Here is a 71,773-nt window from a genome sequence, read left to right as displayed (position 1 = left end):
GTTCTTCAAAAAAGCCACACCTGCCCTCAGTTTTATGCACACAGACATAAAAGCACATGACAACAATATAACCATTGATCTCGATCCAATTAATATGCATTTCTTTATATGATGCCAATAAAGATAAAGCTCTTCTTTGGTGTGTGGACACCGAGATTTGTGAATGTGATATCTCAAGAATGAGCTGACATGGGAGCTTTAAATTAATACTATCAATACAGCTACTAAAAATCTTGGATGAGTTCAAATCTCAGTGAGTTTGACCTCAAGGTCTAAGGTCAAGTCTTATAAAAATCTTGTGAATGCGATAACTCTCAAATTCATACCATGGATGTATCTACTAAAAATCTTGAATGACTTTCAATCTCAGCAATCTTAAAACCCCTGGTAGAACCTGGGACCATTTCGTGGCCTTTGCGTTTTTTAATTCCACGCCATTTCCACTGTGTTTAATGGAGTATAGCCAAATTTTCTAACATGTATTTTTTTCCCATTTTATTTTGAAATTTCAGTCGGAGTTTTTTAAATGAGCTTAAATGGCTGAATAAAAGGCATACATCCACTATCGAACCTCGTGGCCGATTTGTGCCCCATTGAAACCCTTTATAAACGCTATTTTTCACGCCAGAAAAATTAAGGTCAAATCGATCGCCAGGTTTCCAGCTTAGGTTTTGTTTTGGACTACAGGCCTTACAGTTGTAATTTTTTTATTTGTCCACCGGGTGGCGCCCTTGCTCCACATGTGACGCCTGCTGGAACATACACATGTTCTCCAGCGGCCTGCTCGAGACAGATACCCGGAAAAGGCACACTAATTTCCCGCGTACCACAGCAGCCTGCCCCGCTGCTCGTTCCGGACCATTTTCTACCCTTAGGTTCGTTTGATTTTTTTTTTTTTTTTTTTAATCAACAGGAAATGACGTATTTGTTTTCACGTGGTAGCGGAAGTGTGTGCTGCAGACACGGGAACCGAACCATATGCTCCGGCGCTGCGCGAAACACACCCGCGGCAGAGGCACTCCTCCCCGGGGGAGCAGGAGCAGCAGCGCCGCCTGGGGACATTTTTGGCTTCTGGAAAAAAAATTAAAACCGGATCGAAATTAATGTTCGTGCCAATCTTTTGTCCATCTAAAGGCCTAATTATAATAACAATAAAATATTACTTCAAATGTTTTTTTTGGAAAATATTTTATGTTTTATGTTTTATGTTTTTGGGGCAAAAAAAGCAGTGCGCTCATGTGACGAAACCGGGATATAAAGGGTTAAAATCCGCGAAATGTAATTAAAACTTGACATGAATATTTCAGGGAGAAGTAGTTTTAAAAGACTGACCAATTTAAAGTGAAAAAAAAAATTAATATTTAATATTTTTATTGCACTTTTTGGGCGTGGTCGATAGTGTGCATTTTATGAAATGCGCTCCTGGAAAAAAAATAAAAGGCGATCGAAATGACTCTTGGTGCCAATCTTTAGTCCATCTAAAGGCCTAATTATAATAACAATTGAATATTACCTCAAATGTTTTTTTTGGAAAATATTCAAGTTTTTTGTTTTTTGGGGCTAAAAAAACAGGGCGCTCATGTAATAAAACTGGGATTTAAAGGGTTAAAACAATGAAAATATAATTAAAACTTGACATGGATATTTTAAGCAGAAGTAGTTTTAAAAGATTGACTAATTTAAAGTAGAAAAAAATATTGATATATAACATTTTTAGAGCACTTTTGGGGCGGGACCATTTTTGGTCCCGAGGTTCACGAAAGGATGGGATTTTGAGGTTCTACCAGGGGCTCATAGTCAGAGTAAGCTTTCTGAAAATTTTGAGAAATCAATAACTTGAGAACAATGTGACGTAAGATTTTGAAACTGATGACACAGGTGTGTCTTCTGGAAGCTGAGGGCAGCACTGACCAGCATTTCTTTTGTTTTGTTGTTTGTCTGCCTGTCAATCTCTACTTAGGTCCACAATTTGCAATTCTTGACACTTTGAGGATTTTTGCATGTAAAAGGAGTCCAATGATAGTATAAAACAGTGGTTCCCAAACCTTTTTTGCTAGGCCCCCCTTTGTTTTACAAGAAAAATGTTCGCGCCCCCACGTCCACGCGCGCACGCACATGCACGCACACATCCTCCAACCACACACACCCATATTTTGCTCCATTACGGTTTATTTCACACCTCAAACATTTATTAAACAATTAAGTAAATACAAGTAATCTGCAATAAATTACAGGTAGTAAGAAAATAAACTACTAACTCTTTTACGCTACGTCCGCAACTACACGGGTATTTTTGAAAACGCAGCTGTTTCGTCCACATGTAAACGGCGTTTCGAATCACCGAAAACGGAGATTTTTTTTAAAACTCCTTTTTTGCGTTTACGTGTGGACGAGGAATACAGAGTTGGTCATGCAATGTCAAAGATATGTGCCTTTTTCACGTCACGCTGTGCGCCACGTTATTGTTTACATGAGATGAATTACAGAATGGAAGATAGAGACAAAATACTGTTAATCTGACTATCTTTGGGTTTTACAGCTTACATATATACACGCAGTTACTCTCCCTCCATGTAGTTGTTTTTTCCTGTGTAATAATATTCAACATTGCTATAATATCAAAAAATGCCTCTCTGTGCAAAATGGGTTTAAAAACATAAACAACTGTGGGATACTGGTTATCCGTGATTTGAATCGGGGACAAATCGTGGCAGGATCAGCCTGATATTATTTGTATCCCGCTGTAACTTTACTGTATAAAGAGCTAACATCTCCAAAATGTCAGGAGTAGTTAGTCATTACAACAAGTGTTTGTGAACTAAAAATCAAGAATGTGGGATACTGTTTGTCCGTGATTTGAAGAGCCCAGCGCTGCTCCCGACGCAGGGAAAACCAATTCTGCAGGGGAGACCTACCTCGGCACTTGTGCAGGTGAAGCCAACGGGAAGATTTGCTTCACCATATTTTCTAGCCTTTGGCTTAGAATGAAGTTTGTTTGGAAACATATTCAGCGATGCTTCATCTCCTGCTTTGCGTTTCTGTGGGCGCCCCGTGCTAGCAGTGTCCAAGCGTTTTGTCCCCCCCCCCCTGCCATGGCTCTGCGGGCTCCACACTTTGGGAAGCTCTGGTATAAAAGATGAATGTATGGTGAATATGAAGGCTTCTTGTTCTATAGAAGTCTTAAAAATGACCACCGGACTTGACCTCGTTACATTTTGCTAACGGGTTTATGGGCCCAGTCACTCACTTTAGTTAATTTTTAAAAAAGGAGTCTAAAAAAGAAAAACAACGAAGTGCCTTGTTGTTGTGATTTGTTGCTATATAAATAAAACTGAATTGAACTTTATGTTTTACTCCTCCTAAGCAAACTTCCACACACAATTTAAGAGGGAGATCCACCCTTCACTCGTAACATCAGTTTCAACTCATCCGGATCGAGATGGAGAAATTGCACATCTTCATGTGTCAGAATTCATAAACTGTGGCTGCACATATCTTTTATTGCTGTCGATGAGTCTCAAAACCTGCATGCAAAACATGACATTTGTCCACAGCAGGTGATCCGTGCATGCGCATTTAACCATCTTTTTTATGATATTTTTACGTGCACAAAGCTCTTTGAACATAAAAAGGATCAGATTTGTGGAACCAAAAAAATTTACGTTTCTGTGCAAATGATAAATATTCAAGTTCAAAGATATACAAAATATTTTTATATGATATTAGATGTACATGTCCTCAAATGGCTTTTTACTTATTAGTGAATGTTACTTATTAGTCAAAGCACGCATTTGTGAGTACTCAATGTAACACAAAAAAATCACAGATTTGTAGATTAAAGCGCCAGAGTCCATTTATACTATATATGACACAAGGGAGAATGGGCCCACTGGACATGAGTGTATGGGTAATTCTTCAAAAATATATATATAAAAAAACAAAAGAAACAAGCATTTCTAGGCACGTAAATTAAATTAAATAATTTCTGCTGTTCATACCCGAAAAATTCAACTCATATATGGTGTGCAGTGTGTGCCAGATTTGGACACATTGCACACCTGAATATTTATTTATTGAAAGTGCAGACACTTTTCACTGTTTCACTTCAGAAGCATAAATCTTTGCACAGGTGATGTGTATATATGTTGTTTAATGATCTTTTGATTTAAAATGTGAACTAAAGCATATTTTTAAAGGGGTTACATGCTCAAAATTTTTTTAATTCATTAATTAAGGGAGGAATAAATCTACTTACTTTTTCTGTGTTCCAGCCTCAGTAACTTTGACACAGTAACACCTGCTGTAATATTTACACCTCTGATGAAATCTCACAAGTGTTCGCTTTATTTTGATACCAAGAGTGTTTACACAGAGTTTGTTCAGAGAGAGGAAAATAATGAGGAAGATAATTTTTTAATGTGAAGGCAAATATTTTCTGACATTTTAAAGGCTCATTATAATATAAAAAGATCAGATCTTACATTGAAGAGATTTTTGTCTTTTTTGTGTTTACATGTGCTCCTTAAACAGATTCACTGAGAATCAACTTCTGAATGTCTTTCCAGCAACGCCAAATCTTTTTTTGTTCAGTGATCATTTAGCCAAACAGTGCTGTAACCTAGTAACAACTTATCTTTAATGACTGTAATTTAGTTGGAGTTAACCTGATGGCTAGATCACACTGATATGAAAATTGTTTAATGCTTGTACAGCTTCAGCAATTTAGAACCACTGCACTAAAGATCATGCTACTCAATTTTAGGACATTATTCTCTAACTGCACAAGTCACAGCCACACTTTTTGCTCCATCTTTACAGAATTCAGCCACAAATTTTAATTCAGGATTATTTTACTGCCATGTCTCAAGTCAAGCCTCCCACCTCCCTACAGACTTACCTTTGTAAGTAAAGCTAAACTTTCAAAACCAAGGACCAAAGGTCAGGATCAACACGGATCTTCAAAAATTACTTCCTGTTTTGTTATCCTGTTGGATAAAAGGATGAATTTGAAACTCATTATCATTATTCTCTAAAAATTCAGATAAAATACTTTATTTTAGCAACAGGACTTTAACATGACGTTTAAAAGACCTGTTGTTGTTTAAAATGTTCTATAACACACTTTTTACTTTTATTCTGTTAATTTTTTTTTTTTTTTGGTTAATTGCTTTGAGAGAAAGCTAGAGGAATGTTATTAAATCTACTTGTAAGATTATAACAATTGGTCCAAAAGAGAAATAAATCTGTTGAGTGTCTGTATTTTCCTGACATGAATAGTGTCCTGTTGGTGGAGAAAGACAATATGAAGACAGCCTACAATCTCTAACCCTTATAAAGCTCTTGTGGTGATCCTAAATTTAGTCACACATGACTCAACATTCATCATGTCATCTAACCGTCAGATCACTTGTATTTTTCCACTTGCTTGCCATGTTGCAAGGCCAACATTTGATGCAATCAAAATGAGAACATAAGTTTTTACAGTGCTGTGCAAAAAAAAGGCCTTAGTCACCTCTGAAATCTTAATATTTTAGTTCCAAGGAACAAGATTTCTTTGCTATTTGGGCTTTAGCAATAGTTGTCCAGATGATCTTATACTCTTACATTTTTTTAAATTTCTTTACTCAGTTTTAGTCCAGTCCTTGTACGTCACCATTTTCAGAGGATTTTTTGTTTGTTTGTTACAACACTTAACACATATCTATCTAAGAAAAAAAAAGAAAAGAAAAAAGCCCCCAACTTAAAGAACCTTTTTGTCTCTATACATAACAGACAACTTAGCAACGAACCAATTTTAAATTGTATGTTCAGGCACTCTACTAATACCAGTGCATTGCAAAACAGCGCAATTTGTTTCCATTCCTCTGGTTTAATCTATGAAAAAAAATGACACAAAAATAACACAAACACATGGTACACACACACAAGGTGTGCAATGTGTTCCTTAAAACACAAATATAAAAGTCTGAGGAAATAAAATAAAAAACAAGTAGTAGTGGAATCTATCTACACAACATAAACAGTATCTGAAAGTCATGTCCTTAAGAGGGAAAAATTATCCTGCAAAGAACCTCAATTGATCCGTTTGGGGTTGCACTTCGGTCTGTGGTTTTGGTGATCTTGTCCGGTTTTAGATCAACTATGCAATGCCATCTGGAAAATATCTGATTGGCATCAGCTTCATTTTTCAGTGTTCCAGTGATTCTAAACACAATGGCAGTGCAGCCAAAACATACCTGGATAGAAAAACATACAGTGGAACACACTCACTCATGGATTTTCCTCCTCAGAATCAGTATAAATGAAGCAATGTGAGATCCTCTCAGAAGCCTGGAGAACTATTCCTGAAGACGACTTAAAGAAGTGACAAGAAAGCTACCAATAAGAGTTCAAGTTGTGTAGAAGAATAAAGATGGTCACACCAAATATTGACTTTCGAGCTTGTTAAAATTGTACCAACTCTGTTTTTGCCTTACATACTGTATATGCACATTTACATATTTTTCATTAAATCACTGCATCTATTTCTCATTTGACTCAAGACTTTTGCACAGTACTGTATTTTGATATTTATGCCAGATCATGAGAGAAAATGCATTTGCCGTGGAATGGGCTTAGCCATTTCTGGATTATCTTTTTCCTTTTGACCCCAAAGTGAATCATATCTTTTGTCAGAGTCGTGTGCTTGTTTGAGCCATTTAGACTCCAACTCACTTCTCCTATCATCTCCTATCATCCAGTCCTGTATGTGGCCACTAAAGATCACATACAGGAGTGGCAATGAAGTTAAATGCATTATTAAGACTGAAATTTCCTTCAGCTATCGTAAAAGCCCCTTAGGCAGATCTCACTGTTGACAGAACCATAAAACTTTATTTTCTTGTATAATATTTTTATAACTTGGTGACCCTGCGACAGACTAGTGACCAGTTCAGGGCATACAATAGGCTCCAGCCTCCTTGTGACCCTGAAATGGATAAGTGGAAGAAAATGGATGGATTTTCTGTGACTAAAGTGTTAAGTATAACTCCTTTTGTTAACTTGTCACTTTGAATATTTGAGGATTTATGTTTACATTGCACTCATAATAATACTCAGAAACAAAAAGGCTATCTTATTTGAAATTTATCATCACTTTGTAAATAAGTAAATAAGCTATCACATAGAAGTGTTTTTTTTACTGCAGCTGATCTTTGTCAAATATAATTACTTAACCATTAGCTTGTTGCAATTTGCTGCCTTTGGCATATTTGTATGCACCGTATCACAGGTAGATATGGATTAATTTTGATGATGACAATAACTTTGGTTACAGACAGATACAACAGAAGAAGCACATAAAACATTTTAGAGAAAAAGAAGAAACAAATGATAGTGTAAGCATTTTAATTTAATAAGCACCCTGGAATTAAGGAAAAAGACATTCTGCTTTTTACATTTTAATTACACAATACTGGGGACTGTATTAAAGATTTTTATAATCTCTCCTGTTTGCATTGCAATATTAATTTATTTAAGGTCCAAGCTTTATTGTAGAGTAGCCTAATATTCCCTTCTTACGTTGTAATTACACATTATTTTTGAAATACAAGCTGTGATAAACTTTTTTTTTTTTTTCTTTTTCTCTCGCCTGTCCCATTTGGTTCTTTAGCCATCAGAATTGTTGTCTGAAGACCAACAAGGATACCCAATGGATTTACTTTGCCAAATGGATCATCGTGGCATTGTCGTATTGGTCCATTTGGTCGATCTTTGTTTTTATTATTTATTATATTTTATTTTCAGATGTTACAGACGGGACAGACATGAGTGAGAGATAGGAAAGGGAGAAAGAAAGAGGAAAGAAAGGAAAAACAGAAGGGGAGAGGGACAGTGAGAAAGGGGGGGAGAAAAAAAATAAAAATCTCCTGGATCACCTGTTCAGAGAAGAATAAAAAACAAGCAAAAAAAAGACAAAAAAAACAAAACAAAGCAACATACTAAACACAACACCCTCGCATTAATCTAGCTAAGTGTAAACAGCAGTAAATACTAATTATTCAATGTTGTTGTGCAGCACGCAGGACAGATGTGCTTCGAAGTAGCAGCCAAGAAAGGTGTAATTTGGGTCTACGAGCAGTGAACACCCGTGTGCATACCTGTGTGGATCAGCGCGCTTGTATTCCAAAGGTTTCTCCATGTAACGATCTGCTAGGGAGTGTGGGGGGGCCACAGCCCCGTCCTCCAGGGTGTGAAACAGGTATGGAGGAGATCAAAACTCCAGACATCCAGAGGCCCCCAGAACACAAGAGACCAAGGAAGACCAACAGAGGGGCAGCCGTGCCACTGTTCCAGTAAGAGCTGAGGAGAGTCCCAGATGAGGGTTCACTCAGCAGCCGCGGAGCAGAAGCCAGGGGGAGTTGCAGTGAGCTCCGCCGGCCGCCAGCTGTGCCTGAGTGACCGAGCCCCAGGCCGAGAGGCCGGGGGCACCCCACCCCCGAAGGGGCCCGAGCGAGCCCCAGGCTCCAGGCCCCGATAAGCGGCCGCCAAGGAGTGAGCCGGTGTGTACCTGGACGCCCATCCCCAGACACAAAGAACCACCAACGCACCGACACCTGAGGGAGTCCGCCACTGGCAGGGGAAGTGGTGGTGGGTGGAGATAGGCCTCCAAACCTTGGAGGGCCTGAGGTGTCCCCAGAGAGGTGGCGTCTGATACCCAACCTGACATATAGACACAGACATACAGGCACACACAGACACAAACATCCATTCCCCCCCTCATGCTCTCATATGCACTTACTCCACACTCAACCAACGTGGAGACAGACATAAAGAGACGCTGTACACACGATCACACTCCCCAAGCGTACTCTACAAACCGGGTCTAGGTACCCTTGCCCCTGGAGGGGGGAACTGCACCCAGACCCAGGTGGTGTTACCCTTTTCCCTGCGGTGGGGAGAGGCAGACCACCCCGACTCCGTAGCAGCAGGGAGGCCCCACACTCCAGACCGCAGTCGGACGGCCAACTCCACCTAGCCCTCCCGCTCCAGCTGTGATAAACTTTAGCTGAGTTTACAGAAGAAGAGGTAGGTTCCAAAGGGAAGAGCTCTGACAAGCCCTCTCAGTGAGAAAGGTTGAAGGTGTATATGTCATACCTTAAAACAAAACTGAATTGAAACAGTGTCATAATTTGAAGGTAATTTAACACAAAGTTGCCTGTCCTTGTTTTTCACTTTGATTTTAGCAGTAGTTATACAAGGTATTTGGTGTGTGTGTGTGTGTGTGTGCGCGTGTGTGTGTGTGTGTGCGCGTGTGTGGGTGTGTGTGTGTGGGTGTGTGTGTGTGCGTGTGTGTGTGTGTGTGTGTGTGTGTGTCCTTGTTGTTTGGCATCCATTTTTATCCTCAGCAATGAAAAGTTGATGTTGCTGGTGTAGCTGGTGAATACTTCTGTTCATTTTGTTTCCTTAGTCTTTGCAAACCTATTTTGGTTTGAAGCTTATGTCATCAGCGTTGTCCCTCCTAAATAAAGCTCTAAATAAGCTACCTGTAAAGAAAATAATTTCTTTACAGGTAGCTTAAATCAACCGTCCGATTTATCCAGGCTTGAGGCTGAGGCTGATTTTATGTCTCATCCCAGTCTTGAACCAGGAATATTTTCCATATAAGCCAAATGCACTGCACCCTTTCTATCTCTCTCTATAGAACTAAATTACCAAGGCATCCTCCAGTCTGCGCCTTAATGAATTAAGCAATTACAATAAAAGTTAGAATCTTTTTAATCTAGTTAAAAATACACACGGTAGTCTTTACATACAAAAATTACTTACAGTAAAATTTGTGTCTGCTTTCTCTTCTAAAACTATATTTTTGTTTCTTCTTTCTTTTAAAACTTCCTGTTGATATCTCTCTGTTTTGCTGTTTTTTTTAAAAAAAGGGGTAGCAATAATTTTATATACTAAAAGGTTAATTTAACTGTTGTTTGACAGAAGGAAATTTCTGGCTCTAACCAGTTGCGCCATGAATCCAAACCTTCACAGTGGAGCTGGGACTAACTTTCTGGCAAACTGATATACAACTGTACCTTCCCAAAGGATATTTCATCATCCATCCATATTCTTCTGGTTATTCAAATCAGGTTGAGCTGGAGCCTATCCCAGCTGCCACAGGAGGAAGCTGAAACACACCATGAGAGAACGTGCTCCACAGAAAGTCCACAGCCAGATGGTGGATTCAAACCCGGGACCTTTTGCTGTGAAGCAATCACTGTGCTGTCTTACTTCATCAGAATTTTGTTAGTCTTTCGTTTGCTTGTTTTTTGATGATCCAGCGTGACAAATGACTCTAAAGACCTCAGACTAGTCATTACACTGTTTGTGTCATCATGAAAGAGAGGCTTTTTTAAAAAATTCACTGCTCCAGTAACTTGAAAAAGTTTTAGGAACAATTGTGGGCACTCATTGGTGTTTCATGGTATGCTGCTTCAAACTATGTGTTTTCGCGTAGTTTCCATTACGTGACGGCTGCTTCACCAGCATGAGTATGCCCACTGCATGTTGACAGATTAAAGCTGTCTCTGCAGAAGGGGGAAACACCCTCGGTTTAATTTGTTCATATACTGTGAGCCAGAAATAACTAAATGAGCTAACAGAGTTGTCCATTCTTGTTCGAAAAAATGGTTCTTTTCTCCCAGCCCATCTACTTTTTGTTTTCTTTCATTTTTCCTTTTTTTTTAAACAGGAAAGACTAGTATGGTAAAGAACTGGAGGCAATCGAGTTAATGTGGAAAATATTACAATGGTAATTGCAAGTACAAGCCACACCAAACAAAAACATAAAAACCAAATTTTGGGTTTTACTTTATCATCTTATTGTAGTAAGGAAAGTAATCATGTTGTAACAATGTAACATAACGTTAATCAACATTATATCAGTGTACCTGCTATATATATTACTGATTTAATTCACATCAGTCCCTTTCTTGATTTTCTGTACAAACCTTGTATGGATTATCAGCCACGTTGGAGGTTACACTAATCATGATCACCATGCTGGTTTTCAGAGCTACAGCAGTGGTGAGAAAGGTTGGGGGGACAGCTTCCTCTAAAGCAACGTGAGCTGCTCAGATGGAATGAGACCAGGGTGTGAAACGCAACTTATGGCTCCCATTTCAGGCAGACGGGAGGGAAGCTGAGACAGGGTGGGGGCGGACAAGTTAATTAAAAACAGACGTGAAGGGAAGTGATGTTTGGCTTTGTCATGCTTCTACATTTCTTTCTCTCCTTCTCCTTTCTCTGACTCATTAAAACTCCAGCTAAACTAAAAGTGATTTCCTCCAGTAAATCACCTCACAGCTCTAATTCCCACATTGGCTGGAGACCACCATATCTTTACAAACTCTAATGACTAACGCAGTGGGATCTCTAGTCACATCTACCGAGCATGAGAAAATGCTTTAGTCTGCGACCACTGGCCCTGGATAGCATCTGCTGAAACATCCTGGCAATACACCAGGTGTGTTTCTTTGACGTCAAATCTGTGACGCAGTTTTATTCTCTCTGTGAGATAGCTCCAAATGAAACAGAAGTGGGGCGTTTAGTCTACATTACTACTACTACATACTATTGTCCATGATGTAAATGTTTTTTTAATGACAAAAATTGTGTGTGTTTCTGTCCTGTGTCGTGTTCTGTTTGTATATGTGCTTTTCTTCTGCTGCTGTTACAACCAATTTTCCCTTTGTGGGACAATTAAAGGATTATTCTATTCTATTCTACATGTGGTTTTTTATTTTTTAAGTTGACCAGACTTTCATTGCTATTCATTACTGATGTCCTTGCCCTCCTTCAATGGCGTGTCCAGCGGGGTGGCCTGGGGGGGCACAGGCCACCCCCCCAACCAGACTGGCCACCCCAGGTGCCACCCCAAAGGCAAAACAATAAAATTCAATCAAATATCAAATGTCCGATTATGTTTTCACGGTGACGCTCAGATATCCGAGTGTAAGTGAATGCAGCATCGGCTTCTGCGCTATGTGCATCACGTTAGCAAAGGTAGGAGAGCCAAGCACGAAAGACGTCACTGCAGGAAACAATTTTTCGGTGAAAGAAAATGAGGACAGAATAAATGTCCCGGTAAGTAATATTAAGTTTGTTGAGTTTAGTAAACTTCGGCGAAATTAGAATACCAAGGAAAAAAATAACACTTAAAGAATTATTGCAGCTGTGGAATATTTCAGACAGTATGCTACTGAGGGCAGCTAACATAAGAGTTATGAGTTATAAGATGTAATCTAAGTCGTAACATTGCTGTATGGAGCTGCAGATTTGGTTGCAGGTTAACATAGCTGGACTGGCCATCGGGCTTATTTGACTTATTTTTTATTTATTTTTGTAAGGGCATGAACAATGAGAGGTGGTGGATTGGCCAGATGCAGGTCGATGTGTAGAAATAACTCCGTTGTTTGGTGGTGGCTATGGCGGGGCTTCCACAGAGGCAGCAGGTGGATGAGGGAAGGGGAGGCAGGAGGAGAGCCCCGAGGCAGCCGCCAGTCCGAGTGTCAGGTGAACTGAACTTCAGGTAAGAAGTGATGACCTGCAGTCTATCTGGGTCAGATATGAACTAAGTTTAGGTGGAGTTTATTTTCGTTGTGCTGACTTTTTACTGTCAGTTGCAATAACTCATACTGCGTTCTAGCCAGCTTGGAGTTTTTATACAGCTGTTCGGTTGCTATGATGTTACTGATAGTGAACTTTATTTTATTCATAAGGTTAGTAGAGTTGCCAACGGCTCCTTAAAAAAATGGAATGGTCCCTCATTCAGAGAAAATATTACACGTTTCGTATTGAGCTGAGAAGAGACGCAGTTTGTCCCGAACTTCAGCTAGAATGGAAAAAAGACACAAAGCTGGATTTATTCTGTCTTTACGCTGCACAGCTGCCTCTTCTCTCATCCTCCCTCTCCTGTTGCTACTTCAATCATGAAACTGATCGATGATCAGCTGATCGGCTTTTCTCTCTTGTTTGTTTATCGCCCACTTTGCGCCAGAAAGACGAAACCAGCAGATGTCGCGCTAAACAACAGCAGCACGTTTAAGCTTGATCGGCTGTTGTTAGAATTTATTTAATATTAATTTCTAGTATCAGCTGATGTTTGCTGGAGCCACAGCTGTAAAGCTGCTGGTCATGATGTCGGTTTGGATATCTGGTGAGAGGGAAACGTGAAGACCACCCACCAGGATCCTTTTTTATGTAGCTGACAGCTGGTAACTGTGCAGGGGCGGGTCTAGCAAAGTTTTGCCAGGGGGCCAGGTAGGGCATTAACAGGGAAAGGGGACACAAAGAAATACTTTTCTTTCTTATTCTCATTTAAAATATCTAGCTTTTATTAAATAATTATCTAAATCTTACAACCAAAGTTTTTATCTGACGTAAAATGTATAGAAATCATACATATACCAAAAAGACTGTACATCACTGTCACAACAGGGTTTGTTTTCATTCAAAGGCTTTATGGCTTTAATACCTGGTGGGTCGGTCTGTAGTCAAAATGCCCGATTTTCTGTCCCAGTCCAGCCCTGCAGGTTATACTGGCAGTGTCACCATGCCAGCTGAATGTATTTCATCATCAGCCAGTGTTGTTCTTTATCAATATTACCAAAGTTTACCATAAGGCAGCATAGAAAGTATTTACTTGCTTTCAGGTTTTATTCAAATATTAGTCTTTTCAGTTGTTTCCCCACTTTTTTCCTGTTTCAAAATCAAACACCAGTTTGTGAGAAGATTATCTTCTTTTTTTAACAGGCAGAGAAAGTTTTGCATTGGAATGGCTAATTTGTCAATTGTTTGCTACAAATGTTCGTATTTTAATATTCAAAAATGTTTTTGCCCAAAACATATGTGCAGTATATGTCAGTAAAAATACTATGCAAATATTGCTGTCCTTGAATGCTGAGTAAACACTGACAAAGCACTGATTGTATCTCTTGTACTTTATCAACGCAGTATCTAAAAACTTTGCACCGTAGTGGTTAAAATCTCATTCTAATAAGAGTTAAAAGTGCATTTGGTTATTAGGTTTATAGGATTATTGAATTATGGTTAAGGGTTGGTAGAAGTTTTTTTTTAAAAACATTATCTGCCAATTAAATCTGCCACCCTTCTCCAAATCTGTGCCCCTACCTGGCCCCCCCAACAAAAATTTTCTAGACACGCCACTGCCCTCCTTATGTGCTCTGTGCACCATGATGTCAAAATTAAGCCCTATTCGTAACGACACAGAGCTGATTTTTATCTCATGATTTATCGAGTGACATCACTGAATAGCCAGTCGGTGGCAAGCAGTCCATTGACATCACATTTTAAGATTGTCTTCAATCACTTTGAACCCCAGCTGTGTACACACTAAAAAAAAAAGTACCTGATACCAGGTATCTAATAGGTATCTAATAGAAAACCCTAAGAATCGAGTTGAGCTGTGCCAAGCTGACCCGAGTAGGCACTAGTGGAAAAGGGCTATTAGATAAAAATGAATCCTAGCTTACCAGTTCTCCTTGGTTACTTAGCGCATGTTTCAGATGTTATTGTTCAATTCACTGCCTGCCTGCCCTTCAGCATGACTTACGAGAGGTTAGAATCCAAGATGTATAAAATAAAAGTATGATCTCTAGGCAGAGCTACACTGTAATTTGTCTTCTTCATTAATGCTGGAATCAAGAGCAGAGTGAATGCTATAGGGACTAAGTGGTAAATAACATATGGACAGTTAACATACTAACTTTAATTTTTTTGTTTATCTGTTTTGTTTAATAAATATACAAAGCAGCACAGAGACTGTCACTATTACTATATCTTCCCACTGAGTTCACTTTTGAATGTTTTCTGCTAAAAAATCTTACAAATTGTTTCTTTCACAAAAGCAGCTCTTCTCTGAGAATTAATGATACTATTTAGGACTAAATCATATGAGTCCACTCATTATTATTGTGATCCCATTAGTGGTGTTGTAGTTAACCAGACATGGGTCAGGATATTTCCAGAAGGTCTCATGATAAAATGATAAAATTACCCTGAAATAAAAACTTTTTAAAGGACAATATCTGTGTGGTCCTAGAGTTTGCAACATAGGACATCATCTTTTTACAAAGATTCAATGTCCAAAAATGTTGTTTGTGGAGATAATATTGCCAGAGAAAATAATATTGAGTATCTGTTAAGCTTAAAACTACATGCTTCCTCCCACATTACCCTGTGCATTTCTTATCAGGGGCTTTCCAGTCTAATCACTCACACAGACAATGAGGGGGTCACTTTTGATTTATTTTTTCCTCCTGCCTTTCAGATGGTGACAGAGATTTGTCAGTGAGACTGACAGGGGTGGCTGTAGCTCAGCTGGCAGAGCAGGTCAGCCACTAATCAGAAGGTCGGTGGTTCGATCCCAGGCTGCCTCCTGGCTGCATGCCAAATATCCTTGGGCAAGATACTAACCCCATGTTTGCCTACTGGTGGTGGTCAGAGGGCCCGGTGGCGCCAGTGTCCGGCAACCTCGCCTCTGTCAGTGTGCCCCAGGGCAGCTGTGGCTACAATGTAGCTTGCCATCGCCAGTGTGTGTGTGAATGGGTGAATGACTGAATGTAGTGTAAAGCGCTTTGGGGTCCTATGGACTAGAAAAGCGCTATACAAATGCAGGCCATTACCAGTGAACACCTTCTTTTAATCACTTCAAAGTGAAACTACGTAATGTGGTGTTGCCCCAAGTTCTCTGTTACAAATCTTTCTTATTATGTTGCTCTATGATAAATTTGTTCATGTAGTTAGTAATAATATAAAAAATCAACTGGTTCTTGGTCAAATACAACCTCTTGCATTAAATATCCAGAATAAACACAGGTTTTGCATATGTCACTGTGTACATGAACGGTTGTGTAAAGAGAATCCCACTTATCCACACCCACCGTCAGAATGCACAGAGTGATAAAGGTGCACCTGATATTACTGATAATGCTATTTGTGTGTTCATTTGTCAATAGTGTTTTCATATTTGTACAAGGAGAAACACCTACCTTTATGATGTTTCTCTTCTACTAAACACAAAGAATCACCTGTTTAGTTCATCCCAAGTGTTGATCATCAATAGGATAATTCCCCACTTCAGAACTGAGTGACAGGTCACAATCCTCATGTTCTTTAAAAAGAATAAACAGATACTGTATCCCACCCTGAATGTTATGTAAAACAAGTCATCTGTCAATATGTCAGTTTGACTGAATTATATAACTTGAGAATGAATTTCTCAAGCTATATAATTCTTGAAATGCTGGAATCAAGAGTAGACTGGATACTATTGAGCAATGTTTCTGCATTGTAAATAAACAGATATAAAGCCATAAAGGTATCCATCTATCTGTCCTTCAAAAATTAGCAGGGCTGGAGCCTGTGCAAGCTAATGGGTGAGGAGCAGGTCACGCTCTTACAAACTGCTACTAAGCACAATGTCTTAAAAAACAAAAACAAAAAATGGTTTTGTAATACTATTTGAAAAGAATATTGACTTATTTTAACATTTTAAGCCCCATGAATAAACATTTTGTTATTTTCATATGGGATATATGTTTAGCAATAAAGCATTTCTATCTAACTTTACCACTAAAATTTACAATGTCATGCAAATATAGCTTCCCTTCCTTTGAGGATGTTTTCCAGTAATAAAGCCTGTAATGTCATTCAAGTTCAAGTATCTCGGGGTCTTGTTCGCGAGTGATGGGAGAAGGGAGCCGGAGATCGACAGACGGATTGGGGCTGCAGCTGCAGTAATGCGGACGTTGCACCGGTCCGTCGTGGTGAAGAGGGAGCTGAGTGTAAAAGCGAAGCTCTCAATTTACCGGTCGATCTACGTCCCTACCCTCACCTATGGCCACGAGCTGTGGGTAGTGACCGAAAGAACGAGATCGCGGATACAAGCGGCAGAAATGAGCTTCCTCCGAAGGGTGGCTGGCCTCTCCCTTAGAGATAGGGTGAGAAGTTCAGCCATCCGGGAGGGGCTCAGAGTAGAGCAGCTGCTGCTCCACATCGAAAGGAGCCAGCTGAGGTGGTTCGGGCATCTGACAAGGATGCCCCCTGGGCGCCTCCTGGGTGAGGTGTTCCAGGCATGTCCCACCGGGAGGAGGCCCCGGGGCAGACCCAGGACACGCTGGAGAGATTATATCTCTCGGCTGGCCTGGGAACGCCTTGGTATTCCCCCGGACAAGCTGGAGGAGGTGGCTGGGGAGAGGGAGGTCTGGGCCTCTTTGCTTAGGCTGCTGCCCCCGCGACCCGACCCCGGACAAAGCGGATGACGATGGATGGATGGATGGATGTCATTCATACTTTATCACAGCTACACACCTTTTGTTTAATCCGTTTTAATGAGTTTCACCTCTGATTTGGTGTTTACGTCAGTGTTTATGGTGCTGTGCAAAGGTCTTGAGCCACCCTTCATTTCTTAATATTTGAAAAATAGGTGCAGAGATTAATTAAACTGCACTTTGAGTTGTTTTTACAGTATTTTCTCATCTACGTTCACTACATCTAATCCTTGCATCTTTTTTTTTTTTTTTTTTTTTTTTAAATGACATCAGAAACAGCAGTATGCGACATTACGTGATGGCAGAGCTTCAGTTCATCCTTTGTCATTTTTTTTTTTTTTTAATAAATAGGACAGGGGGAATGAATGAGAGAAAGAGGGGGAGAGAAAGAAAGAAAACCAAAGGGGAGAAGAGACGGTGAGAAGGGGGGGGAAGAGAGAGAGAAAAAAAAAAAAGAACTCCTGGGTCACCTGTATGGAGAAAAAAAAAACAAACAAAAAAAACAAACAGAGGAGACAGCAAACAACAAAGAGTAACATAATAATAGAGAAAACAAAGCACCATCACAATAAACTAGCTAGTCATAGATATCAATATTTACTAAATAATAAACGATATTGTGCAGCACGCAAGATAGACAGCGCACAGTGTGCTTTGAGGCAGCAGCCAAGAAAGCTTTAGTCCGCGTCTGTGAATACCCATGTGTGCATACCTGTGTGGATCAGCATGCTTGCATTCCAAAGGTTTCTCCATGTAATGATCTGCTAGGGAGTGTGGGGGGGCCACAGCCCCGTCCTCCAGGGTGTGAAGCGGGTATGGAGGAGATCAAAACTCCAGACATCCAGAGGCCCCCAGAACACAAGAGACCATGGAAGACCAACAGAGGGGCAGCCGCGCCACTGTTCCAGTAAGAGCTGAGGAGAGTCCCAGATGAGGGCTCGCCCAGCAGCCGCGGAGCAGAAGCCAGGGGGAGTTGCAGTGACGCGCCCGTGAGCTCCGCCGGCCCCCAGCTGTGCCTGAGTGACCGAGCCCCAGGCCGAGAGGCCGGGGGCACCCCACCTCCAAAGGGGCCCGAGCGAGCCCCAGGCCCCAGGCCCCGACAAGCGGCCGCCAAGGAGTGAGCCGGTGTGTACCCGGACGCCCACCCCCAGACACAAAGAACCACCAACACACCGACACCTGAGGGAGTCCGCCACCGGCAGGGGAAGTGGTGGTGGGTGGAGATAGGCCTCCAAACCTTGGAGGGCCTGAGGTGTCCCCAGAGAGGTGGCGTCTGATACCCAACCTGACATATAGACACAGACATACAGGCACACACAGACACAAACATCCATTCCCACCCTCATGCTCTCATATGCACTCACTCCACACTCAACCAACGTGGAGACAGACATAAAGAGACGCTGTACACACAATCACACTCCCCAAGCGTACTCTACAAACCGGGTCTAGGTACCCTTGCCCCTGGAGGGGGGAACTGCACCCAGACCCAGGTGGTGTTACCCTTTTCCCTGCGGTGGGGAGAGGCAGACCACCCCGACTCCGCAGCAGCAGGGAGGCCCCACACTCCAGACCGCAGTCGGACGGCCAACTCCTCCTAGCCCCCCCGCTCCAGCAGGCCGCATCTTACTGACACACCTGTTTCACTCTCCAGCTCAATTTCTCTGCCTAGCCATCTGATACAAGCCCTGTTCTCCTTCCTCAGTTTCCAGTCTCACAAACAACTCACTATAAACCTTTCTTTTTTTTTGTTACCTCTCTCTTTGCCATACACTTAGCCTTCCAGTACTTTGCCTCTCCCACTTTTTCTTTGAATACTTTCCTGTACTTCCTGTCCTTTTTCCTCTGTTCAGAGTTTACACCAAACACCTTCGTACAACAACACTACAGCTGTACTTTTCCAGCTATTTATAGTAACTTTCCCTACCACACAGACCCTGTCCCAACTTCTTCCTGAACCCTGTGCAACATTTTTCCTTATTCTTCCTTATTTAACTTCCATGTTTTTATCTTTGTCAGTCGCTTCCTTTTCATGGATTCCAGAGTGATCCTACAGACCACCAACAAACAAAAATGGTCATGAATAGGACTAGATCAAACCCAAGTTTAGTTGGGTCATAGTTTGGTCCCGCCTTCACTGTTGTGATTGGTGTGGGGGTAGGGACAGGCGTAGGGCGTCGGGGGGTTCCCCGGAGGCAGCTTCCTTGGGGGGCTCAACCCGGGGTAGCGGTCATGTCCGGTTGGGGGCTCTTTTGGCTCTCGGGTGACTGTTTCCTCGTGGCTGCGTGCAGCGGGGCTAGGGGAGGGTCTGTGCTGACGGACGTGGGTTACTGACCTGGTAGCCTGTCTGCCCCTGGGTGGGTCCGGGATGGGCGTGAGGTTCTGGGGGCGCTCCGTCTCTGGGCTGGGCCCTGGCCGGGCCTCGGGGCCTTGGGTCCTGGTTTGTGTGTTGCCGGGGTTGTGGGCGGGTGGATGCTTGGGGGCCCATCCCTGGCGCAGGGTGCCGCCGGTGCGTTGAGCCGCCTGGGGGGCTCTTCAACTGGTGGGGGAGATTGTCACACCTTGCAGGAGCTTTCCTCTCCTCAGGAACTCTCTGCAGGAGGGGGAGATACAGGAGAGGTGGAGGAAGATCTCAGCCTGGGCGTCTATTGTCTTATGTAGTCTGGAAGATGAGTGGATGGTGGGGTGGGTGCAGTTTTCTCTGTGGTGGGGTTGGGAGGACTATCCCGGGCTCTGTGGGGCCGGGGGGCGCTGCTGTGCTGGGCCCCAGTCTGGATGGGCCTGGGCCCCCTTTCTCTGGCGGGTCGCGGAGTATGGGAGTGCCTACTGGGGTCACCGGGGGAGCTGGCCCCAGGGAGGGGTCACCTGCCCCTCCCTTCCTTCCCTCCCCATCTCCAGCTGCCTCCCTCTTCCCGCTCCACCACAACCACCCACACATGCAGGGCCTTGGAGTGGGGGTATGTCACCAGGGTGCAGAGGAGGCTACCCCCCCCCCCCCCCCTCTGTCCCCTTCTGGCTGCCTCTGCCTCAATTTTATCCCACAACTTAGACATTCACATTACTCACACTCTCATTACACATACATATAGGATCTTGGGGGTGGGCACGATACACGGAGTCCAAATTACCATCAGGGTGTACACCCCACCCCTGGCGTCGTTGCCCACCTCTCAATTTTGAATACACGTAGACATTAAGGGCTAGCAGGAGGGACTATGCGCTTACCTGCTGCTCTCTGGCAGGTAGCTCCATGCCCTCCTGGGTTTTAATTGCACCTTAGAACACACATGCATCAACACTACAATGAGCGGGTGGAGGGAGGTTTGGAGTCTTCTCTCACCCCCGTTCTTTGCGGCCTGCTGGAGCGGGGGGGCTAGGAGGAGTTGGCCGTCCGACTGCGGTCTGGAGTGTGGGGCCTCCCTGCTGCTGCGGAGTCGGGGCGGTCTGCCTCTCCCCACCGCAGGGAAAAGAGTAACACCACCTGGGTCTGGGTGCAGTTCCCCCCTCCAGGGGCAAGGGTACCTAGACCCGGTTTGTAGAGTACGCTTGGGGAGTGTGATCGTGTGTACAACGTCTCTTTATGTCTGTCTCCACGTTGGTTGAGTGTGGAGTAAGTGCATATGAGAGCATGAGGGTGGGAATGGATGTTTGTGTCTGTGTGTGCCTGTATGTCTGTGTCTATATGTCAGGTTGGGTATCAGACGCCACCTCTCTAGGGACATCTCAGGCCCTCCAAGGTTTGGAGGCCTATCTCCACCCACCACCACTTCCCCTGCCAGTGGCGGACTCCCTCAGGCATCGGTGCGTTCTGCTCCGCGGCTGCTGAGTGAGCCCTCATCTGGGACTCTCCTCAGCTCTTACTGGGACAGTGGCGCGGCTGCCCCTCTGTTGGTCTTCCTTGGTCTCTTGTGTTCTGGGGGCCTCTGGATGTCTGGAGCTTTGATCTCCTCCATACCTGCTTCATACCCTGGAGGACGGGGCTGTGGCCCCCCCACACTCCCTAGCAGATCGTTACATGGAGAAACCTTTGGAATGCAAGCATGCTGATCCACACAGGTATGCACACGGGTGTACACACAGGTATTCACAGACGCGGACTACAGCTTTCTTGGCTGCTGCCTCAAAGCACATTGTGCGCTGTCTATCTTGCGTGCTTCACAATATCGTTTATTATTTAGTATCTACTGCTAGCTAGTTTATTGTGATGGTGCCGTTCTTTTTTTTTATTATGTTGCTCTTTGTTGTTTGCTTTCTCTTCTGTTTTTTTTTCTCCATACAGGTGACCCAGGTGTTTGTTTGTTTTTTGTTTGTTTGTTTGTTTGTTTTTTGTTTTTTGTTTGTTTTTTTTCTCTTTCTTCCCCCCCTTCTCATCGTCTCTTCTCCCCTTTGGTTTTCTTTCTCTCCCTCTCTTTCTTTCATTCTTTCTCCCTGTCCTATCCCCCAGTCATGTCTGTCCCGTTTGTAGCAACTGAAAATAAAATAAATTCATAATTATAATAAAGGTCAATCAAATGGACCAATATGGCAAGGCCATGATGATCCACTTGGTAAAATAAATCCGCTTGGCATCTTTCTTGGCCTTAAGACAACAATTCTGATGGCTAAAGATCCAAACGGGACACAAAAAAAAAAAAAAAAAAAAAAATGAATAGGACTAGATCACAAACGAATTTAAAATAAAGTAGCCAATGTCCAAAGAAAAGCACTGAAATACCTTCAGAAAGCCTGGAGACCTACTGCTTAAGACCACTTTAAAAATCACAAGAAAAGACTGTCTCCTTGGAAGCAAAATATAAAGAAATAAGGGGTGTTTCCAGACTTGTAGTGTACACTGCTAATCTAATTTCCAGTCCGGGAATAGTCACCACGATAATCTGTTAATATGTGAAAAAATATATATACTACCTAGCCATATGTGGAAAAACTGTGTTTGATTTATATTCCTAAATGTGCTTTGCACCATAATCTATCACTGTGTGAATGACTGATTTTCGTCCCCTATAGTCGCACCCTGAATTCATGCATTTCCAGCACAGACATTTGAAGACTTTGGTTTTGTGCTTTGTGAATTATGTGGGAATGTTAGAAATGTTCTTGTGTTATGTAACTTTGTGTCCACTTTTCTTTCATTTACCAAGTCAGCATTTCCATAGTTTTCCATTGGTAACATGAATTGTACCAGAGACAAAAGTGTCCATGATAAAACAAATTTATTTCGTCATTTCTTTTTCACATTTTCCTAAAAAATTCCACCATTACAAACAATTGCTAAGGTGATTCATAAAAAATACATATGTTTTCTCAAATTTTCTCTCCAACAAAGCATTGAATAAAGTGCACTGTACAAAATACATCCCTACTTCACTTTTCTTGATACAGCAAACAATGTGATACATTATTTAAGTCCTTCTTGATTCATGTCGCAGTAATTTAACAGTTTTCTGCTTGTTTTAATTTCATACTGCAGTATATTATAACATTTATTTTCAAGTAAGCTTGCAGTGCTGCAGAAAGTTGCATCCAGGATCCAGTGCAATGACACCAACAATGCTGTAGAAACCTTACACACCTTTGAACTTGTTGTGTTGGTAAAATTAAAATTAAATTAAATTATCAGCATAGACATACACAAACATTAAAAAAAACCCACAATTCTGATAAATAAATATTATGCAAACGCATACGTAGAACATCCCTGTCCTTCAGTAATGTGACACAAAATAAATACACATAGTCAGGTTTAAATTTGAATAAATTACTTTTGCTCTTCAGACTTAAGCTGAACATTCACTGTGTGATTTTTGGCCCCATTTTGAGACGACTTTTCAGTCATGCGACCATTTTGGGGATCAGCCCAATTTTCTTCTTAATCGTGTGCCGTGCATCATGTAGTAAACGAAAAGCGATTAACACGACTAACACGACCAGTGTGAGCACTCAGGTCGCATCACAGCATCGGGCCTTATAGTGTGAGACCCTGCATCGTGACCTACAAACTTCTAACCCCTGCGATTCAGTTTGAGCAGGAGCTGAATAACACACAGTGTATGCCCAGCTTTATACGTTCACTTTGTAACTTCCAGAACGCTTTCTACATGCTCTGTGGAACCACACAAAATAGAGGAACATCATAAGAACCCAGTAGCATACGTAGGCTACACAGCCATAAATAAGAAATCTAGTTTCCATTTTTTTAGCCTCAGTTGACCAGTCCTCTTTGCTCTCTTTGTAGATGGTGTAACTGAGTCCACTTAATAAAATGGCAGCCCACACCGACAGGGGAAGGAGTGGAATGTAGTTACCAACCATCTTACGCCTGCCCGATGTTCCCCAGCTGCTTTTGTTCATCGTGAGAATGGCAAAGTACTTAGCAGGCAGCAAACTGGTCATGTAGAGAGCTGAGTAAAGTGACATAAACACCATCACCATGTTTCTCCGCAGGATGCAGGCGTAGGCTGCTTTCACCAGCCCGATAAGCTGGATGCAGCACAGAACCCAGAGGATGTCCCACAGAGTGCCTGTCCAAAACAGCTGGATTATGGTGGCCGTGACAAAGAAGGGGAAAATACCTGATACGATGGACTCATAGGTCATCCAGAGATGGTGCTTGTGCCACCACATTGCATTGTAGAGCCACTCCCGGAAGTAAGATTTTGTCCAGCGAGTCTGTTGGTTGAGCCAGCGAAGGAACTGAGCGGGTGTTTCTGTGTAGCATTTTGAGCGAGCAGTGTATCTGAAGAAAGGGGGTAAAAAATAGACCTTTAGAACCTGCTTGTTTGATGTTGTAGGATCATTATTGTAGCTACTGAGCTTTGTTGGGTCCTATTATGTAATTTCTGTGCCTAATAATATCTAGAAAACATACTTAGTGGCATAGCCCATGCTCAGCATACGGTTGGTGAGATGCCTGTCATCACCAAATGTACAATGAGTTCCCAGAAACATTTGATTGTACCACGATTCCAGAAACTGCTGAAGGATATCATTTCTATACAGACCTGCATGAACAAGTACAAGAAATGACAAATTCAAAAGATGTTGGTTACAATGAGTTACATCAATGCTTTTAAGCCTTTAATATAATACTATTTAGCTAGAAAAGAGTTCCCTTACCTAAAGGGCCACTAATGCAGGACACACAGTTGAAGAAGGACTGGCAGGACCTTTCGATGTTGAAAGCCATCCAGTACCTGAGACTGCTCATGAAGCTGATGTAAGAGTCTTTAAGGTTGAGGATCATCACATCCCCTCCTACAGCCCCATACTTGGGATTACTCTCCAATACCTTGCACAATTCCACCGTGGCCAAAGGGTCCAGCTTCGTATCTGAATCACACACCTGAGAAATGAGACATAACGTCATTGAAAATTGGAAACATTTCATTTTTATTTTCATAAAAAAATAAGAAAGAAAACACTTAAGTAAAAGTAGATACCTGCATGTAATCAACCGATGACCCCAGGGCTTTAAATGCTGTGTACATCACCTCCCGCTTGCCTCCCCACTTCTGCATGATGCACACACATCTCTTGGTCTGGATCAGGCGCTCTACTTCTTTTCTCTGTGGATCCTCTCCTACCACATAATCAGAACCCCCTTCAATGCCCATTGCTGAGCCATTTTCTTCATCATGTTGGACCTGGGTGGGATCCCAGGTATGATAGTTGTTATTCCATACATAGTAGCCCGGATCCTGGTCTGCAAACACCTCTTTGAACATGTCCATCATATACTGGTCATCATCTGAATTCCCATCTATCACCATGATGATGCGCAGCAGCTCAGGGGGATACTTGAGGGCCCTGATTGAGTTCAAGCACTCTCTGAGATAAACAGGGTCCTCTTGGTAAGCCGATATAGTAAAACCGATTGTTTTGGTATAGGAGCATGGTTTTGTTCGAGATTTCATTCGCTGGTGCTCAACAAAGGCAAAAAAGCTCTGGACCAACACATGGAGTGAGAGTAGGAGTCCATAAATGCCAAAGGAGATGATGCCATACATGGACGACACCAGCTGATAGCCCTGAACGTAGGCCCACACCATCACACCCAGGACGGCCAAAGCAAAGACAAAAGTGAGGATGGCGCGGATTATTGAACCCAGCTTCTTCAATAAAGGTTTTAGCTCCATTTATTTCACCTAAGGAGACACAGACAACACATATCAGTAAAGTTTTAAATACAGTCAAGAAAGCTTGTCAGTCAAAATGTCAACACATTGCAGTGAAAGATGTTTTCTGTTTAGCAGCACATGACAAAAATCGGTTAAAGACTGAAACTTTTCTGAGCAGATCTCTTTGTCATACCTTTAAATTTATCCATTGGAATATACACAGACACTCAGACTGGGAGAAAAAGAATTCAGTGAAAACAACTGTTTTATGCAAAACGTTTGTGGGACTCATTACCAATCTACAGTCAGGGGTGAAATACACCACAGAATTTATCTATAATTGCACTGTATTAACCAGTGATCAAGTTATCACGGCTGATAATCCTAGAAGGTGTTATCAAAAGAACTGTGCCCTATTGTGCGAAAGCATACGGGAAAAAGTGATACAACATATATATGTATATAGAAATAACAATTTGCTGAAGTAACTGATCAGAATTTTTGTTTAATTTTAATGTATCTAATTCTATTTTATATATAAAACTTTCAATATAGGATAATACTATATACTATTATTATACCACTTAAGTCGAATGTTAGTTTCCAAGCAAAAACAAATAATAATAATAATAATAATAATAATAATAATAATAATAATAATAATAATAATAAAAGCATGAATAAAATAATGAAACCACATATTTTTAACCCTACCTGATGTTAACACTGGCTTCATGTAGAATTATGTGATATCCACCCGGAGTTCTCTTTGTCTCAGAACTTGGTTTGAAATGCATGAGTTTTAAAGTGTAGTGTAGGAGAGGAGGGGGCCTCCTTTTTTTTTCACGCTCACGCAACCTCGCTGAGTCAGTCGTGCGTCAGGAGCAAGGCGGTGGTCCATTTAACGTGAGGAAATCACTGTGCAGATTGCATACAGCTGTTATGTTTTCTTTCTTTACCATGGAGATGTGTAGAGAGTGACCTCCGACCATGCTGCCGTTTGCTGTAAAGAAGGGAATTCCCAAGCTTCCCATTATAGGAGCATTTCACAGATGCTCTGCGGAGCAAAGAACCGACGTTTGGTGCGAACATTATTTATCTGTTTACTTATTGTTGTTGTTTTTTAAAAATATATATTTAACTCTTTTTTTAATTGTTAATGTGTTATAAGTGTAATCCAAAATGTCATAAATCTAATGTATGAAAAATCTCTAGCCGTTTTATTGTTGGTGACAATCAACTGATAAATGTAATCAGTCAAAGCCTATCAATGAGACCGATCTTAACTTCAGTTACAATGACAATTCATCTTACAATGATCTGCAGCTTGCAGATAGAAGCTTTCCATCCACTAACAGTGTAAAAACCATATCAGGCTGTTCGAAGCTGTAAGCTGAAAATCCTTTTTATGTTTTTATGTTTTACAGAAGCTGTTGTTACCGTGTGTGCAGCATTTTCGCTCATTTAAGGGTTTGTTCACAGTTAGATGTTGCCCTCTTGTGGTTCTTTTCTGAAACTCCACACGTCAAGTTAAAAAAAAGGGTCGAGGCTGTGATTTAAATTAACAATGTATATGATACCAGTTACATTGCGCTATGTTTTCATATTAAAAGAACCTAAAATACTAAAAAAACAAAACAAACAAAGTAAAGAAAACAGCATATGGGATCATAAAAATACAGTTGCTGTTTGCTTTAACAAGACTGCTAATGATGAATATTTGCAACATGTCATATTGACCTGCCTTTAAAATGAGGCTCCAAGGTGAGGATGTCTAATTTTGGTAAATGCTGCCAGCTCTCACTCCTCTGTGTGTGTGTGTGTGTGTGTGTGTGTGTGTGTGTGTGTGTGTGTACACTTGCACACACATGCACACACACACACTATACACACACACTATGTGACACTCACTCCTCTGTGTCACAACTGAAAACAGTCTGCCCTCTCTGAAGAAGAAAACTCTCCCAGATGATTTATTCCACAGCTGCCTACAACTCTTGATTTAAACATGATCACATCCCTGGAGAGTGTCTTTAAGGGAACTCTGTTGACCACTCATGATGGTCCACACCCTCTGAGCTGGCCGTAGCCATCAACATGCCCAAATAGCAGCCACAGGGACGTTGATGTCACGCAGGGAGCCCATGCGTGCTTAGGGCTGGTGAACAAGCTTCACTTAATGGTTATGTTTTTGAATCTTTCCAACAATGTGCTGCAGATTTATTGGTTCAAACAGAAACTTCTTCAAACAATGCTCCTGATTTAAACTTCTCCTAAAGTCCAGCTGTATATGGCAATACTTGTGTGCCAATGTCTCATATGATACTGATTTATGATATCAGTGTATGCATTAAGCTGTGTTTTTATGATTTTGTCAGTTCAATTTATCATCTCTATTAAATGTTTTTGTTATTATATATTAAGATGGACACATTTAGAGTTCATGAAAGCTTTTCACATGTTACTTTTATTCCACTCAGCTCCTCAGTTTTTTTCCTTTGCTTCCCATCCCTTTTCATAACCGAGCTTATTTGAAAAGATCATGGAGGTTGGTTGATCTGGTGGTTTCTTCTATCATATGCCTGACTAATCCTTACAGTTACTGATGGTTAAACTGCATTAGTTTGTGGCCACATCAAGAATGTGTCCTCTAAAGCGCACTGCAGAAGGATGAAGATGCCTTTACCAACCTGCCATAACCTCTAAGTAGCTCATAAACATGGTTTCTGGGGTTCCAGATGGATTCAAAACACAGACAGCTGTGTTGCCAGAATAAACATATCGACCAGGATCATGCTTTCTAAAAAACATGTCAGCCCCCACATGCCATGTAGCATTTGTTTTAGGGGGGGGCGTTGTAGGGAGGCTACGAGGAGGATAAAAGTCCTCAGAAACCTTGTTAGGTCCCGGTCTTTATGTGGTGGTCAAGCAAGTGCCTGGTGACTCACTCAGCTGCTCTGCGCCACACCCAGGAAACCGAAATCCACTTAAATCATTTCAGGATTTTCTAATCGAGCATTCCCATGTGTGCACCTGATGCTGTGCTGCTGTGACAGATGCTTACTTCTTTAGCTGATAGCTTAACATTAACGCTAAACTGATACATCATGAAACTGACTGTACCACATTTGCAGCAGCACTCTACTATAATCAGTGATTATGGAGAGTCGCCCTGTGTGCAACATGCTTTACAGTTTCAACCCACAGAGAGGAGTGTGGCGGCGTATTTTGCTCTTTGTGATTTATTGTTGCCTGACTTTAAGTGCTCGGTTTGCTTCTTAACTACTAAGACATCCCTGAGCATGAAACTTGGATGCCTATTCATTGTAAAGCCATTTTGAATCAGCGCTTGTAACTGCAAATGCTGTGACGGCATGTGAGGCTGCTAGATGTGTCACACACTGCATAAAATTCCTGCGTGACATCTTGATTTACGGTCTTACATACTAAAGTTTGAATTACACACAAGTGGGCTTTTCAAAGCCAAATACTTTGGACACACTTGTTTTAGCACATTGCCTGTCACTTTACTGCTAGGTAAGGTCTAAAAGAGAACTCGTATGTCTGGGAAAATATTAAGCACAAGGCAGACACGTGTTCTCTTTTTAGAAACTTCAAATGACGCACAAACAGACATATATGTACACACCACACATCATGTAGATGACTTTACTGAAATTAACCAGCTGGCATGAATCTTTTCTGTTCATTCAGATGCCATTGTGTTCTTAATCCAGGAAACATAATTGCAAACTTTTGTGTACACCCCAGGCTTGTTCCTCTGTGCACAGCCGTGCCCCCATGACACAACTCCCTGGAGCTCTCCGTCGCACATCAATGGGCCCCCTGAGTCACCCTGGAGTTAAAATAAATGATTTTTCAGTGGTTCAACCTTTTTATCACGGCGCATAAACATTTCCTGTTTTGATCTTACCTGGCAGGAGTCCTTCCCTCCCTCCAGATATCCAGCACAGATCATGTTTTCAGTAATTTGGAAAGGATATGCGTTAAAGCAGGTGTCATCACTCAGGAGAGGGACCTCCAGGCACTGCAGCTTATCTGGGTATCTTGCTGCAAAGACACAAACAGATCAATATCTTTAAAAATACCTGAGTTGACTGCCTGTTCAAGCAACACAGATAGGCCGTATAGCACAGTTTAACTTACAGCCCTCATCGCTGGGACGAAGATTCCCCCATCCTGAGACCTGGCACACTGTCCCCTCACTGGCACACCTTGAAGGAAGCACAGCAGGACGCACGTAGCTGCTCAGAGCGGCAGGTCGACTCAGTTTGATCAGCATGATGTCGCTGTCCTGTGTACGGGAATCGTAGTCAGGGTGGCGAATAAACTCAGCAGACATGATGTGCTGTTCAGTCCCATCAGGTTCCCAGATGTTGTGCTCCCCCAGACGAATTTCTAGATTTGAGCTGAAAGAACAAAGCCCACTTTGAGAGTTTCTTACACCCGACTTCATTTTAAAGTTTAAAGCTGCTTGGATTCAGGCTTGATGGGGATTGTGTGCCTTACTTTGGTTTGCAGTGTGCAGCAGAGAGCACCCACTCATCAGAGATAAGAACCCCCCCACAGAAGTTGTACCCAGTGAAGAGTGACACTTGGTAGGGCACAGAGTTCTTGGGGCACTCATATCCTCCAACAATCTTGTTATCTCCTTCCAGCGCAACTGTAGAGTAAAAAAAATACAATTAAATAAGTGGCAAAATCAGAAAATTATTTTATCAGTGATTCGGCATCCTATCCTTAACACTTGAGTGTTCGTCATTTGAATCTATAAATTAGATTTTATACCTGCCCCTCCAGAGAGAATCAGGAGAAGGAAAAGCTTCATGCCTTCTGTTTTTCTCACTGGCAGATCAATGTACCCTAATTCTCCTGGTTTCAGGTATTTCAGTCCCTCTTATCTGTCTTTTCTCAGGGCCACCAGAGGCACGCCTCAGACACTAAACAGGTGTTACATTTCCCCAGTGATACTGTGCTTGAAGTACACTATATAGGAGAAACAAAACAGCAGTTCAATACAAGTTAGAACATAGCTTGGATTAGGAAACAATGTGAGTGCTACACTTTACAGTGTGCATTCTTGTTTATTTCCTTTGTGCTGCATTACATGAGCATGTTTAAAGCTCACTTTTGCCTAAATACATTTTCTTCACAGAACAGTCATGTGACATTATACTTTTTATTGCAGGTTTATCATAAATTGAATACTTTACATGACATGCACTGCCTTCAAGTGACCCACAGAGTGACGTCAATGGAAGTTATGACTGTGCATGTGGGTGAAGCTCATGTGGTTACAGATGCTCACGTACCATTTTTCAGCACAAAGACAGCAAAAAATGCATTTAAAGAGAACTAAGGTGGCAATATTTAACCTATAAATGTTAGCCTTTTTCATTTAAGGTAGAATAAGAAATTTGTTGCCTGGAGATGAGTGTCAGGGGGGATTTGTGACTGAATGACAGCAGCAAGAGAGAAAGGGAAGGTTTACAAGATGGTAGTGATATTATTATTGCATCTAAGGATAATAGCTGCATATAGGACAGAAAGAACTGCATTATCCTGCTAGCAGAGTTTCAGATCTTTGCAAACATCTGGACAGACAGCACGCTAACACAAAGTTAGCAAAGGAACCATGGTGTGTGGTGCTGGTGTCACAACTGAAGAAACTGAGTGTACGCAGACGTTTCCACACTAGCATCACAGTGACAATCGCTTTGAAGTCCCTTTGAGCTGCTTTTCAACTTTGGTTGGGTTTTTTTGTCAGTTTTGTGGTCACACATAGACCCCCAATAAAGATCAAAGGTGTGTCCTCATTAGAAAACGGATTGTGTTTTGTTTGTGGGACTGGTTATTATGTTAGAATGCATTTCAGGTCATGTTACAGAATACAGAAGGTAAAAGTAATCTAATAGGTAGTGTACCAAGTAACTTTCTCTGGGGAGCAATTAAGCAACAAACTCCATTACTTTTAAGAGAAGTAGGCCTATAAGGAATGTGTAATACACAACTTTTATTGAATGATGATAAAACCCCACTTCACTACTTCAATACCCCAATGTTGGTAGTGAAGGAGGACGTGCAGAAGGTTGGTGGACAGAGAAAGATTCTAGCGATCGGGTGTAATGTGGGCAGTTGGCCTCTAAAGGAAAAAAGGAAGAAGAACAAGTAGAAGAAGGACTGAAATGTCACCTTTTGACCTTTAAAGTATTCCTTTCATCTCTTCTTTTTAGTAATATCTACTAACACAGCAAATTAAAGAAGTAAATCTAGAAAATGTAAAGTAATCCTGTCTTGAAACTGTACAGAGTAGAATTTTCTGGCACAACTTCACGTACTTCCATCAAGAGACACAATTACAAGTGCTGCTGGAGTATTAAGTAGGGGTGGGTTTTTATAATCGATTCATCGATTAAAATCGATTCTGGCTTGGATAAAGTAAAATCGATTCATTAAAATCCTGAATATAAATTTATTTTGTCCGAAATGCCAGAATCTCTGGTGACATCTCACAAAATTTCAAGAACCACCAAACAGTAAATGAGAGCAGGTACAGGGATTCTGCACATAGACTTAAACACACAGCGCGACCCGCGGATCAGAATCAGTTAGATGTCGCCTTTCTCACAGTCGGGGCTGAAAGCCGACAGCTCGCTGATCCGGGTCCGCGCTTTGTGTTCACGCCCTTTATGCGCTGATTCTAAAGCTGTTAGTTTGATCTCTCTCCAAACAATATTGACCGAACCAGCAGCTAAAGAAGATCCAAACGCTTCACATAAACATCGTCATGAATTCACTCTTTTACTGTTTTGCTTCCATTGCGATGCGCAGCTCTCTCTCTCTCTCTCCCTCTCTCCCTCCCCCTCTCTCCCTCCCACCCTCTCTCTCTCTCGAACAGTTTCGCTTTCTTCATTATTCGCTTGCTTGTTATGCACAAGTCTACTGTTGTTTACAGCGCTGTCGGCCGCTGTTTTTTTCCCTTTTACATTCTTCCGAAAAGAAAACCTCATTTCTGCTGTTCAATACTGAACAAATTTAAACTTTTTAATATTATTCAAAATGCAAAATGCTTAGCCATGTCTCTAATAAAACCGCTGTAACGTCAGAGGTAATGTTCATTAATTAATGGTTTTCTTTCGTTTTTGATGTACTGCAGAATATTTTTATAAAATCCCAGGCCAGGAAAATCACCTTCATGTTTTTCTGTGTTTTATCTTCAGCTACTTTGACACAAAGGCATCTGCTGTGATGCTCACACCTTGGATAAAGTCTTGCGAGTGTCAGCTTCCTTTTTATAGATACAAAAATATGTAAATGTTCTGATCTGAATTATACTTCTGACTGTCAAAATTTCCCAGATTTAAATCGAATCAAATCGAATTAAATCGAATCGTGGATCGAATCGATTTGGGACCTTGTGAATCGGAATTGAATCGATTCTAGAAATCAGTGACGATACCCAGCCCTAGTATTAAGCTCTTGATACACAGTCTGTCTGGTACCTTGGGAAATCAGTGAATCATTTTAATCTGTCCAGTTTAAAATATTAAACAAAAATATTAAGCCAACACTGCTGAGTCATAATTTCACAATAGAGATATACTGAAAAGCACAAAGCTCTGTTACTCATGTGTGAGCGTAGGTGTTTATCAGCACCAGACAGGAAAACATTGAAATGTTAGGGCCCATTTACCCAAACCCTGTGATTATACACTTAAGGTTAAAATATAACGCATTCCCATCCAGCACAGGCAGGTTCTTCACCCTGTCATTGCTATGAGACACTCGCATAGTCTGCTTCACTCCTCGTCCAACCTGTATCTTCGTTTCTTCTTTTTCTGACTGGAAACAGCTGCTTGGTTCTGCTGGTAGACTTACTGGACTTACTCACCAAAGTCAAAAACACATCAGGCTGCTTATCTGTTCCCCGATATGAGCAGCACTTTACCTCTTCTCGGTCTAGATTTTACAAGACCTGCTGACAAATTTCATCGCAATATCAAAAGAAGTTACAACACTGCAAGACATCACAGCAACCCACAGTGGTATTTATTAGACTAAGTCCCAAAGTCGCTGATTTAACTGTTGGAAAGTTTCAAATCTGTGACAGCCTCACATATGATAGCCAGATGCCTGTTTAGTTGCACATCTGCAAGACATCATTCAGGATGTGATCAGCTGGATGAATTAAGTAATTAAGAAAGGAAAAAAAAGTTCACTGCTGCTTTCTCTGCAGCCTAAGACTGTCATTGACCTCCAGTTATTTCCAACACCGCAGCATCTGTTTTTCCACATTTGCTACCCTAACGCTTGCTTAGATTATATGGAAAGCATAAAAACTTCCATTTATTTCACCATCTGGCACTGCCTGCATAACCACTTCCGGTTCCCCTAATCCCGTTCCACTTTACCTCAAAACACTCTCAGACGGACAAGACAGAGAGCACTGTGTCAGATCTGTATGACTTATGCAGTGCCATGCTTGTTTTCTGTCAGACAGAGCTGAGGTTGAGTATTCATATTCACTAGGTCTGCTGAGGGGGACTGCGGTTTAAAGTGGGGACGAATGTAAGGAAGTGGTTTTGGTTACTGAGGTGCAGCTTTTTTCCCTGTGTGTGGTTTATTTGTGGAAAAAAAAATAACATTTCCTACCCTTATGAGCAAAAACAGTTGGCACGGGTTTTGACTCAAAAAACAAAATTCCTGACCTCTCCGCACAAGTGAGATGAGGGTTTGATTTCCAGTCAGCACCGCAATAAGATCAACAAACCTTTGAGGTTGCAAGACACAGCAGATTCCCACTGTTTGTGACTTTATGGCAGTGTAATGGAGGTGTAGAAGTTTCAACACTTATGTTCCCCCGTGAAACAACTCGGGAATTTACACATTCCTCTTTAGAGTTTAGAAAAGTTGCAAGGTCACACTGTTTTGCACTCAAAAGCAAAATACTGGGTGTATTACAGTGACGCTGGAAGCTGCAGTATGTCATTAGTACTTCACTATCCCACACACAAAGGCGCACACATGCACAGACAGGGAAAGATACATGTATAAATGTACATATATGTTTGGTGTGCCTTCCAGAACAGTTGCTCACAGCTGCTGTATTAAATAATAACCCCCCTCCCCAAACTTCAACAGTGGGCATCACACTCTGCTAAATCTATATTCTCCTTAAACCTCCACTGGTTGTTCTACACACCCAAATTGGTATTTGTGTGGCATACACATAATTGCAGGTTTGGTTGGTAAATCAAGCCTTGGGCTCTGAAAGCTTCCCTCAAACTATAGCCCTGAGATAGCTATTAATATCCTCTACAGACTCTAGCAAAATGCTTTGCCTTAAAGTTCTGTAACAAAACAGCACAGCAGAAAAATGGGGAAAACACACACACACACACACACACACACATTTTTGCAGAAAAATAGTGGATGCATTGCTCAAGAGAACCGTGATAAAATTAAACGCTGTCTAGACTTTAGCTAAAACAGGCATGTACTTTAGTTTTGGAGCTGAACAGCTTAATGTTGTGTTTAAGGGAGATGAAAAGATGCGAGCAGTTTCCTGTAGCTAATGGAATGAGTTTGGTCCGAGCATCAGGTATCGCTCACTGGGGATTTTTTTTTTACTTGCTAAATATTTATACACTCTGCTAGAAAAAGACAAAAAGAAAAGAAAATAGACTCATGGGTCCTCCCACACACTCAAATCAGGGTGTTGTTCTGAACACACGCAGCGACTGAGAGCACATACATCTTCACATACACGCACACATGTAGTGTTTCTTCCTCCCTCTGTCCCTCCCACAACTTTCTTTCATTTCTTCCTCCCCCTCACATCTGGACTTCTGGCAGGATCCAGTTCCTGTGTGATGTGTGTACATTAGAGGGGGACCCAGTTTCTGGGTTGGGCAGGTTCTAGCAGAAGTTTGAACTGTGTGAATCTGATCTGTGCAGGAGTTAAAACTCGTTGTGCTTTACTGTGAAAACAAGTTCACTTATTATAACCACCATTGTCTAGCTTGATGTTTTCCTGAATTATTAGTATCATCAGAGTTTCTTTTGGTGCTACAAATATTTGTTTTTGGGAGGGTATTTCAGGTTGATTCGGAGGATTAAAATCCGCTAGCAGCCAATTTAGAAAACGGTATAGCTGCAACTTTAGAGTTAGGCCATGTGAAAGGTGAAGAGACAAAGTATTGATGCTCACACGATGAGCTCCTAAACATAAAACACAGATGTAGAAATGTGTGGATAGCAGAACAACAAAACCAAGAGTAGCGGGAGCCCATGTGGGAGGAAATATGAGTATGAATTTAAGCTCAGATGAACATCCCCCACCCCAAGTGAAAGGTAGGGCTTTACTCGGGGGATGTGAGACTGATTTTCATTGTCTGTGGCTAAAAGTTCCCTAGATCCACCATCTTGAACTTATTATATATATCTACTATTCAGCCCTCTTCTTCCTGAAACTTGATTAATTGGATATTGTCATAATTCAGTTTGATGGTCCAGATGTGGTTGATGTAAGCATAGAAAATAAGGTAAACTGATTTAAAGAATGACTGTTGATGAGTTCTCAGTTCTCGAAGCTCAAGAGTCACATAAAGTACAACAGAAAACACATAAAGTGCAAAGAAGAGGAACGTGCCAGATAGATGTCATGAATGAAATTGCTCTGGATTACAGTTTAGGTTTGCTCCAGGGTAGTTGTGTGAATTCCTCTTTTTTTTAAGGCATGTGATCAGGTCTAGAGTTGATTGCTGGTCCCATTCTCTTTTTTTTTGGCATATACACTAAATGTAAAATGCCTCAGAAATACATGGATTTCAATGATGTGTGACCAAAAGTGTTGCATCATATCCCAGTGTGTTTAACTTGAAAGTCCATCCAAAATTTACAAGTCAACAAACTGAAGTCTACTTAACAAGTAAAAGTTTGCTTATTTGATTCTAACAAGTTTATAACTGAAATATCCAAAATGCTTCCAGTATCAGGTTTTTTCTTTTGTTTGTTTTTTGCGGGTTGTTATCTACAGAAGCGCAACAGATACTGACAGATGCTGGAAGGCTGGAGATGCATATACCAACATGCAAAGATGTCAAATCAGTCAACAACACAGAGCAATTACACTTAACCACAAGCAAGCATGAGCTCAACCTACGCAGAGAAAAACACATTACGCAGCAGGAGCCCAGGTGGGCGTATGAGAAGTCCAGGCTCCACTCCTTCTCAGGTAGTCATTTCAACAACCCACAATTTATACATTTAGTTGTTTGGTTACTCAGGGTTTTCACTTTTGGAGTTTCCCGAAGAAAAATGAAGACAATTGTGGCAGACATTTGAAGAAAATCTTGCAGAGGCAGGAGTTTTAGTGAAGCACTAGCGCAGTTCTTGCGGATTAGAGCATCATTTTGACTGTCGTGTTGGATTTAATGTGTGCAGGCAACACATTTAAACTCACACTTAAATCTCCACTCTGCGTGGACAGATTTAATAAGTCATCACTGACAAACTGCTGGTTTAGCACTGTGCATTAGAATATGTTGCGATGCATGGAAATCAAAAGTTCGAGAAGTTCATTTAAGTTCATTGTCGGTGAGAGTTATGGTAGTTGGAGGGCGGGACCTCAGCACCCCGTCCCAGATTTGACGTCACATATTTAACGACTCCGCGATCTGAGCTCCAGCTTTTTCAAAGCCCAGTCGGAGGTAAAGGGAGGGTGTTCGACATAAGAGATCTGAGTGGGTCGCCGAGAGAGGTAGGATTGTAGTTTTTTCTGCTTTGTTATTCAGACGAAGAAAAATAAGGGGGGGGAAGTAGGAAAAGAAAATTAAATGTAAGAAATATACACTGTTTCTGGGAAGCATCTCACATTAGAATGGTTGGGCTTTTTTTTTTTTTTTTTGGAAAAACGTCGGGAACTGGGCTTTTTAATTGTTTTGTGGAGCCGTGAACTATATAAACATTATGCAATTAGCAACGTATTATATGTATTAAATGTAAGTATTATTACGTATAGCCATATTTTCATACGTGGGAACTGTTTCTTGCATGTAGTTATCTGTGGTTAAACCTTAAATCCTCTTCCGTATTTTTCTCTCCTTTTTTTAAAAACCCCCCCCAAAAAACCCCAACTTACGTTCATGTGATTTTTAACACAGTGGGAAATTTGCACATGCACGCTGCACAAAACTTGAGGAGGTTTGAGCTTTTTTAAATTAAACTTTAAAAAGCACGCAGAAGTAAACTTTATTAAAATGCTTTTAATATTTGCTCTAATTACTTTTAGGGTGCACTAAATGGGTGGATAATGGAGTTGCCCTGTTTAGGGCATGTTGGAGTTATGTCATGTTTCGGTATGATTTTGGGGGGAATGAAATAAAGGCAACCTTTCTTTCTTTTTATTTGACTGAACTGCTTTCTATGTTTCAGTTTAAAGAGTTTTGCTTTGTTGGTCATTAGTAATCTCAGGAAAATCTAAAAAGGTTAATATTCATGTTTGTTTGTGTTGTAGGTTCAAAGACAATGATGGAGTTAATGACTGGCACCCCTCCAAATCTCTTTAATGGAACAGATGACTTTGGAAGTAATGGCTCTATATATGATGAAAGCACAGAGTATGACTACAGAAACGAGCACGCCGATTTGAGACATTCTCTGAACACCATGTCTATCGTTGTGTACTCCCTGGCTTTTGTCCTCGGTGTGCTCGGGAATGGAGTGGTTATCTGGGTGACCGGGTTCAAGATGAAGAAAACTGTTAACACAGTTTGGTTCCTCAACCTTGCTGTGGCTGACTTCCTCTTCACTGCGTTTTTGCCCCTGAGTGTGACTTACACAGCTTTGGATTTCCACTGGCCTTTTGGCAAGTTCATGTGCAAGCTGAACACCACCATCAGCTTTCTGAACATGTTTGCCAGTGTCTACATTCTGGTGGTGATCAGTGTGGACAGATGTGTGTCTGTGGTGTGGCCTGTCTGGGCTCAGAACCACCGAAATGTACGCAAGGCATCCTATGTGAGTCTGTGTGTTTGGGTGGTGGCTTTGATTCTCAGTGCTCCATACTTCATCTTCAGGGACATCGGGCCATCGTACCACAATAAGGATATCATCAACTGCTTCAACAACTTTGCTCTTTCTGATGATGAAGACACATACAATGACACTCAGTTGTTTCGTCATCAGGCCATGATTTTCACACGCTTCCTACTGGGATTTGTTGTGCCCTTTACTGTCATTGTCTCCTGTTATGCTGTTATAATCCATCGTCTCAGAAGAAACCGCACACTGGCCAATCAGTCAAGTCGCCCCTTTAAGATCATCGCTGCCATTATCATCACTTTCTTTCTTTGCTGGGCTCCCTTTCACATCATGGGTCTAATTGAGATGGCAAATTACATGCCAGAATATTCAAGTGAGATATTAGATGATATCACCATAATTGGGTTACCAATAGCCACCAGTATGGCCTTTCTCAACAGCTGCCTGAATCCACTGCTGTATGTGTTCATGGGCCAGGATTTTAAAGATAAAGTCCGCAAATCCATCCTGATTGTGCTGGAGAGTGCCTTCCAGGAAGAGGTTTCTCGCTCATACACCTATACAAACTCAATGGTCACCACTCGCAGCAAAGATAAGTCATTTTCTGATGCTGAGTTATAAGGCCGTTAAAGACATGAATAAACTTTCTGAGTAGAAATAACTGTATAACAAATCACTTTTAAACAACTTTTAATCAAAAGTTCTCTTAATCAAAAGAGTTAATCTGTCAGGTGTACAGGAGGATTTCCTCTTTATCTTCACTTTTTTGTTGTGACAGCAGAGTGTTTCTCAGCTACAGCCTCTTAGACTTTGTTTTAGTGATACTGTACAATAAGCTTGCAATTCATTTATGTGTTAAAGCATTGAGGATGGTTAAAATTGTTTCAGTGGCAACTATTTAGTATTTATAGCAACACCTGAAATGAGATGCGTGTTACTTCTAAGGTGTTCACAATCTGAGTTAAATGTATCGATCTATGGTAGGTGTGATGTTTTATTAGTTTTGCTGTCACACTTTCTCAGACTCAGGGTATAAAAAGATCTGCAAATTTTTCGAGAAGAGAAACTAGTTTCAGAATTGGTAATTTGTTTGTGGTTGAATTCATGCAACACAAGCAATACCAATGTATCATCTGTAGGAAGGAAGCATCTTTTGTTCACACTCCAGTAAATTTCTTCTTCTCTGCATGAGACATAAAAGAAACCAGATTAGAAGTGCATTACCAGTTCAAGAATAGGCCTTAACTTATGGTTTTACTGATCACTGACATAGTAATAAAGACTGTGCTTCTTGCTAGACAATACATTGTCCTGTTAATTAACCTATCACATTTTACCCTGTAAATAAGCACCTAGAGGTGACCCTTGTTATGATTTGTCAATACATAAATACAACAGAATTTAAATTAGATGAATCTACAAAACTGATTCTGCCCAGTATAAATGGTGGAGTTTGAAATAAAAGTTTTGAACCACTGAACTAACTGATAACAATTATGATTGTAAATGACAAAACTGGCTCACAATATTGAAAACAAATGGCACCTTTAGGTACATATGAAAGTAAAATGTGTAACCCTGTAATCAAATTCTCATTTGACAGAAATCTATTCTAGTATTTATTTATTTGAGCATAATGAACAACAGATCTAATGGATACATAGTGACTATAGAACCACTGGAAAGCTGATAGGGAGTGAGAGGTCAATGTCTGTGGCCTTCATAAGTATTGCTATAATTCTTCAAATATTAATTAATTCTGTTTGTAACCAAAAAGACTACAAATCTACATTTTTTTACATTTCAGAGATAAAATCAGCCTTTTGGAGGTTTACCTCAACAACTAAACTAGAAGGAACAGTTGTCAGCCTTGTTGCCAGTCCTCGATCTATCAAATGAATAATCATCCAATCGGTAAAAATGTTATGAGTTTGGTAAGCATGTCGTCAACATTATATAATCTTGATTCCACTATAAGAAAAAAATGTATTTTTTAATTTTTTTTAATCCCAAATGGCCAAATCTACTTGTCTTTAAATGTCTATAAGTATTGTATTACTATTGTGAATATTTCTGTCAACATTATTTGCATCAATAAAACATTTTTGGCTTTAATGCTTTCCCACTGATAATGTCGACCTACATCTCATTTCATTATCAAAACATAAATGCAGAAAACAACTTATTTCCCTCTACTGAATATTTAACCCTCTCAAGGCAGGTGTTGCTGATTTGCAACAGTTAAAAACTAACAACCTGATTACCCCACATACATATTTTATGAGGTTTTTTTTACTCAGAAGTACCACTGCAGGACTTGGTTGTGCATTAGCAACAAAAAGTTTAATTTGAGCCTGAGAGGGTTAAAGGATGATACTGAGAAACACAGTAGTTATTAAAATAACATTATTTTGCTATACCTTTGATGAGAAGTATCGCAGCAGTGTTGAAAGATAAAGATAAGCTCATGCTGACTGATTTGTAGCTTTTAATCGAGTGATTACTGCCTTAAACCACTTTGCACAATTAAAGGCCTTAAATCAGTCAGTAGGCTCCAATCTGTTTCCCCTTTTTAGTGTGTTACAGTGAAGTTGTCAGGCAGTGGATAAAACATTGGAAATTTTGATCCATATCAAAAAGAATCTACTCATTGAACTTTTTCCTAAGACTTCCTTCCTCTTTGGAGCTAAAAGAAGCCACCCAAACACACAAGCTGTCAATGGAAAGCCCAGGATGTCCTCTATTTAGTAGATCAGGCCTTAACAGGGTAGTTCAAATAGGACATAAATGAATATTCTGTTTCTCAGGAGGACATTGACATGATTGCATCACACAGTTGCTACACATTTGTTGGTTGCACATCCATTATGTAAAACCCAAAGATGCTCTGTTGGAGCGATCTGGCGACTGTGGAGGTCATCTAATTCACTGTCATGTTTAATAAAGCTGTTTGAGATTATTTGAGCTTTTTGACTCAGACTCACAGGTAGATGGAGTAAACAAAAAACTGGCTGATGACCAAAGTACAAAAAAAGAACTAAAGGGAAAAAAGAAACTGAAACCTAAACTGAGACCTAATACTAGGCAAGGGAGTGCTGGAGCTGGAAAATAAGAGGGGAAAATGAACTGACACTCTGAAAAAGATCAAGGAGAAGGCAATAACTATATATACTTAAAAGGGTGATTACAGCAGTGAAGATAACAAATAGAACAGAATAGAGAATAACAGACCAGAGAAAGGAAGCAAAATTTAAGACAATGAAAAAGGAACACAACCTCCAAAATAAAACAGGAAGTGACAGAACTAAATAGGGAAACCGCAGACATGTGAATGGACTTTGCGGTGGATGAAACGCTGGGAAAAGAGCTAAACTCTAAACCAACTGAGAACTAGGAGCAAACCTAAAAACACTAAAGAACACATGAAGTGAATATAAACCTTTAACAAACCAGGGATCACAATGGATAAATAAAAAAATAAAATAAACAAAAACATATTTAAAAATAATAAATAATTAAATAAATAAAACCTCTGCCCAAAATATATACACTGGGTAAACTGACCCAGGACTGTCACAGTTAAGTCTATTTGCCCATGTGTGTTATGTTTCCCACCTATTTTCCCTTAAATACACAGCAGCCTCATTACCTGCTGTGTATTTATTGTCTAAGCCTCCCTGTGTTCTTTGTCATGTTCTACCTCAAAGCTGTGTTTTCTCTGATCCTTCCTGGATTGTTAGTTCCTGGCTCCTGCTTTTGTATTGTTTTTGTATAGTAATTCCTGCAATACAGTAATTCATGACAGAAATTTAGGTGAACAATTGGTAATCTTAAGTAACTAAAACATATGAATGCAAAAAACACCCCAATAAACACCCGTTTTCACACCTTGGCTCGTGTGATTAGGTAGAGGATCATCAGGGGGTCCTTTATCCCTCTTTGGGAGGATACTCCCACTGGGTTTAAATCTGGGACTCTCCACCATTTGACCCTTTAGAACTGAAGAAGCTTCTCGGATGAGAGGTGAAACGTCTTCAAGCAACTTAAAGAAGTCCAGTTGCTTTTCTTTCCAAATCAGGAAGTGTGCGAATGCTTTTTTTATTGCACTGTATATGTCTGTCCAGCAGAGGGACTCTTTACGCTTTTGCTTTACTGATATAGTGCAGCAGTCTTGAGAAGAAGACATGAGCACAGACGGGCTGATTTGCAGTTTTTAATGATGTAATTGCAGCAACATGCTTGGGTACAAATCAGCCAGTAAACCCCCATCTTTTTGTCACTGTAAGTGTATTCTGGTCAAGAAGTCAGGCTGCTGGTAAATAAATGGAGTTTGATAAGCTATTTTATGTAATAAAACTCAGTTACTACTAGTATCTTTTACATATTTTCCTCTTTTTCCTTCTTTTTTCTTCACTCTTCCATCTTTTTTAAATGAGTTTAGTTGCTTTATGCGTCATAAAGAAAGGCACTTTTGGTCTGAGTCTCATAGAAATCAGGTGTCAAAGACTATTATTCAGTTAATAAAATGGAGATAGGCAAAGGTCAACCCTCTGACACCTAAGTCAACATCAGCGATGACCTTAACTGTAGCTCTGAATCCTAACCCCAACCTTCATGATTTATGGAAAATATAAATATAATCTTTCTTCATTTCTTTCTTTGTCCACTGATTGAGAACTGGTTAAGAAAATGGATTGACGGATTATCATGTAAATGTCCCACTCAAAGTTAAACTGCAAACTCACATAGAATCAACTCCTTTGTAGCTCCAGGGATATCAACACAATATACCTCAAACTGAGCTGTAGGTGGCAGGGGAATCCTTCTTGTTGATTAGAATCAGTGAATGTTTTTCTTCCATAGATTAGAAGCAAAATTCAGTGCCTATTATTTATTACTTACTTTATATACCAAATGCAATACTATTCACTTAAAAGAGAATAGTCCAGAGAGTGCGCTTCATTATTATTATTATTATTATTACTATTATTATTATTATTATTATTATTTGTATAACTGTGTCATGTTGTAATGAAACTGCAGTTCCAGAAAATATGCTCTACTTTTACTTTAAAGTATTATTATATTGTCGATTTATAACTGTTTCATGCCTGACTGTTTCATGGGCTATGAGCTCATGTGGTCTGGAGCTTTGGCAGAGCTTGTGTGAGCCAACAGTGTAAATTTTACACCTGATACACCTTAATGACACTATTATTAAATCTCCTGCTAGTGAGGAGACTTTCCTTTTGGGTCTTCAAGACAAGTAGTGTAATGCTGTCCTGCTATCATGTCGGAGGGCGAGCAGCAGCTGCTCCATCTTCTTCTGGACCACTGAGTGTTTGGCTCACAGATAAATTTCATATAGCACTCTATATAGATACACTTTCTTTTTTTTTAGGTTTGCTGGTTAGCTTCTACATTTTTATTTCAAGGAGTATTTAGTGACATCCTCTTGCCATGAAGACATTATAGTTTTGTTTTTCATGGAATGGAAAAGGACTCAATACACATATTTCAGGGTTAAGCAGAAATGAGTTGTAATACAACATCAGTAGAGGTGTTGTAACTGACGCAAAAAAAATTCTCTGTCTCAATTCTGATCATAAGTTAAAAGGAACAGAAAATCAGATTTAACCATACTCGCTCAAAGGGTCAAATTTTGGTAATTGTTAGACTGAGTTAAGTTTCCTTTAAATCCCAAATGCATGGCAGATGTAAGAAGGGTGGTGATGATGATGATGATGATGATGATGATGATGATGATGATGATGATGATGATGATGATGATCTGAAGCTGTTAAGAATGTACAGTCCAGAAAAAAGGTATGAGCATCTGGACACAGATGCTAAACTGCTGTCAGACCCTAAATAAATTATCCTCTGTTGTTACAGATGCTGTTTCAGCTGCTATTCCTTGAGAAGTTGACATATTAGTTACATTTCCACATGGAGTTTTTTTTTTTTTATTTTTTCGTGAGAATATTGTGCAGACACAAGAAAAGGACAGCTGGCCTTCAGCGTAAAAAGTATTTTATCAAGATTGCAAAACCGGATGCTGATAAGAGCCCCATACTGCATCACTGAAAAGGAATAGAAACATTCTCATTTTAAATGTTGTGCAAACTTCCTGTAGATCTAGTTCTTTATAAGGGGTGACATATCATCCATTAACTGTTTCATTAATCTTTAGTGAATTCATCCACAAAAAAAGAGCTTTGCTAAATTACTAAATAACATATTTGTAGAACTCCAGATACATCAGATATTTTTCTATAAACCTGAAGAACTTTAAAAATCACTAATCATGAACATAAAGTATTTTTTATGTTTCTTGCAAATAAAAACAAAAACAAAATAAACACCCAAGGCATAGGGACAATAAGTTAGAAAGTTAATATTTTGCTTTTATTTACTGAATTATATTATATGCTACTGATTATGGAAACAGGTTGGTTGTCCTCAGAATATTTCATGACTTGATACTCACCAAACCCAAGGTTGCAACAGAAAGATAATGGTGTTAAATAGCAAAACAGCCAGCTGTTAGCCGTGTTACACTGTGGCCCTCTCACAAGAATATATATGTTCTAATATTACATGTCTTTTGCTTTTAGAAAAAATAATGCTGCATTCTTGATGCAATATGTTGCAGTCCAAATTTTGCATGAGGGCATTGCAAACCCTCATGCTCCCAACCATCATAGAATGCTCTCTCATGTTTTAACTTTTACAAACTTCCTGTGGATTTGCATGTTTATCAGCAGCGACATACACCCCACACGAGTCTCAGCTAAGCTGTCAGAGTTGGATCAAACATTCTTCTGCAGAGGATTCATTAACAACCAACAAGACAGCTTCACAAGGTATTTACTTCATTTTTCACCAAGCATGAAAGATTTCCCAGGAATATTGCTCTAAATATGTATATGTGCATAAAAAAAACAGGAAATTCATTTTCTTACACTGTCACATGATGTAAAAACACTAATTTAGTGTTATTTCACAGGACTAGTGCTAGTTTTCAAGAACAGGGGTGATGTGCAAAGCTGTATCTAAACTACAGAGGGATAAAGTTGTTGCCATACCACGAGGATATGTGAAAGAGTTGCTGAAGTCAGGTTAAGAAGGGAGGAGATGTTTGATAAGCAGCATTATGGCTTCATGCCAAGAAAGAGCACTACAGATGTAATGTTTGCCTTGAGAATGTAGATGCAAAGTATAAAGAAGGTCAGAATTCATACAGGAGCAGCAGAGAAGTATGTGATGGTGGTGCTGGACATGTATGAGAACAGCGAGACAGTAGGAGTGGCAGATGGATCCAAGGTGAGGGTGGGATTACATCAGGGATCGGCTCTGAGCCCCTTCTTGTTTGCAACATTAGGTTGACAGATGAGGTCAACAAGGCGTCTTTGTGGACTATGATGACATTGTGTTCTTTAGTGAGAGGACTGAGCAGGTGGAAGAGAACCTGAAGAGGTGACGGTATTGACAGAGTAGCAGGGAAATCTAGAGAAATTTTGTTAGTGTGGCTTCTGAGTGACATGGGATTCAGATGGGGTGGCAAAAACAATACCATTTTGAGTACATAAATTAGAAATGAGTCCTTCAGAGGAACACCTCAGGTGAACATTAGAGGCAAGACTGTGATGGTTTTGACATGTGCAGAGGGATAATGGATATATATTGGACAAAGGAAGTGTAAGATGGGGGATAAACAATATATATGCTTGTTTTTCCTGAATACTTTTGTCACGTTTACTGTCTAAGGACAGTGCTAGCAAGCACTCTCTGCTTATGACCAAAAATGTAAAAAAAACAAGACAAAAACAGCCCTTTTTGTTGGTGAGAAAATGTACCATGTCCACCAATCAAAAATGATATGGCAAAATGACATTTGGTTGTTTAGGAAGAGGGGGAAGTTTTAGGAGTGAGAGAGAGAGAGCAGAAAAAGAGAGAGCGAGTTTTGAGATGTGAGAGATTTGTGACGTTTAGCGTGTTTGGAGTGTGTAGCCAGTGTGTAGTCTTGTGTAGTGTTGTGGATAGTTTTGTGTTGTATGTCTGAACAATGAGGCGACTGCTGTCTCCAGATAGAAACCGGCAGTGATACACCTCCTGCTGTCAGACCTGCAGGTATCAGGCTGTGATGTTCTTCTCTATAGTGGACAGAAATATTTGGAGTGGCACAAATAATTTGTGTGGCATCTTATTGAATGCAGAACAGCTGATTGTTATGTAAATAGTTTGAAATGGTTATTTACAGTAAAAAATATAACTTTTCCTACTCGGATTTTATGCTTTTTGTCTCAATTTAGATCAATTGTGTTAATACAGTATGTCAAAATGAAAACATAACTGTAAATTCAGACACATGAGGTTGTGCTGAAAAGGACGATACCAAACAAGGTAAAGTAAATAGTTTTTAAAGGTGAAATGTAGAGGAAACATGAAAATTAGTTAAAAATGGCTAATCATACCCTGGACCCCACTTTTTTTTTTTTTTTAAAGTAACGCAATAGTTACTTTTCAAGTAATTCATTTCTTTTAGAATCTTGTAACTCAGTTACTAATCCAGTTACTTTTTTGAAGAAGTAACTAGTAACTATAATTAATTTCTTTTTCAAAGTAACTTGCCCAACACTGCTGCTATGTGGGATAGTGTCACACGAAGGCAAATGATCCACTCTGGTGACCCTTAAAGGGTGCAGCAGAGAAAAGAAGAAAAACGAAATCACACTTTACAACTTTACTTACAACACTTGATTACAGAAAATGTGTGCTTTTTTGAGGATTTCAAATGTAGAGATAATGTCCTTTCATGTTTGTCTAATTGTCTGGGAGCTATGTTGACATACGGCCTTAGACTGAATGTCACCATAGCTTCAGTTTCAGTTTCCTATTAACTTTGACTGGGAGCTGAACTTTTTACTTATTGTTTTTCTTTGCAGGTCTAAAGTCAGTGAGGGAGATGACCACTAACTCTTTCAATCCAATCAATACAACTGCTGCACCTAATGGAAATGGCTCCAAGAATAGTGACAGCAATGGTGGGCTTAACATCATGTCTCTCATAATTTATTCCCTGGCTTTTGTCCTCGGTGTGCTCGGGAATGGAGTGGTTATCTGGGTGACCGGGTTCAAGATGAAGAAAACTGTTAACATAGTTTGGTACCTCAACCTTGCTGTGGCTGACTTCCTCTTCACTGTGTTTTTGCCCCTGAGTGTGACTTACACAGCTTTGGATTTCCACTGGCCTTTTGGCAAGTTCATGTGCAAGCTGAACACCACTATCAGCTTTCTGAACATGTTTGCCAGTGTCTACATTCTGGTGGTGATCAGTGTGGATAGATGTGTGTCTGTGGTGTGGCCCGTCTGGGCTAAGAACTACCGAAATGTACGCAGAGCATCCTATGTGAGTCTGTGTGTTTGGGTGGTGGCTTTGATTCTCAGTGCTCCATACTTCATCTTCAGGGACACTGAACAAGACTCTAACAAAATGATTTGCTTTGACAACTATGCTCTTTCTGATGACTATGAAACACCATCAGTGAAAAAGTTAAGGGAATTTCGTCATCAGGCCATGACTATCACACACGTACTCCTAGGATTTGCTGTGCCTTTCACTTTCATTGTCTTGTGTTATGCTGTTATAATCCATCGTCTCAGAAGAAACCGCACACTGGCCAATCAGTCAAGTCGCCCCTTTAAGATCATCGCTGCCATTATCATCACTTTCTTTCTTTGCTGGGCTCCCTTTCACATCATGGGTCTAATTGAGATGGCATATCACATGCCAGAATATTCAAGTGAGATATTAGATGATATCATCACAATTGGGTTCCCGATAGCCACCAGCGTGGCCTTTCTCAACAGCTGCTTGAATCCACTGCTGTATGTGTTCATGGGCCAAGATTTTAAAGATAAAGTCCGCAAATCCATCCTGATTGTGCTGGAGAGTGCCTTCCAGGAAGAGGAGACACGCAATTACACTTACACAAAGTCAGTGGACACCAGTCAGAACCAAGAGAGTTCAGATTTGAATACTGAGGTATAAGAAACGAAATAATTAAGCTGTAAAGCATATGTCAAATTGCTTATGGGCTTTTTACTACCTTAAGTATGATTCAGATATGTGAACTGTTTCTCCACTTATACATCCTATAATCACCACATGTGGGCTCAAGATATATATATATTGTATTGCATTGTATATCTATAAATAAATCCTCATATGTGTATCAATTAATCCAACATCTAATAAGAAGCATCTAATGCAGTGGTTCTTAACCTGGGTTCGATCGAACCCTAGGGGTTCGGTGAGTCGGTCTCAGGGGTTCGGCAGAGCCTTCGCCATGACATGCAAGGCTCATTTTGTGCACCAGTAAAAAAATCACATTTTATTTTTCACTAAAGAGGGGTTCAGTGAATGCGCATATGAAGCTGGTGGGGTTCGGTACCTCCAACAAAGTTAAGAACCACTGATCTAATGACAGCAGCTTATCACTATCAAAAAACAAGTAACAGAAAACACTGATTATTATAACATCAACCAGTAGAGGGAGCCGTTTGCATACTAAAACGTCATGGCACCCCCACACATGATTGAGTTGCAACTTCTAAAAACTAAATTAAGAAAATCAGACAAAATGCGCTTTGTTTCTCTTATGTGTTGACTAGACAGGACGTGCATGGTTAAATCTGCCATTTATAAGCATAATCATTTTTGGTGCCCTTCTTATGCCAAAACTATTTATTAAAAGTAGGCAAACAAGTGAAATAAAGGGTGAATTAAGAGAATACAGTGTTTATAAGATGACATGTAATTATCCTGTGTAAATAAATAAACACACAACACAAACAAATATATAAGATTCATGAAACATGCATTTTGAACAGTTTTGTTTTCAGCACAGTTTTGTGTTCAGCCACACAGTTGCACCTGAAAGCAAATACAAATGCATATTCTCAGAGACATTTATTCAGATTAAGATAAAATCTAGTCAAATAAACATAAATATAAATGGAATAAAATGAACTTTGAATATATTGAATAAAACTCAAATACATGGAATGAACCTTGAATATATTGATTCACTTTGTAGTAACGCCCTATATTTGTATTATAATTTGCCTCTAGATAAATTTTCGATAACTTTGAACATTTAAAATGTTTAATTAACCTCATAACTTGACATTATTACTGCTCTTATTCACTTTTAGTTATTTATTTTTACTCATTACTCATTACTACTGTAATTTTTGTAATTTGGCATAGTTTAGTGCCTTAATCCGGATCACTATTCGTGTTGTTTTAGCACTGGGGGCTCATGTCGACAAAATTCATTTTCTTTGTAACTTCAACTGTATTTGACATCAAGTAATTATTTGGGGGTAATTAATTGAGTATAACCAAACTATAACTGACTTTGGCAAGAAAATGATGGAGACCAACAATAACAAACCATTAACTCTTGTATTAACACCAGTACAACCACTAGTGAAATTAGAAAGTCTTTCATTACTGTGTCTAACATTTTTCACTTCCTGATATTTGTCTTTGGTGTGCTCAGGAATGGTACTGGTTATCTGGACGACTGGATTCAAGATAAGGAAAACAGTACCCACATTTTGGTACCTCAACCTTCCTGTGGCCAACTTCATTTACTTTGTAGCATTTATACCCCTTAATTTAATAAATCTTGCTTTAGACTTCCACTGGCCTTTTGGCAAACTCATATGTAAGCACAACACCATGGTACTTATTCTGAACATGTTTGATAGTGTCTACATTGTGGTGGTGATTAAAAAAATGTATGTAAGGGTTGTGACTCTGGGTGTTTGGGGGGTGGCTTTGATGATCGGCTTTCCATATTCCATCATCATGGACACAGAGCAAGCGTGTAAGAATGAAAGCAAAACTCTCTGCTTAAACAGCTACGTGGTTTCTGATGACTGTAATGCAGAATCTCCCAATATACAGCGACAATTTCATCATCCACCCATTATCATCGCCCGGTTCCTTGTGCTTTTTGCAGTCCCATCCACTGTCATTGTCTCCTCTTATGTTGTCACAATCAAAACAATCATCTCATAAGAAACCACTGGCCACCCAGTTGAGTCGTTTTTTTTTTTTCTGTGCTGGGCTCCTATTCATATTATGGATCAAATTGTGATAGCTAAAAAAAATGGATACTTCAAATTGTATCATTGGCATCCGTTTGGCCACCAATATGGCCTTTCTCAACAGCTGCCTGAATCCACTGCTGCATGTGTTTATGGAATAAGATTTTATTAAGAAAGAAGTCTGCAAATCCATTATGAATGTATTCAAAACTGTCGTCCAGGAGGAGGAGAAACACTCTCACACTTACAATAAGTCAGTAAACACAAATACAACTCAGTTTTAAATGCTAATGTTCAAGGCTTGCAATGACTTAAAGAAACAAAGAAACAAAAGAAACATTACTCCAGAGGAAATCATTCTAAACCTGATTGTTTGAATTGTATAAAAATATATAATGTTAATTAGATGGAAGTAGCTAAAGTTGTTCATGTCTCTTTAACTCACAGTTGCAGTTTGTGCTATGTTTGTACAATTATGGAACTAAAAGTGGTTGTAAAATGCCACTTCCTGGAAAATAGAATGAGTCAGTAATTTCAAAATAAGTATTACATTTGTTTCTGGTCGACTTTGTGTAACATAACACTTGGACATGTGACTTGTCCCACAAATGCCATATTAGGTAAGAGAGGTGGGCATTTAAACTATTAACTATATAATAAAGATAACACATTCAGTCAATATATTTATTATGACTGGAATACCACTGAGTTCCTTGTAAGACCATCATGTGAATTTTCATATTTTTTCTTACTTATTTAGCATAACAGCAGTCTGGCATATTCCCTGTTAATATATGACATACGAGTTATGGTTGTTGTGTTTTATTGTGTTTAACATTTGCAGCTTTGTATAATTATTTATTCTTTATTTTTACATACTATTATATACTGTATAACTTAAATTCAATTGCACTCTTCTCACCTTAGTCTTTTCCACCATTGTTAATTGTGACATTTCCCTCTTTTGCCTAAAATGCCATTTAGTTTTAGTCTTAATTTAGGCATCTTAAAAAAAGAGAGAGAAAATGTTTTGCATATTTGCTTGCATATGTTAGTATTTAGTTTTACTAAATATATATCTATTTTTAGTTTTGTTCAGTATCTGATCCCAACTTTTATGATCACAACAACATTTAAGACTTTGTTTCCTGTTTTAGATGTTTATCAGGCATTCAGTATCATAATCATTTATGTTTGTTTATATTTTCTTTTTTCATTAGAGATTACTGAAAACAAACTGCCTCGGCTCCATCACGATAAGGGTCTATGCCCTGCAACCTTTGCTTGTGTTTCTGTTATCTTTTCTTTCTGTCTGGGAACTACAGATAAAAAATTGGCTCATAGCTAAATCTGGTACATTTAAAGCAATGTTTATTAAAATGCATTGTCCCTGTTACAAATAAAGAATTAAGGTTATAAAGTCTATATAGTCTCCACTTCTACCACATCTAGAATGTTTGATTTATAATCAGAAAAAATATTATAGAAGGGGTGTGACGTCAGACTGCAAAATCTGCTGGAAGCCTCATGTTAGAAATCTAAAAACAAAAATAGCAAAGAGCATCCCAGTGTTGGGGAAAACAAGGCACATTCTGAACCACTAATCATTGGATATTTAAAACTGTTCAATGGTTTGATCTCACTTAAATTGTGTTGAATGTTTAAACAAGAGAGAAAGGTGTGAAAATGTTCGTGCCTGAGTATAAATTGTATAAAGTGTCTAGTGAGGGGTTTTACAGCCTCAAAACATCTATAAGAATTGTAAAAAATAAAGTTGGCTACTTCATGGATTTCACTTATCACGGGTTATTTTTAGAACGTAACTCCCACGATAAACGAAGAACCATTGTACGTCCATCTAAGACGTACCTAAGATAGTATATATAGAGTCCCGATCAAAAGTTTAAGAGTACTTGAAAAATAAAAATAAAAAATCATATTTTGCATAGTTGGATCTTAACAAGGTTTGAGCTTCAATATGCAACAAGAAGAAATGGGAGTGAGACAAAACATTAGTTTGAGCATGCAATTTACTGAAAACAACACTTAAACTGAAACCAGTTGTTTTACAGCTGATCAACTGTTTTACAGCCTTTAAAAAGCCAAATCTGTGCAAAAACATGGATTCATTGTCATTTTCTGTCAGGTAGTCACATTGTCATGACATTCTGATGGCAAAGGCAAAAGAACATTCCCTTTTTAAACGTGGTTGGGTTGTTGAACTGAATAAGCAGGGTCTCTCGCAGCGCACCATTGCTGCTAAGGTGGGATGCAAGTGAGAGTGAGACAGTCATTTGGAATTTCTTAAATAATCCTGCAGGTTATGGAACAAAAAAGGCAAGTGGAAGACCTGAAGAAATTTCACCAGCACTGAGTCTGAGGATCCAACTGGCTGTCCGTCAAGACACTGAACGATCTTCAACACAAATTAAGACCATTAGTGGTGCCGAATGCAGCCCCACAACCATCAGAGACTGAAGGGCTTCAAAAACAAAAAACGTCTTCAAAGGCCTCGTCTGCTTGAACGCCACAGAACTGACTGTTTGGTCTTTGCAAGAAAGCACCAAACATGGGACACTGAGAGGTGGAAGAAAGTTTTATTTCCCAATGAGAAAAAATGTAACCTTGATGGTCCTGATGGTTTCCAGTATTACTGGGATGACAAGTAGATCCCACCTGAGATGTTTTCTATGTGCCACAGTGGAGGGGATGCCATAATGGTCTGGGGTGCTTTTTCTTTCAGTGGAACAATGGAGCTTGACGAGGGGGGGTGCAGGAGGTCATAGCCGCTGGCTATGTCCAGATGTTGCAGAGAGAACGCCTCATGACTCAGGGCCCTCGTCTGTGTGGTAATGACTGGGTTTTTCAACAGATCATCGCTATATTACACAATGCCTGCAGGAGAAGGGACTTCTTCCAGGAGAATAAGATTACTCTTTTCAAATTCAAATTCAAATTTTATTTGTCACGTACACAGTCATACACAGTACGATATGTAGTGAAATGCTTGGACAACTGCTCGTGACCTAAAGAAAACAAAAAAGGAAAGGCTATGAATAAGATAGGAAATAAATATGAAAAATTAAAAAGGGTAAATTTAACTAGGAAGGAATAAAATATAAATTAAGGTTAAAAATGAAATAACTGTACAACACAAATTAGAATGAAGGGTAAATTTAACTGGGAAGAATAAGATAAAGATAAATATATAAATTAAAGTTGAAAATAAAATAACTGTACAACAAAATACACAATACACAATATAGAACTATATAAGAATGTATGAAGAAATCTAAATATAAATAAATATATACACAATAACAGCAGCTGTACAAGTATTAACCGGAAATGAAGAATATAGTGACCAGTGTTGTGCAAAACCAAAGTCCAGAAAGTCCAGTGTGTGTGTAAGAACCATATGTGTGGGTCAGTACTGTGTGGTGGTGTGATTGAGAGACCGTATCGCCTGCGGGAAGAAGCTCCTCCTCAGTCTCTCTGTGTTGGTCTTCAGGGAGCGGAATCGCTTTCCTGACCTCAACAGAGAGAACAGTCTGTTGTTGGGGTGGCTGAGGTCCTTCACGATCTTCCTGGCCTTGGTCCAGCACCGCCTGCTGTAGATTGAGTGCAGGTCAGGGAGCTCGGAGCGGATGGTGCGCTCAGCTGACCGCACAACCCTCTGTAGAGCTCATCTGTCCTGCATGGTGCTGTTCCCGAACCAGGTTAAGATGTTTCCCGCCAGGATGCTCTCTATGGTGCACGAGTAAAAGTTCCTGAGCACCTTGGAGGGCAGTTGGAAGTCTCTCAAGCGTCTGAGGTGGTAGAGACGCTGTCGGGCCTTTTTCACCACGGTGTTGATGTGACAGGACCATGACAGGTCCTGCGTGATGTGAACTCCGAGGTATTTGAAGCTGTCCACTCTCTCCACTGGGCACTCGTTGATGACGGGGGTCTGGTAGTTCCTCTCCTGCTTAGTGCTGAAGTCCACTATCAGCTCCTTTGTCTTACTGACGTTTAGAAGGAGGTTGTTCCTCTGGCACCAGTTCTCCAGATTCCTAATCTCCTTCAGGTAGGCCGTCTCGTTGTTATCAGAGATCAGGCCCACCACGACGGTGTCGTCAGCAAACTTGATGATGGTGGTGGACCTGGTAGTGGCCACACAGTCATATGTGGACTATACTGTGTGTTCCCCTGATCTAAATCCAACTGAGAACCTTTGGGGATATGAGAGCATGAGGGTGGGAATGGATGTTTGTATACAGTGGGGCAAAAAAGTATTTAGTCAGCCATCGATTGTGCAAGTTCCCCCCCTAAAATGATGACAGAGGTCAGTAATTTGCACCAGAGGTACACTTCAACTGTGAGAGACAGAATGTGGAAAAAAAATCCATGAATCCACATGGTAGGATTTGTAAAGAATTTATTCGTAAATCAGGGTGGAAAATAAGTATTTGGTCACCTCAAACAAGGAAAATCTCTGGCTTTCACAGACCTGTAACGTCTTCTGTAAGAAGCTTTTCTGTCCCCCACTCGTTACCTGTATGAATGGCACCTGTTTGAACCCATCATCTGTATAAAAGACACCTGTCCACAGCCTCAAACAGTCAGACTCCAAACTCCGCCATGGCCAAGACCAAAGAGCTTTCGAAGGACACCAGGAAAAGTATTGTAGACCTGCACCAGACTGGGAAGAGTGAATCTACAATAGGCAAGCAGCTTGGTGTGAAAAAATCAACTGTGGGAGCAATCATCAGAAAATGGAAGACATACAAGACCACTGATAATCTCCCTCGATCTGGGGCTCCACGCAAGATCTCATCCCGTGGGGTCAAAATGATCATGAGAACGGTGAGCAAAGATCCCAGAACCACACGGGGGGACCTGGTGAATGACCTGCAGAGAGCTGGGACCAAAGTAACAAAGGTCACCATCAGTAACACACTACAACGGCAGGGAATCAAATCCCGCAGTGCCAGACGTGTTCCGCTGCTGATGTCCAGGCCCGTCTGAAGTTTGCCAGAGAGCACATGGATGATACAGCAGAGGATTGGGAGAATGTCATGTGGTCAGATGAAACCAAAGTAGAACTTTTTGGTATAAACTCAACTCGTCGTGTTTGGAGGAAGAAGAATACTGAGTCGCATCCCAAGAACACCATACCTACTGTGAAGCATGGGGGTGGAAACATCATGCTATGGGGCTGTTTTTCTGCCAAGGGGACAGGACGACTGATCCGTGTTAAGGACAGAATGAATGGGGCCATGTATCGTGAGATTTTGAGCCAAAACCTCCTTCCATCAGTGAGAACTTTGAAGATGAAACGAGGCTGGGTCTTCCAACATGACAATGATCCAAAACACACCACCCGGGCAACAAAGGAGTGGCTCCGTAAGAAGCATTTGAAAGTCCTGGAGTGGCCTAGCCAGTCTCCAGACCTTAACCCCATAGAAAATCTGTGGCGGGAGTTGAAAGTCCGTGTTGCTCGGCGACAGCCCCAAAACATCACTGCTCTCGAGAAGATCTGCATGGAGGAATGGGCCAAAATACCAGCTACTGTGTGTGCAAACCTGGTAAAGACCTATAGTAAACGTTTGACCTCTGTTATTGCCAACAAAGGTTATGTTACAAAGTATTGAGTTGTATTTTTGTTATTGACCAAATACTTATTTTCCACCCTGATTTACGAATAAATTCTTTACAAATCCTACCATGTGAATTCATGGATTTTTTTTTCACATTCTGTCTCTCACAGTTGAAGTGTACCTCTGGTGCAAATTACTGACCTCTGTCATCATTTTAGGTGGGGGAACTTGCACAATCGGTGGCTGACTAAATACTTTTTTGCCCCACTGTATGTGTGTGCCTGTATTTCTGTGTCTATATGTCAGGTTGGGTGTCAGGCGTCACCTCTCTGGGGACATCTTAGGCCCTCCAAGGTTTGGAGGCCTATCTCCCCCTACCACCACTTCCCCTGCCAGTGGCGGACTCCCTCAGACATCGGTGCGTTGGTGGTTCTTTGTGTCCGGGGATGGGCGTCCAGGTACACACCGGCTCACTCCTTGGCGGCCGCTTATCGGGGCCTGGAGCCTGGGGCTTGCTCGGGCCACTTCGGAGGTGGGGTGCCCCCGGCCTCTCGGCCTGGGGCTCGGTCACTCAGGCACGGCTGGCTGCCAGCGGAGCTCACGGGCGCGTCACTGCAACTCCCCCTGGTTTCTGCTCCGCGGCTGCTGAGTGAGCCCTCATCTGGGACTCTCCTCAGCTCTTTCCAGGACAGTGGCGCAGCTGCCCCTCTGTTGGTCTTCCTTGGTCTCTTGTGTTCTGGGGGCCTCTGGATGTCTGGAGTTTTGATCTCCTCCATACCTGCTTCATGCCCTAGAGGACGGGGCTGTGGCCCCCCCACACCCTCTAGCAGATCATTACATGAAGGAACCTTTTAAAAAACAAAAAACAAACGCGTCCATGCTCACAGGTGTACACACGGGTGATCACACCCACAAACTACACCCTTTTTGGCTCCTACCTCAAAGCACACTGTGTTCTGTTGATCTTATGTGCTGCACAATAATGTTTAATATTTAGTATTTACTGTCATATTCCCATATATCATTGTGATGTTGTTTATTCTATTACTCTTGTTCTCTTCTGCTTGTTTTCTTTTTTCTTTCTCAGCAGGTGACCCAGGTGATTGATATATGCATTATTTTTTTTTTAAAAATTTCTCTGCTCATTCTGTTGGTTTTTGTCTTCTCCCCCGTCCCTCTTCTCAGCTGTTTCTCTTTCCCTCTTTCTTTCTCCCCTTCTTTCCCCCAGTCAAGTCTGTCCCATATTCAGTAAGTGAAAATAAAATGAACAATAAAAGGTGAATCAAATGGACCATTACGGCAAGGCTGGGATGGTCAATTTGGTAAAGTAAATCCGTTGGGCATCTTTCTTTGCCTTTAGACAACAATTCTGATGGCAAAAGAGCCAAACGGGACAGGCAAAAAAAAAAAAAAAAAAAGAGAACCTTTGGGGATGGATGACAAGGGGAGTTTAAAAAAAATGGACAACAGTTCCAGACAGTAGATGCCCTTTGTGCGGCCATCTTCACCACTTGGAGAAATGTTCACACTTACTTCATGGAAATGCTTGCATCAAGCATGCCACAACAAAGTTTTTAAGGGATCAATAATAACGGTGGAGCTACTCATTACTAAGTTCATGTTTGGAACTTTGATTTCTGCTTTGGGGGTTTACAGGGTTTTTTTTTTGAGGGTGTGGTCCTAAGATTTGAAAAGCCCGTTTCAGTTCAAGTGTTGTTTTCAATAAAGTGCATGCTCAAAAAATGTTTTTGTCTCACTCCCATTTCTTCTTGTTGCATGTTGAAGTTCTACTTGGAACCTTGTTAAGATCCAACCATTCAAAACATAATTTCTTGCTATTTTTCAATCGGGACGATAGATCGATCGATAGATCGATAGATATAGATGTGTGTTTGTGCATATATCCCTACTGACTCCCTATTGACAATGACAATTGTGATTTTTTTTTTTTTTTTTTTTGCTTACCATCATTAAATTAGTATGGCCAGAGTATTTTATGACTTTACTGCCTATGCACATATAATGTAAATTTCATGATCACTACATGAATGCACAAAACCACCTGTAGGAGCCATTCTTTGGTTAATACCTTATGTGGTCACTAGAGGTCACCTTTTTCTGTTTTGGTTATGTAATGTAAAGGTATTTAAGGTAATTGGCGTCAGGTGTGTCATTGAGAAGGCAAACAGTTTGTGATCGTTGCGCTGTTATGCTAAGTCGATACGGAATAAAGACCAAAAAGGACAAGATACATACTGCTGGAGTTATTGGACTGTGAACTTAATTCATGCATACCAGTGACATCGCGTCACCCCCGTTAACGACCATCTCAGTGGCTTCAAGCGTAGGCTTAGCCTCTACACCACCATCTTTTTTGTTATTCTGCATTTATAAATGAAGTGTCAAATGTGTATGACTTGATCCCATATGTAATACATCTAACACAAGAAGATTATTATCAAATAGCCAATAACAGAACACGTGTTAATAATACAAAACACAGCAGCACATGACTAAGTTGCAAAAGTCAGTGTCCTCTGACATTTGCCCTCTCTTACAATTACAATTACACAGGCAAGGGTGAAATCATTTGTCATTTCTGAAGCATAAGTACTTTTGGCAGATTTCCAAAGCCAAATATTATCAAGAGTAAGTAAACAAATGAAACAAGATTTATAGTGTTTATAAGATGAAATGTTCTTAGCCTGTGGGCAAAATAAGCGCACACACATTATTGCTGTCAGATTAGGTAAAAAGCAGCAGGAATACTTCATCTTGATTATTCAAAATCATTAAGGTCCTGCAGTCTGCATAATATCCACCTGCTACTTCGTCCCCATTTGTTTCTATGAGAAACACATTTACCTCGAGGTGAAATGAAAAGCAGGAGGAATTCCTTTTGAACAAAGGAATAGAGTCTGATCCAGAATACAGAAAAGTGACAAGTTTCCAATGCATTTCCACCAAAGACACAACGATTAAAGACTTAGAGAAAATGTTGATGCTCTGTTTAACAACTGCCAGCTGTTCAGTTTCCCATGAGAATTCAAAAAAACAGACAAAACATTTTCCATACAGGAAGAGACGTGGTCCTCCTATACCTTCCAACCCAATGTTCAGAAGTGGGTGCAAAGAGTTGTAAGGCTATTAATGAGATGAATAGACTTTTACAGTTGTTTTATGCAGAAAAAGTAAAGCCAGGAGATGTGAGTTATGCTCTGCCTACAAACTATTGCTCATTTTATTTTTTTAAACTGAATTTTCCATTTATCTCTCTTCATGTACATTTTTTTTACCTAAGGATGTAATTAGGGAATTAAGGGTTATTCTGCCCTGACTAGGGTGTAAAGCTGGTTTCTAGACTGGCAGATAGCATAACAGGTCCACAATAAACATCCAGGAGTCAGCAGGTACATTTTAGATGGTTACTGTAAGCACTGTAAAACTGTAATACAGAAATGAAAAACAAAATATTACATTTCTGCTATAAATGACTTGCCTTTACAGTACTAAACACTAAGCCATTCACTATCATGTACATCACACGTAAACACATCAACATATCCTGAAACCATGGTTATTTGCCCTAGGTATTTAATGGTTAGCTCAATGTTAGCATTATATTGGCCCAGGTATACAGCAAAGAGAAGGCCTCCTTTCTCCCGCACTCCAGCTGTACGGCTGTAGGATTGATCTGATCCCTGGTGTTCCCTTGCCCACTAGTCGGCTTTACAACATTTCTAAGCCTGAGCAAGAATCCATGGAACATTACATCACTGATTCATTGGCAACTGGTATAACTGGACCCTCCACGTTGCCCTTGGGTGCGGAGTTCTTTTTTGTTGAAAAGAAGGATAAGACACTTCGGCCTTGCATAGATTTTTGGGGACTGAATAAGATAGAGTGGAGAATCACACAGGGTTGTCTGCAAAGAGAGCTTTAGGATGCTTCCTCCCACTGTCCACTGCATCGTCCATCCACAGTGTTTGCAGGGCTGGCTCAATCTACACCAGTACGATGTTTTCAGAAATATGCAAGCAGGAGATGGTGGATGCTATATTACTACTAATATAATACTTGTAACTCTGTAGCAGACAACAATTTTAAAGTTTTCGCGCTGTGGCATTAGTGAGCAGAAAAAACAGAAGTAAGGACGGACTTGAACGAAGGCTAGAAGGCTGTCCAATTTCACAGCGGCTCACTTCCGTCCTACCCGGCCGTCGAATGATCGTAGGATCCTTCGGAGCATCCTTCCCCTGAATTTGGACACAGCCTATAAATGGTTGGTTAGCTATCAACATTTTTGTCCGTCTGTATCTGGAAGTCCCACAGGATCTAAGTTCGGTCATTCTGGACCACCTTAGGGGGCATCTCCCATTTTGACCTTGGAATTATGTGTGTATATTGAAGACATTTTGATGCAACACGCTTCTTTCCCCCCCTTAATTGTCTTAAGAGGTTATAGAGCTGTGATGCTATATTTACTATATATATATATTTGCTGCTGTCTTGGCCAAATCTGTCTTAAAATGACATAACATATGTATGCAGTAGACAAACCCTACGGCGCCTCCTGCAGGTGGTGTGCCTACAGAAGGGCAGGACCCTTGGGCTAATGCCCGGTGCTTTCCATCGCACTCCCTTCCCAACCCTTTTGTCATTTTTTATATGTTTTTTCATTTTCTTTCTCCTCAGTCCTGTCTGAATACAATTCAGAACTGTGTTGTGAGCAGTGTTGGGTAAGTTACTTTAAAATAGTAACTTAGTTACATTACTAGTTACTTCTCTCAAAAGTAACTCAGTTACTTCAAGTTACTCGTTACTTTCAAAGTAACTAGTTACTAGGGAAAGTAACTTTGGTTTTACTCAGAATTCTCTTGTTAATGTGTTTCTTCCATAACTTTGCCAGTCTTCTAGCTTGCTTACTTGCCACAAGTGCACTGTGCCACCTACCAATAGAAAGGAAAAGATAATGTGCATATTTCCACGAGAGAAATCCCACGCCTGGACCGTCATTGACTGCTGCCATGATTCTAGCCTACGTCACAGCGTCACGTGCGCCTTTTACATCCAACACAAAAACTGCAGTCGTGGTGCTTTCGATTGTACTCAGAACTCTGAAATTCTGCCTTCTGAATAGGAAGATGTAGGTAACACCAGACTGCAGATGAGCTGCATACAGGGCTGGACTGGGACAGAAAATTGGCCCGGGCATTTTGATTAGAGACCGGCTCACCATTATAGGAAAAATCATAAAGCCTTTGAATGAAAATAAACACTGTTGTGACAGTGATGTTCACTGTGTTGATGGTATATATGCATCAATCTATCAATCGTTTGTTGTAAGATTCAGATAATTATTTTTTAAAAGCTAGACATTTTAAATGGGAATAAGAAAGAAAAGTATTTCTTTGTGCCCCCTTTCCCTGTTAATGGTGGGCCAGTCTCTAGTCAAAATGCCCGGGCCAATTTTCTGTCCCAGTCCAGCCCTGTAAGCAGCTCATCTGCAGTCTGGTGTTGCCTACATCTTCCTATTCAGAAGGCAGAATTTCTGAGTTCTGAGTACAATCGAAAGCACCACGACTGCAGTTTTTGTGTTGGATGTAAAAGGCGCACATGACTCTGTGACGTAGGCTAGAATCATGGCAGCAGTCAATGACGATCCAGGCGTGGGATTTCTCTCGTGGAAATATGCACATTATCGTTTCCTTTCTATTGGTAGGTGGCACAGTGCACTTGTGGCAAGTAAGCAAGCTAGAAGACTGGCAAAGTTATGGAAGAAACACATTAACAAGAGAATTCTGAGTAAAACCAAAGTTACTTTCCCTAGTAACTAGTTACTTTGAAAGTAACGAGTAACTTGAAGTAACTGAGTTACTTTTGAAAGAAGTAACTAGTAATGTAACTAAGTTACTATTTTAAAGTAACTTACCCAACACTGAAAACCTGTGGTGATCCCATACGTGTCAGGAGTATCGGAACAGTTGAGACGCAAATGATGCTGTGCCTTCTGGAGGATTTTTGTTGCCCGGAAGCCTTTAACTGAAGAGCTCATTTGCAGACTTTTAGTAATAATCCTGTTTTGTCAGCATCTGAGGCTGAATCTCAGGTGAGACTGAAGAAGTCACTTGGATGAGTGACGAAACGTTTCTCCCACGAAACGCTATGTCCAGATGAACAGAATGAACTTTTGGAGGTAAAACATGGAATACACAAACATTGAGACCAGGATAACTAGATGTAACGCAAGGAACACAAGGGAGGCAAAGAAGCAAAACCTAAAGATTAGAAATTACCAAAACACCAAAACTGACAACAGGAGCAGTGTATTAAAATTGCCCAGTTGCTTGCTTCCATCCTATTTCTAAACATGCTGAGGTGACTCCTCTATTGAAAAAACAGACTCTCTATCCCAGCTCTAATTATCAGCCTATTTCAAAAATTGCTATTTATAAGCAAATTACTAGAAAAAAAATGTAGAAAATCATGTTCAGAATCTTACTATGCAGATTAAAGGCTTTTTACTCTTTTCAACCTGGCTTTCAAAAGCAGCACTCGACTGAGACCGTTGTCTTAAGGGTCTATAATGATCTTTTAATGGCTGCTGCAGGGAATTGTTCTGTGATCATTTTGCTTGATCTCAGTGTAGCCTTTGATACCATTGACCACAAAATTCTACTTAACAGGCTTGAGGTTTTGGCTGGTATAGGACTGACAAGTTCACCTCTAACACTGCCTCCCTAACCTGTGGGGTTCTGTAGGGTTCAGTTTTGGGTCCATAATTATTTTTCTTTCTATGTGCTTCCTTTAGCCAGTATTATTCAATCTTTTAGTGACATTTCTTATCATTTCTATGCCGATAACAATCAGCTGCATATGTCCTTTAAGCCTCATCAGCTGGATAGGCTGTCCAGCCTAATCCATTGCTTAACTTTCTGACTGGCTTTCTAGCAAATACCTGCCATGGTTTGCCATTTGGAGAAGGGACCGAAATCCTGGAATAGTGCTTTTATTTATAGTGAAGTAAATAAATCTCTAGTGCGCTCCCTCAACTCCTGTGTTGTGCCTTCTCCCAAGTGTCTGTACTCCTTGCTCTCTGCTCCCGTGTCTCCGCACACCCTGTGCATACTGCAGTCCTGTGGTACGCTCTCCTCCTGACGAAAAACAACAGACGCAGCTGTCAGGACACCAAACTCCAGCAGGCATACACTTAACACTAGAACCACTAACATAGAGTCTAACTCAACAATCCCCTGCCCTTAGGAGCTTCCTCATGCTCTTAAATAGCTCACCCAACGAGCTTGGCATGGTCTTCAGGTGTGGCCAGCCCCCCTAGCAGGGCCACACCCACCAGGCCTGAAGGTGCCTGTCAGAATACCACTGCACACACACATGCCTGCCTATACATACAAATGTGGACACACACAGCAGCACAATGCAGCGAAAACACATAATAATAATTGAGTCCACATGTCACAAACAAGAATGCTGTGGGCTCAAGAGCAGACTCAATTGCTCGAACTATGTACACGCACACACATACATATACACTGATATGCACACACTCATCCCCCCTCCCTTTCCAAACGCCTTCGATGCTTGTTCCCTCCTGGGAACACGACGGGTCTGAGCCGGCGCTGGAATGGTAGCGCTGGGCAGGATGGCTGCTGTGTTTGCTTTGGATTACTCCTCACCTTCCACCCGACCCTGTGGCTTGTCACGTGTTCCATAATGTTGTGCTGTGGACATTTATGTGCTTTTTTGTGCAGAGTAGTTTTTTTGTTTTCTGTTCTCATGCTGTCCTCCCAGGAGCCCAGCGTGAGTAGAGGTCTCTTTTTTTCCTCCTGTACTTTCCCATTGTAGTGTATATTTCAGTGGGGTTTTTCTTCTGTAACGCTACCGATCTCCGACCTGTATCCCCATGTGATGTCTGTGTTGTGTGTGTAAGGTTGGGGGGGGGGGGGGGGGGGTGTCCTATTTCACTGCAGGGCAACCTACACGTGGCGAATAAAGCCTTGATTGATTGATTGATTGATTGATTTTATTGAAGGGGAAAAGTACTTAAACAAGGCTGGGTCTAGCAGAAACTATACGCAGGAACTGAGGGAGACCGGAGGTCGGAGAAACGGACATGGAACACAAGGAGAACATGGGCGGGAACTTCTGCAAACACAGGAGAGAGGTTTTACTGATCTGGGAAACAATTAAAGGGCTGAGGTGAGTGGTTCTAGTGGAGAGTCTTGTTCTTACTTGGAAACACCAGCTATTAGGCAGAGGAGGGGTTGCCGTGGGAGCGTCCCAGGGATCAGCTGGTCCAGGTTCCAGGGTGTTCAGAGGAGAGAGATCCACCATTAAAGCACGGGCAGGAGGGCAGGCTGAGGAGATGGTGAGTATGTAGTCCTAGGGTTCTAGGCAGACTGGAGAACGGGGTGAAAAAAGAACCAGCTCTGCTAATGAGCACGACGGGTGATGTATCTGGAGAACACTGGAGACAGAGAACACATTAATCCAAGATCCAGGCAGACGGATGCCAAACACAGTGGAGATCAAGTTTACCACTAGTGGTAGCAAGACGAACTGGTGAGGAGTGGCAGGCAGCGCTGGCTTAAAAGCCCTCCAGATGGAGGCCCGGAAATTGGAAGCAGGTTATTAGCTGGCCAACTCAACCCCAGGGAATGGGCAACAGGAACCTGGACCACACCCGACCAGACACTCCCACGGCATATGACACCACACTGCTCAAGGACCCTGGGTCCCTCAGACCAAAGTTAAGCAAATAAGACTGAAAGTGTGGGTTGTACCACTTCTCTTTCTCTGACCAGCTCTGCTGTGAACTATGCCTCAGTCCTACCAGCCTTCACAGCATCTCAGAAGAAGCATTACAGAGATGCACAAAGCTAACAAATCATTTCTAATGTTACGATTGTTCGTCAGGAAAAAAAATTCTACAAATGGACCAGTAACACTACATTGGTGAAATATAAATCAAAAGTAAAAACACAAACTTTGCTACCCACTAAAATCTTTGTTCATGTGTCACTGAGAAAGACCAGTAGGGGAACACCACAAAAGGAAACTCTGCTCTTGAAGGTAAATAAGTACAGTTTGAACAAAAATAGTTAAGTGTTTAAAGTATAAAGCTATGTAAATGGACTACTTATATACTATATTTATTTGTATCAAATCCAAATTACCAGTCATGGTGATGTCACCATAGAAAAATGTTTAAACAATTTATGAATTATTATCTTGAGGACCAGATAAATGTTAGAAAATGAATCAGCACATGAAACATTTACTTCAAACTATTAAGAATTTAAAATTCTGCACATCAGCTGGTTGGAATAGCTCGCAAACTATAAGCGGACATTATACACGTATAAAATCTCACATAGTTCACTCAGGGATTAATGAAATATTCTGATTCTGATTCATTCACATGTTAAGTTCTTTAGGCTCTGTTACTGTAACCCTCAACTGTGATATGAGTTTAGCATACCAGGGATATATTTCCTTTTCTCTAATATTGGCAGTCAGGATAAGCGGTCACATTAAGCTAGTTATTAATTTGCTAAGTTAACCTGGGGTTTCCCCTGGATGTTACATGAGTCAAATGAATTACAATTATAGATGTACCAGTGTACCAGGGTTTGTTCCAAAAAGTGTTCAGCTGCCAAATAGTGATTTCTGTTTGTTTTTATCTGTAATATATTTGCTTATATTCGTAGACTACTCAGCTGTATTTATTAAAGGGTTATGTAAAATTAAAAATACCTGTTTTGCAAGTATCTTCATGACTTGGTGTTTTTGTACATGGATTGTAAACAATCCCATCCGTGTTGGCCACTAAAAATATCTTTATCCTCCTAAGACCCAGCAATAAATTTTTGTCTTATCTCAGGGACATACGTCTGAAACTATCAAGAAGCATTTATGCAATCTATATGAGTAATGCTGTACTGTCAATGGGTCATCCTGGGCTTTCTATTTATGCCACATTTGTGGGGGTGTGGGCAAACAGACCACATGGACTTTCTTTTCAAAATGATGGGGATTGTAACTTCTATATTTTATGGCCACAATGTAGGTTAAGTGATACTTTTTTGCAGCTGTATATGATTATATCGCTGAAACTGTCTTTATCAATTCAATTTCAAATGCACTCAAACTGAAACTGCTTATTTATGTAGTATGAAAGGTGAAACCAGGACAGTGCTGCCCACAGTCAAACAGGTGGTTGTCTAATTACATCACAAGGAAAACAAGAAAGCAGAGCACAAAAACCAGAGGAAAGGTCTCATTTATGAAGATAGCATGAACACCATACAGAAACTGGATTTAAATTGTTCTTTAGCATGAGGCATGAAAACAGGAAAAAGATGCACAACCATCAAACCAAATTACCTTTATGTCTCTGATTAGGGCAGAAATAATAAAGCCTGTTTGAGATAAGGCTGCCACCAAAAAAACAAAAAGCCGCCATAGAGGGAATGACAGACCACACTTCTTGTGGCAGCCTGAGCCCCCAGGACAATACTGGGCAAAGACCCACACACAGCTGCTATAGCCAGGCAACTTTACAAGCAGACAGTTCAGTGAGCTGTCTGAAGCAATTCACTGCAAACAAATGCTGTGGGCAACTCCTGTGAGCAAAACACTATAAGTGAATACCACTGATAGAGCCCAAAAAAATAATCATGATATTCGGAAATCATATATTATATATTTTATTGGGTTCACTACTTATTTTGGAAAGTAAAAACCTCAGTGATTTAGAGGTTATTAAAATATGTTCAAGCTTGGCAAATTACTTATATATCACATAAATCATAACACACCACTATCACTTTTACTTACTTGAAATCAGATTGACACCAAAAATTGTGGAATTACATACCACTAACAGTTACTTTATTTTACACTCCCCTGATAACAGCAGACACACTGTCACACACCAGTAAGCCAAGAACAGTGACAAAGGTTTAATGGAAGACATAAACATTTATGCAATACAAATTGAGGTGTATACTGCGTGCTCTTCAAAGTTTGCATGAAACTACTCAGCAGTTGTGGCAATTCTGAGCAAAATAAACAGGTTTGTGTGGATTACAATGTGAATTTTTTTTTATCATATAGTAAACAGATTCAGTTACTTTGCACACAAAAGCTGGTAGAAATGTATGCAGTATATGTAAAATCTGTACTTCTACTTAGGTAAAGAACGCATATTCTTTGTGCACCTCTGGCACTGACTGAAAAATTACAATTTGTCTTGATGAGTTGAGAGATTTAGATGAGACGTGCACCAAAACAGTTGCGAATGTCTGTAGCAGTGAACCATGTAAGAAACTATAGCAGTATTCACGAGGGAAACAGAAAAACTTTAGACCCCATCAGCGCACGGACGTCAGAGGAATTTTCCATAGATGCGCTATTTTCTGGAGAACTGATTAGCTAGTGGGCGGTGATTTCATAGCTATTCATCTTTTAACTTCAACATACACTGCCCCGGAGGAAGTTAGATTCCCAGCAAAAGTTACAGTGGTCAGTGGTAACGTAAGAAGTGAATGGCTTTATAAAGCTTAGCAGTGCGGGCTTCTGATCATCAAGACGGAGCACTGATTAGTTAATTAACAGACGGAAGATGAAGACATCGGGTATCTTGGGCTGCTGAGGTAAATACATTTCAATCACTTAAGTTAAAAAAAAGCTATCGAACTGAAAGAAGGGCATATCACACAAACGCGATTTGCATGATTAACAGAAGCAATTTACTGCAAATTGTGTTAGAATTAATTCTGAAAAAGCAAAACTTATTCTGTGTCTCTTGCGTTTGTGATAGTTGCTGTTATGAGTGTTCACTTATGTTTTTATGGATGGCTCAAAGCTGTGAGCGCACAGTCGTATCTTTGGCTCTTATCCGTAGACCTTCCTCACCATGGATTTTAGATAAGACCCTACATATTTATGAAACTTAATATTACAGGTATTTCTCTGAAACAGGACAGACTATAATTGAATTTGGAGCATCAGAGGGACAGGAAGAATCCCGATACCACAACTTTGTGGATCCACAACAAGATGTGGATCAGAAGAGGCACATCATTATCATATCTTTTGGGACTGCCCTAACTTAAAAAATTACTGGCTGGGAATCCATAAAACTTTGTGTGAGGTTTTTAAGATAAAATTTGACATCAATTTTGTAAATTTGTACTTGGGCTCGGTTGCTGGCTCGGTCCGGGGAGGGGACACAAAACTCTTACAAGCGCTATTAGCAGCCAGCAAAAAATCAATAACCAGAAAGTGGTTAAATCCAACTCCGCCAACACTTGAGGATTGGTTTAATGTGGTTTTCGAAATATTTAAAATGGAAAAATTGACATTCTTTTTTAAAATTCGAAAAGACAAATTCTACAAAATATGGAATAAATGGATTAGCTTTGTGTCCCCCATCCACCCTGAATTTAGGTAAGACCAGCCCTGAATTGGTGTATCTCCCATGTATCGTACAATGTCAGGTTGACCATCAACTTCATAATATGTACCTAATGTAGTCTTTGTAAATAAGTTAAACATGCTGCAAACCACAACTTTGTATGCGTCGTGTACACGACGCATACAAAGTTTTGGTTGCTTCACAGACCGCCAATTTTCTTTTTTAGAGTGACCAGATGGTTTAGAGTCGTGCTTTTAGTCATATTTCTATGCAGCGATTATAACAAAATGAAAGCGCCTCTCCATTTTTTCTCTCGGCAGTGTGCGCACACAGAGTGAATTTCATTGACTTTTTCAATTCTTTCGGGTTTCCACTCCCAACACTGTTTTTTTTTTTTGGGGGGGGGGGGGGGGGGGGGGTTCAAAATGAATATAAAATGTCAGAGACTGGGCCCTACGTAAATGCTCCGTTTGGAGCTCAAGCTCGGGACGTCTGCACCCATAAGCTGTCATAGTTGATTTGTCGGACAGTGTCGGACAAACTGCATTTAACGATGCGCAAAAACTCCAGCGTCTGTGGTAGTGATGTGCAATACCACTGATTTCCTTTACGATCTAAATTAATCTGAAGTAAAATTCAGTCTGCTATCGGCGAAACTGACCCGATACTGATACTTTGTACAAAAACGTAATGTGTTTGGAAAATCAAAATCAAAAGTATTATATTTCAAACTATACCTTCATAATAAATACAAGACATCTGAGTATTTGGTCTTATTGTTTAATTATGAGGAATATATAAAAGTAATGAACATGAAAATTCTCTATCTAAATTTAGAAAGATTCAATTAACAATCAACATCAAATGTGACTGATTAAAAATAATAGCTCTGAGAAACATTTTATAGATGCATGTTATTATCTATGTTATGCATGAAATATTTTGAGTTGTATTATTTTAAGCCAAAAATGTATTGCAAGTACGCTGTCTATTTTAAAGATACCCAGTCTATATAATCCCCTTGAAATGCTCTACAATTTGAACAATGTATTTTAAAGGATGCGGGGAATTTCCCTCACTTTAACAAATAAACATAACCTAAGTGTATGTGAGTTCAAAAATTCAGCAACAATGCTACGCATCACCAACAGCTTCACACTTTCTCTCTCTGTACCTGGATAGTGCCTGCCTGCCTGCAGCACCAAACAAGTCCACAAGTGATGTTTGTGGAGCATCTGTCCCTCCCCTGATTCAGTTCAGCTTGTCATAAGTTCATCATCATATGTGTTATGATTTACTTTTGTTTGTGTTTGAAGAGGTGTATCTGAAAATTGTCCATTCAGACTCAATGTCCCCAGTCTCCTCCGTAATGCTCTTACAGCTCTGCCAGAAGTGGGAGTTGAAAGCTCGCAGACCGGGGTCTCTGTCATCATTCCCAATGCATTCTCACTCTATTTTCAGGGATGCTAGGTCTTTCCAGCATCCTCCCCAGCCACTTGATTTAACTCACCACCAGGTGGTTATCAGTTGACAGCTCAGCACCTCCACACCTGAGTGTCCAGAACATACGGCTGCAAATCTGATGACACGATTACAAAGTCAATCATCGACCTGTGGCCTAGAGTGTCCTGGTGCCATGTTCACTTATGGACACCCTTATGTTCGAACATGGTGTTTGTTATGGGTAACCTGTGGTTTGCACAGAAGTCCAGTAACAGAACACCACACAAGTTAAATTCTTGCAAGCCGTTCCTCCCAATCGCACCCCGTCATGGGACTCCAAGAAGGCCGGGTCATTTGGGCTATAAGCGCAGACAACAATCAGGATCCATTCCCAGACCTGAAGGTGCAGTGTACAAACCCTCTCTTCCACTTGGAAAAACCCCAATGTATGGCAGCAAGCCGAGCAGATACTAGGATAACCACCCCAGTCTGTCGCCTCTCGTTAAGGGCAACTCCAGACTGAGACAGAGTCCAGCCCCTCTCTAGGAGACTGGTTCCAGAGCCCAAGCCGTGCATTGAAGTGGGCCTGACTATAGAGCCGGTACCTCTCAACTTCGCACACCAACTCAGTGGGATTAAGGCTCCTTCCCCACCAGAGAGTTGACACTCCATGTCCCAATTGTTAGTCTTGGTAGCTGGGGTTCAGTCCACCAGGGTGTACACCTCTGGCCACTGTCGAGCACACTCTGCACCTGACCCTTAGAAAGACATCTATTTGATGAAATGTATTCCCTTATGAACTGTAATCCATTATCGTAAATTTAAATGTTACTAGGAAACGATCTGACAAAAGGAGGGTTTAAAGAAGTTACAGTTACAGTTAAATGTTAAGTTTCTATGTCATATGTCAGAAAAGGATCCAGAGTGATGTTAAAGCGGTGGGTGAGTTCGTTTACATTTTGAGAGAAACCAATTGGGTCTAATAATAGATTAAATGCCAGGCTGAAGCTGTCATTTTCAATACATGAATGAATAAAGCACATGAAGTTGACAGCATAAAATAAGGCATTATCTAAAAGGTTTTCATCGAATGGTTTACACAGATAAACTACAGAATAGCACCACTAGGTGTTGTATTAGGAAGTGATACTGTGCTGCAGAGAGAGACAAAAGATGAGAAAGTACATTAGATAACTTAACTGATTTTAATTGTTTACATCAACTCATGAATTGAAATCATCGCTGCTCTTCTTGAGGTTCTTTTGGACTAATCAGTATTGTAATCTACATCCACTTTAGTACCTCAATCTAAACACTCAACATTATTTGTGTTGTTTTAGCAAAATATGTTTTAAGTGCTCATATCAACAGGATTCCTTTTCTTTGTAATTTGCATTTGACATAAAGTTGTGATGTAAGAGTAATTAGATTGAGTATAAAAACTAAAACTTAACATACATTAATACTGTTCTTTCTTTATGTTAATACCGCAGGTCTCAAGAAAATGATGGAGGTGACCAACAGTAACTCAACCAGCAACTCTTGCATTCACATCAGTACAACTACTCCTGAGATTCGAAAGTCTCTCATCACTGTGTCTATCATTTTTCACTTCCTGATATTTCTCCTTGGTGTGCTCGGGAATGGACTGGTTATCTGGGTGACTGGGCTAAAGATGAAGAAAACAGTAAA

At 40.6% G+C, this 71,773-nt stretch overlaps 5 protein-coding genes and 1 pseudogene across 6 annotated transcripts in view; 4 read left to right on the top strand and 2 right to left on the bottom strand.

The window, feature by feature from the left end:
* Positions 1-23,008: 23,008 nt before the first annotated feature.
* has1 (hyaluronan synthase 1) lies at positions 23,009-26,200 on the bottom strand. The gene is made up of 5 exons (XM_085472664.1): positions 26,147-26,200; positions 24,755-25,459; positions 24,432-24,657; positions 24,184-24,316; positions 23,009-24,051 (listed from the first exon to the last, which is right to left on the bottom strand). Exons 2-5 carry the CDS (start codon positions 25,448-25,450, stop codon positions 23,376-23,378), a joined length of 1,731 nt encoding a protein of 576 aa, XP_085328790.1. The 5' UTR covers positions 25,451-25,459; positions 26,147-26,200; the 3' UTR covers positions 23,009-23,375.
* Positions 26,201-29,085: 2,885 nt separating this feature from the next.
* LOC146698384 (trypsin-3-like) lies at positions 29,086-30,326 on the bottom strand. Of its 2 annotated transcripts, none has more exons than XM_085473475.1 (5): positions 30,242-30,326; positions 29,963-30,116; positions 29,600-29,880; positions 29,367-29,503; positions 29,086-29,288 (listed from the first exon to the last, which is right to left on the bottom strand). In XM_085473475.1, exons 1-5 carry the CDS (start codon positions 30,279-30,281, stop codon positions 29,139-29,141), a joined length of 762 nt encoding a protein of 253 aa, XP_085329601.1. In that variant the 5' UTR covers positions 30,282-30,326; the 3' UTR covers positions 29,086-29,138. The 2 variants fall into 2 exon arrangements, with proteins under 2 accessions (XP_085329601.1, XP_085329603.1); XM_085473477.1 differs by having other exon boundaries at positions 29,600-29,862.
* A 6,827-nt stretch (positions 30,327-37,153) lies between these two features.
* On the top strand, positions 37,154-40,713 carry fpr1 (formyl peptide receptor 1). Its single transcript, XM_085473474.1, has 2 exons — positions 37,154-37,214; positions 37,971-40,713. Exon 2 carries the CDS (start codon positions 37,982-37,984, stop codon positions 39,116-39,118), a length of 1,137 nt encoding a protein of 378 aa, XP_085329600.1. The 5' UTR covers positions 37,154-37,214; positions 37,971-37,981; the 3' UTR covers positions 39,119-40,713.
* A 4,595-nt stretch (positions 40,714-45,308) lies between these two features.
* Positions 45,309-49,312, top strand: LOC146698382 (chemerin-like receptor 1). Its single transcript, XM_085472663.1, has 2 exons — positions 45,309-45,363; positions 47,446-49,312. Exon 2 carries the CDS (start codon positions 47,466-47,468, stop codon positions 48,549-48,551), a length of 1,086 nt encoding a protein of 361 aa, XP_085328789.1. The 5' UTR covers positions 45,309-45,363; positions 47,446-47,465; the 3' UTR covers positions 48,552-49,312.
* A 512-nt stretch (positions 49,313-49,824) lies between these two features.
* Positions 49,825-50,904, top strand: LOC146698381 (chemerin-like receptor 1; annotated as a pseudogene).
* Positions 50,905-71,585: 20,681 nt separating this feature from the next.
* The window catches only part of LOC146698380 (chemerin-like receptor 1), a 1,047-nt gene continuing 859 nt past the window's right edge, over positions 71,586-71,773 (top strand). Inside the window, exon 1 of the mRNA XM_085472790.1 lies at positions 71,586-71,773. This exon is cut by the window's right edge and continues 859 nt beyond it. Coding sequence (XP_085328916.1) covers positions 71,586-71,773 — 188 coding nt within the window.

Source organism: Copadichromis virginalis, linkage group LG11 (genome assembly GCF_057382275.1).
Source record: "Copadichromis virginalis isolate Kocher_CV1m ecotype Utaka linkage group LG11, C_Virginalis_male_GT1.1, whole genome shotgun sequence".
Taxonomy (NCBI): domain Eukaryota; kingdom Metazoa; phylum Chordata; class Actinopteri; order Cichliformes; family Cichlidae; genus Copadichromis; species Copadichromis virginalis.
This window is presented reverse-complemented; position numbering and strand designations above follow the sequence as displayed.

Bases quoted from the DNA above. Each gene is read 5' to 3' on its own strand.
- LOC146698382 (XM_085472663.1), top strand. From the start codon at position 47,466: ATGACCACTAACTCTTTCAATCCAATCAATACAACTGCTGCACCTAAT.
- fpr1 (XM_085473474.1), top strand. From the start codon at position 37,982: ATGATGGAGTTAATGACTGGCACCCCTCCAAATCTCTTTAATGGAACA.
- LOC146698384 (XM_085473475.1), bottom strand. From the start codon at position 30,281: ATGAAGCTTTTCCTTCTCCTGATTCTCTCTGGAGGGGCAG. The intron at 29,504-29,599 runs GTAAGTTAAACT...GTGTCTTTGCAG, and splicing joins TCGTCCCAGCGATGAGGGCT to CAAGATACCCAGATAAGCTG. The intron at 29,289-29,366 runs GTAAGATCAAAA...TTTTAACTCCAG, and splicing joins GAGGGAAGGACTCCTGCCAG to GGTGACTCAGGGGGCCCATT.
- has1 (XM_085472664.1), bottom strand. From the start codon at position 25,450: ATGGAGCTAAAACCTTTATTGAAGAAGCTGGGTTCAATAATCCGCGCC. The intron at 24,317-24,431 runs GTAAGGGAACTC...TTGTTCATGCAG, and splicing joins CTGCATTAGTGGCCCTTTAG to GTCTGTATAGAAATGATATC. The intron at 24,052-24,183 runs GTATGTTTTCTA...CCCTTTCTTCAG, and splicing joins AGCATGGGCTATGCCACTAA to ATACACTGCTCGCTCAAAAT.